The 69,424-nt window shown below is 40.7% G+C and overlaps 6 protein-coding genes across 8 annotated transcripts; 5 read left to right on the top strand and 1 right to left on the bottom strand.

The window, feature by feature from the left end:
- The first annotated feature begins 3,175 nt into the window (after positions 1-3,175).
- Positions 3,176-17,509, top strand: LOC135633128 (golgin candidate 4-like). 2 transcript variants are annotated; one of them, XM_065142240.1, is made up of 13 exons: positions 3,176-3,533; positions 11,075-11,272; positions 11,527-11,665; positions 11,750-11,814; positions 12,567-12,737; positions 12,891-12,965; positions 13,754-13,873; positions 14,835-15,131; positions 15,221-15,286; positions 15,993-16,195; positions 16,653-16,707; positions 16,787-16,969; positions 17,229-17,509. In XM_065142240.1, the coding sequence occupies exons 1-13, from the start codon at positions 3,240-3,242 to the stop codon at positions 17,382-17,384; spliced, it is 2,022 nt and encodes a 673-aa protein (XP_064998312.1). In that variant the 5' UTR covers positions 3,176-3,239; the 3' UTR covers positions 17,385-17,509. The 2 variants fall into 2 exon arrangements, with proteins under 2 accessions (XP_064998312.1, XP_064998313.1); XM_065142241.1 differs by having other exon boundaries at positions 3,178-3,533; positions 17,219-17,509.
- A 23,260-nt stretch (positions 17,510-40,769) lies between these two features.
- Positions 40,770-42,644, top strand: LOC135632349 (heat stress transcription factor C-1b-like). The gene is made up of 3 exons (XM_065140848.1): positions 40,770-41,137; positions 41,224-41,873; positions 42,056-42,644. The coding sequence occupies exons 1-2, from the start codon at positions 40,787-40,789 to the stop codon at positions 41,824-41,826; spliced, it is 954 nt and encodes a 317-aa protein (XP_064996920.1). The 5' UTR covers positions 40,770-40,786; the 3' UTR covers positions 41,827-41,873; positions 42,056-42,644.
- Positions 42,645-45,674: 3,030 nt separating this feature from the next.
- Positions 45,675-46,362, top strand: LOC135634027 (uncharacterized). Its single transcript, XM_065144156.1, has 2 exons — positions 45,675-45,945; positions 46,094-46,362. The coding sequence occupies exons 1-2, from the start codon at positions 45,778-45,780 to the stop codon at positions 46,139-46,141; spliced, it is 216 nt and encodes a 71-aa protein (XP_065000228.1). The 5' UTR covers positions 45,675-45,777; the 3' UTR covers positions 46,142-46,362.
- Positions 46,363-46,516: 154 nt separating this feature from the next.
- On the top strand, positions 46,517-54,286 carry LOC135634026 (proline-rich receptor-like protein kinase PERK2). The gene is made up of 8 exons (XM_065144155.1): positions 46,517-49,886; positions 50,513-50,965; positions 51,848-51,934; positions 52,042-52,112; positions 52,228-52,304; positions 52,524-52,671; positions 53,368-53,526; positions 53,837-54,286. Exons 1-8 carry the CDS (start codon positions 49,082-49,084, stop codon positions 54,104-54,106), a joined length of 2,070 nt encoding a protein of 689 aa, XP_065000227.1. The 5' UTR covers positions 46,517-49,081; the 3' UTR covers positions 54,107-54,286.
- A 1,276-nt stretch (positions 54,287-55,562) lies between these two features.
- On the bottom strand, positions 55,563-60,787 carry LOC103978396 (protein LIKE COV 1). 2 transcript variants are annotated; one of them, XM_009394176.3, is made up of 8 exons: positions 60,553-60,787; positions 59,692-59,744; positions 59,487-59,596; positions 58,292-58,459; positions 58,121-58,218; positions 56,177-56,303; positions 55,924-56,069; positions 55,563-55,822 (listed from the first exon to the last, which is right to left on the bottom strand). In XM_009394176.3, exons 1-7 carry the CDS (start codon positions 60,721-60,723, stop codon positions 55,969-55,971), a joined length of 828 nt encoding a protein of 275 aa, XP_009392451.1. In that variant the 5' UTR covers positions 60,724-60,787; the 3' UTR covers positions 55,563-55,822; positions 55,924-55,968. The 2 variants fall into 2 exon arrangements, with proteins under 2 accessions (XP_009392451.1, XP_009392450.1); XM_009394175.3 differs by having other exon boundaries at positions 55,563-56,069.
- A 921-nt stretch (positions 60,788-61,708) lies between these two features.
- LOC135632509 (probable WRKY transcription factor 65) lies at positions 61,709-62,379 on the top strand (the record flags this gene model as incomplete). The annotated part of the gene is made up of 2 exons (XM_065141118.1): positions 61,709-61,785; positions 61,854-62,379. Coding segments are annotated over 2 exons (603 nt in total), but the record flags the coding sequence as incomplete, so codon positions are not given.
- Positions 62,380-69,424: the final 7,045 nt, after the last annotated feature.

The following is a 69,424-nucleotide window of genomic DNA, read 5'->3' as shown; positions in this document are numbered from 1 at the left end:
CTCGAGGAGCGCCCCCCACGAAGATCACTGCATTCCGGATCCGAACCAAGCCGCATCGGCCCCGAGGCCACGGCTTAAACAGATGCTGTCCGTATCAGAATGGCGCTAGAAGGAGGGCCCGAAATTACGGTACGTTAGTCTTCTCTTGGGTTGCTCCACGGCAACCGACCTGCACCAGCAGCAGCGACTTCTGGGGCTGGTCTCGGCTCCTCGGCCCCACGCGTGCGGCCAATCCGCGCGCCTCGGCTCCTCAGCCCCATGCTCAGCAAGTAGCACGCCGCCTTGCTGCCTCGCTGCCTCGACTCCTCGGCCTCACGCGCAGCCAGCAAGCAGCCTCGCTGCCTCGGCCACTCGGCCTCACGCGCAGCTAGCACGCTGCCTTACTGCCTTGCTGCCTCGCTGCCTCGGCTCCGCGGCCTCGTCCGCAGCCATCACGCTACCTCGGCCCCTCGGCCTCATGCGCAGCCAACACGCCGCAGCCATCACGCTGCCTCGGCCTCATGCGCAGCAACGCGCTGCAGCCAATACGCTGCCTCGGCCCCTCAGCACCGTGCGCAGCCAGCGCTGCCTCGACCCCTCGGTCACACGCGCACGGCCAGCCCGACCGCGTCGGCACCCCGCGCGCGAACAGCCAGCGTAGCTTGCTGCCGCGGCCCCATGCGCGGTCAGCCCGCGTCAGCTTCTCGGCTCCTCGGCCATGCGCGCACGGCCAGCACGGTCTGCCCGCCTGCGCCGAGCACCTCGGCCACGCGCGCACGGCCAGCACGGTCTACCCGCCTGCGCTGAGCACCTCGGCCACTCGGCCCCATGCGCGGCCAGCCTACGTCAGCTTCTCGGCTCCTCGGCCACGCGCGCATGGCCATTACGGTCTGCCCGCTTGCATCGAGCACTTCGGCCCCATGCGCGGCCAGCCCGCGTCAGCTTCTCGGCTCCTCGGCCATGCGCGCACGGCCAGCACGGTCTGCCCGCCTGCGCCGAGCACCTCGGCCACTCGGCCCCATGCGCGGCCAGCCCGCGTCAACTTCTCGGCTCCTCGGCCATGCGCGCGACCCCCCGCATCTCGGCACCACGCGCGTAACCACCCCGCGCGTCTCGGCACCACGCGCGCAACCCACCGCGTCTCGGCACCACGCGCGTAACCACCCCGTGCGCCGGCTCAGTTCATAGCCCGAGTCGCTCCAGTTCAACCATCGACTTGCAACTCGCCGGCTCAGTTCATATCACGAGTCGCTCCAGTCCAGTTCCCGACTTGCGACTCGTCGATCCAGTCATATAACGAGTCGCTCCAGTTCGGCCTCCGACTTGCGACTCGTCGATCCAATCATATCACGAGTCACTCCAGTTCAGTTCCCGACTTACGACTCGTCGATCCAGTCATATAACGAGTCGCTCCAGTTCGGCCTCCGACTTGCGACTTGTGGATCCAATCATATCACGAGTCACTCCAGTTCAGTTCCCGACTTACGACTCGTCGATCCGCTCATTACGAGTCGCTCTAGTTCGGCCTCCGACTTGCGACTCGTCGATCCAGTCATATCACGAGTCACTCCAGTTCAGTTCCCGACTTACGACTCGTCGATTCGCTCATTACGAGTCGCTCCAGTTCAGTTCCCGACTTACGACTCGTCGATCCGCTCATTACGAGTCGCTCCAGTTCGATCTCCGACTTACGACTCGTCGATCCGCTCATTACGAGTAGCCCCAGTTCAGTTCCCGACTTACGACTCGTCGATCCGCTCATTATGAGTCACTCCAGTTCAGTTCCCGACTTACGACTCGTCGATTCGCTCATTACGAGTCGCTCCAGTTCAGTTCCCGACTTACGACTCGTCGATCCGCTCATTATGAGTCGCTCCAGTTCGATCTCCGACTTACGACTCGTCGATCCGCTCATTACGAGTAGCCCCAGTTTAGTTCCCGACTTACGACTCGTCGATCCGCTCATTACGAGTCGCTCCAGTTCGATCTCCGACTTACGACTCGTCGATCCGCTCATTACGAGTAGCTCCAGTTCAGTTCCCGACTTACGACTCGTCGATCCGCTCATTACGAGTCGCTCCAGTTCGATCTCCGACTCGCAACTCGTCGGCCCAACCTACCCAACAGCCTTATGCTCCTCGGCTCCATTCTCCCCAAAATTGCGTCCGCACGGCCAGCCCACTTGAAGACAGAAGCCATGCATCAGGCTCCCCTTGCGTGACAACCGACGCATAGCTCCTTTCGGGGGGGAATATGATGAGGGAAATAATGGCGACAAGACTGGCTGACGTCACCTGTCCCATCACGCCTCAGCACCTGGTCAAACTGGCCAACACGTTGATCGAGGTGCCATTAATACCAACCTGCCCCTTGTCAAAACTCAAGTCTAACACGTTGACCGAGGCACATTAATGCCGACCTGCCCCCTGCAAGTGGGCAGCTTAGGAAGCAGATTGCTTCCCTATAAATACCCTCTTGCTCATTAGAAGAGGGGGGACGGAGAGGGAAAAAACTCCCACTTCGGAGGACACACTCACACTCCACACTTGGAAGGAGGCATCTCTTCCTCCAAAACTCTCTCCACATCGCTAACTTAGCCGTCGGAGGGGTCGGGCCGAGCGCCTCGGCCCGACCTTTGTGTAGGTACTAGATGGTCGACTCTTCAGGTGCTGTGGCCGACCTGCCGACCCGAGCTGTGCCGACCTGCCGCCGACCTACCGCCGACCCGAGCTACGGTCGACCTGCGGACCCGACGTCCCGACCCGAATCGCCACGCACAGCTGCCGGGAGACCTCGAGGAGCGCCCCCCACAGAGATCACTGCATTCCGGACCCGAACCAAGCCGCATCGGCCCCGAGGCCACGGCTTAAACAGATGCTGTCCGCATCAGAAGTGATGAAACAAAGGACGTGAGAGAAATGGCGATATGTGCTGCCGTTGCAGCGGAGAGGTCCCATTTAGAGATATATAAACAGTCTTTGAATACGATTCCGAGTAATTACTTATTAGACACCTAAATCCAAATCAGACTATTCCATGCTAACTCGGGTCTCGCCCAACTAAAAGTAATCGAACCCGATTTAATAGGGTCTAGTGTATGAGCCACCTCATCGGTGCCCGTGCGGTGGCCAAGTCACTACGCCCGTGTTCGTCATCATTACCTCGAAGCAAGAAACAGACGGTTAGAAGGGCGAGCGTCGAAACGATAGTTTCTTGACGCTTTGCTTCCCCCTCCCTCCCTCCCTCCCTTCCTCGTTTCTATGCTCGTCAGATCTGCCCAAGATTGCTTGATCCATCGAAACCCTCTGTCGACTGACGTCGTCGGATCCGAGGAGGCCCGGAGGATGCGGGGTTCGATCACCACCTACAAGGAGAGCCTCACCCGGATCGCCGACGGGATCTTGGACGCTGCCGACGAGCCCCACGGCCCCCAGGCTCTTGCCGCCGAAGGCGAGGAGTCGCCACGTCGGTTTCCCCGCCGGAGCCTGCCGAGGGTATCGCCACCGCCTGGTTCTCCCATCGCCAATGGGGTCGATTCCGGACGCCAGGACGAGGTACGCCCAGTTTGTGAAGCTGAACGATGACATTCATTTCTCTGGTCAATGGATTTAGACTCTAAGCGTATACTGTATCAAGATCTTGAAAAATGGGGTATCTATTGCTAATTGCGTTTCAAGAACCATGGCTGGTGTTGCTATGCGTTGAATATAACCGAAGATCTTGCAATTCTATAGGCCATCCCGGTGACCCTTTTCTCTTTTGTGCCTTTGCATTTCTGCTGGGTGATTCGATCATTTACTTGCGATGAAATTTGGGATATCTATCTGTAGTAATTATGAGAGCGTGTAAAAAATGCATGATACGTCGATTGCAGTTGCGTTTATTGGGTATTGGACTATGATTCAGAATTTCCAGACACGGCGAAGATCTGTATTAATTATCTTTTTTGTTCCATCTTTCTCTTGGTGTTTCCTGAATACAATACAAACTGTAGATTTCTGTTTTCAGAGGTCCAAAGTGCACTCTTCATTGCACGCAGCTTTTCTTTGCGCATACTATCAGTTTGTGAGGAATGAATTGCAAGTTTATGCGGTGCAGCTAGAATGATGCAAAGAATTGATACTACCAGGATTTTGCTTATGCACATGCATAAGACTTTGGTTCTGCAAGGATCTTGGCACTACTAGGGTTTTTAATGTGGTCCAAGGGAGAAGAATTAGATTTAGAAGATTAGAAATTTAGAATCATGATTGATTTGGTTCCTAACACAAATGCTTGAGTGCTAAGATTCTTGTGTTACTTTTCCATATAACAGTGGGGTCTAACAAGACAATCTGGATTTTGGCTAGAACTCCAGACTATTATTTTTGCTTCAACCTGAGTCTACTTTTCAAAATCTAAGGGGGATATAGTTGAAGTTTAATAACTTCACGATTGCTTTACCAATATATTTATTCTCATCATGTCTATTGCAATTGTCATAATCTGGATTTTGGCAACAACACAATAATAGTATTTTTGCTTCAACCTGAGATTCATCCCTTAATTTTCAAAATCTGAGGGGGATATAGTTGAAGCTTAATCACATATATTTATTTCTCATCATGTTCATTGCAATTGTCAAACCTGGTTTATTTAGCACTCTATGAGGGCAATGTCATGAGGTTAATATCTACGAGATCTGACATTGACCTCAACTGAAAAAGTGCAAGAAACATCCAACCCGCCCTGGGGTGAGGCTGGCTACCTCATACAGGACCCTTTTTTAATTGAGTAGGCCCCTCAATTCCTCTGCTGCCACTAAATCCCTCGCATTGGCAATCCTGATAATTTGTTAATCACCAGCAGGTTCACTTCCACTATCATTTTCATACTGGGATGAACCATAACTATGATTGTGCTCCTTGGCATCCTCAAGCATGTAATAGTGCTTCATTGATGCAGTAATGATATTAGTAAGTTGGGAGTCATCATAAACATTGTCTTTTCAACTTTCTATCACGGACTTAGTTGGTTTTGCCTAAGTCATGCGGCACCCTTGCGTGTCCGTCCGCAAAGGTCAGCCTCCTTGAAACCTCCTATGATTCCTTAGGACATACAAAAGAGAAAATATGTTAGAGAAAGCGTCTCACTTGGGATCCACAAGCCTTTATTTCAGAAAACACTTCATAGCCAATGTAAATTACTAACAGAGTTTACAAGTCCTGAACGGTTGTACACAAAGGGTCCAAAATGGTCCACTACAGATCGAACATCCCTCACAAGTGTCCACATGACATAACATTTATTTACAAGCCTAAAACGACCACCAAACCCAACTAAAATGGGGTTGTTAAGCGTTCGACCGTCCCTCTACATACTGTGCAAAGCATAAACAAACCAAAAGATATGAACATACATAAGCATTATATCAAACATCCTCTTTACAATTTTGTCTATGACATTCTCGTCAACTTATTCCTTCGACGTCCTCGTCGAAGACTTTACCGACACTACAACTCCTCGCCTTTGTTGAGTCTTCAATTTTCTGTTCCAACTGCAATGCACCTCTTGGCTCTCAGCTGCTCTCCGCTGTTGTTGTTTAGTAGTCGAACTTTTTATCCGTCATGCTATTTCAACTCACCAATGACTCTGACTCTCGTGTGGGGTTGGCTCAGTTGTGTTGATCCCTGTTGGTTCCTACGGATCCTTCAGATGAAGGAAAAAACCATCCTTACTATGCGTCAGTCTCTTAAATGCCTCATACTGCTTGAATTGGATGGATGCTTGTTGGAGCTTTAACGAGCATCGCCTCGTAAACTTTTGAAGTTTTTGGGTCATTCCTCCACAAAATTTGCCTATCGACTCTTCTTTCACTTAGTTGTCACTTTTAAGTAGGTTCGCATCACTTCCGCTTTCGTTTGGCATTCTCTTGGGAAAATAAAGCGGATAATCTATTCTAAGTAGAAATGATCACCATTGGTGAGGATTTGACAACTATCGTCTTTCATTTTGTTTCTTCGAAGGGTCTTTGAACATGTGCAGAGCTCCTTTGCTGGATAGCTAAGAGAATTGGGATACTCGGTTTCGCCCATTCTTTTAAGAGTTGAGAAGGCAAAGGTTACTTGACTTCGCCCGCTTCCTCGAGGGTTGTACTCCATGCATCGAGTTGGTTACTTGTCTTCGCCTGCTTTTTGCTCACACTTCTGAAGCACTCGAAGTGCTTGCACTCCTTGCGTTGAGTTAGCTACTACTATGGTTCACTTTCTCAATGCCATCGAACTTTTGGAATGTAGGAAGTTTTTACTCCAACTTGGAGTAAGTTTTTAATAGTTTTGATCGCCTCTGGGATTGTACCGTCTTCTCCATCAACCCTGTCGCCTACTCCACTGAGTAGCAAAGGTATAACACCGCGTACTGCTTACTTCGTTCATTCGTTCCTTGGTCATGCACTCTTGCACGACCCGAAGTCGAAGTCCTTCACTTTCGGCTATCTTGATGAGAAGCTCATTCACACCGGTCTTATGAAGTTTCTTGGCCTCTGCTCTTCAGCCTCGTCTTGGTACTTGGAGTTTGCCTCCGCATGCTCCACTTTCTCGGCCCCTTTCACGACCAAGCGCTCTCCCTCCATGAGAGCAAGGGATCGATGACTTCACGGAAGTCCTGCCTCTATAGTACCTTGGCACTGCCATGCCCATGGCCCTACTATCCGTCACCTCATATCTACATCCCTTCACGATCGGTAGATATGTCTCGGTGGCACTTCTCTGAATCCATATCTATTTTAACCGATGCTTTGTTTTTGGGTAGCTAAGTCCCTCTAGACTCGTCGTCGCTTCCTCAACCATTTCGACCCTTTGCTTCAACACCTCTGTGTTATCCAAGTAATTCCCCTTGGTCGATGGAAAGACAGAATACAACTCCCATATATGACCTCTGTCATCATGTTGTAGGGTTCGCACCGATTCTGTTCTCCTTAGCTTTCTTGGTAGCAACGTTCGCTTACTCGGCCTTGTCCTCTAACTTGTCGGGCTCCCTTAAGTGAATGTGAGCTCTGGAGTAGTCCAACTCTCCATCCACGTCGGTCATACCTCTGCATAATTAAGTCCCTCCAATAAGACTTACTGGTACTTGCATTTGAACTTTTCCCTCGGTAGTATACAACCCTCATATGCTGATGACCAAGACTTTCATCCGATGCAAAATTCGATGCACGCATGGAAGACCTTCCTTTGCGATACCATGACTTTCACTCCTTGAATCCATAGTACTTCTTGCCGTCGTGTTGTTCACCGAAGTGGAGCTCTCAATAGCTCCCGATCATACCTCCGTATGATATAGTCCCTCACGGGACTATATTTGTGTGTATCGTATTGTCACGAACTGTTCCACCATGATCCGCTGCACTATGTCACCTCTTGGTGACATCCCCATTGCATTCTGATCCTTATGGGATGAACTTGGATTGTGATCCCTCTATATGTGGCCTCTGCCAACACATCGCAAGGCCTCTTCCACATTCGATTGTGTTCGCTCCTTTGACAATCGACCTTCATCCACCCGCTCTTGGGTCATACTCAGACGAAGCACAGCTCTAAGACAGTCTGTCGCCTAGTAGCTCCCGAAGTCCACTGACGTTGCTGAAATTAGTGCACCATTGTCTGGATCCTAGGCCTCTGCCCCTACCAGCACAATCTCTGTTGCACACCGCTTCCTTCATGACAACTTGAATGATAACACTATGGCATATTCTTTAAGAGTTACCTACCTTCGCGTCCTCTTGCCCCGTCTCATGGCCTTCTGAACCCAACTTTGCCTCCGCAAGTTGAGTCACATTAGTTCCTCCATCAAATGCTTCTCCGAGATAAGGTGTATGTGCCCAGAAACTCCCTTCGTCTTTGGCACCATACAAGATGAGTCCACTCCTTCAGAATGAAGGACCCATGGAACGACATAATCCTGCTCTTGCCTCTATTCAAGGAAAGCTCCGTGCCTCCACTCCATGTTTCATCTTCTATGCCAGTTCTCTTCATGCGACTTGGGTACTTCGTCAAGTTACACCCAAGTTGCTTCGCTCCTCGTTTTGTATTGAGTTAATGGTGGCCCTCGTGCCCACTATTCCACGGGTCAGCCCTCCATTGAGTCTGATCTCCATATCGACTCAAAGTGTACCTTCATTTGTGTTGTCTTGGGTCGCTTCCCCACTTGATCTCGCAATGCATTCCCCCAATGCATTATCTCAAGCAAGATCATGCGACGACTCCTCGCCACTCGTTCGGTCCGTTGAGCTTTATGAAGTTGTTTTGAGGTACTCCTCAATATGTGCGGTCTGTTGCACATGGTTCTCCTTTTGGAGAGCCGAGACTTATCCTTCATGGATATATGTCCCGTTGGAGCAACTTTTCTTTTCGCTTCCTTCTCTTTGAAAGTTTCGGAGACCACCATCCCCTTGTACTACTTTGCCTTGCTGAACAAACTGTGTATTGTTTTGCCTCCCGCAAACGCACTTGCTAGATTGCGACTCCACGTCAATATAGCTCCCGTTGCACCCCTCAAGGCCTAGCAACATGCTAAACTCGCTGCACACTTCAGCGTCCTACGGACGTATCCTTCCCATGCTGAAGAGAAAGTTTCAATGCTCTATGGCGCCGAATTTCGGTTGCCTTGGGATGACCACAAACACTCTATCGTTCGCATATAAGCCTTTGCATGAGTACTGAATTCTTCGAGTTAGCAATTCCTCTCAGCTCTATGAGCTTTGCACAATTCTTTCGGTCGCTGAACAACCCATTCCATCTTACATGGTCTCATCCTTTACCAAGTGCCTCGCTTGCCTTGAGCACCATTGTATATGGTTGTCAACGTCGAGCCGTAGCTCGAACTCATCCATCCTAACCTTTGTGCGCTACGCATTCTTCCAAGCTTGCTTGTCCTCGTGGTGCCTCTTGCGCGAAGGGTTGGCCATTCCTCTGAATGTCAATCTCAGATGCTCACTCCTTTGAGTGACTCCTTTTCCCTACATCTCCATGCCTGTTTTCCCCCCAAACGATCGCGCGTGCTGGCTGCCCTCAACGCAGCCCCGCTAGGTCCCCCACGTTTGCATGCCAAGTGTTTCTATGAGTGCTTGTCCCGCTCTGATACCATCTGTTACAAACTTAGCTGGTTTTGCTTAAGTCGTGTGACACCCTTGTGTGTTCGTCCGCAAAGGTCAGCGTCCCCGAAACCTCCTATGGTCCCTTAGGATCTACAAATGAGAAAACGGGTTAGAGAAAGCGTCTCACTCGGGATCCACAAGCCTTTATTTCAGAAAACACTCATAGCCAATGCAAATTACAAACAAACTTTACAAACCCTGAACAGTTGCACAACAAAGGGTCCAAAATGGTCCACTACAGACCGAACATCTCTCACAAGTGTCCACATGACACAATCTTTATTTAGAATCCTAAAACGACCATTAAACCCAACTAAAATGGGGTTGTTAAGCCTTCGACCGTCCCTCTACATGCTGTGCAAAGCATAAACAAACCAAAAGACACGGACATACATAAGCATTATATCAAACATCTTGTTTACAATTTTGTCCGTGATACTTCGTACTTATGATATACAAGTTGTTAGATACTTGCTTAGCAAGTTTTTTTTCAATTCAATGATGCCTGAGAAATTTGACTTAGTGAGGGACCTTGTGCAATCAACCATGTCAGAGAATTCACCAGCCATATACTGTTTCAGCCTTGTTATTCCTTCACTATTACTGATATAGTAGTAGTAGATGCACTATCAATGATGATGATGCTTCAAATATCAGGGTGGCACCATGCCGATTTAGTATCATTTTTCTATAAATGTTAATAAACAAATTCAGGTGGACAATAAAATAATTATGCTCGAGTATTGGATATATGACCTAGATCTTTGCAGATTAGACTAGATCTACATCGATCTAGATCAGATTGGTGTAGATTCTTCATAGATTGGTTATATCTAGTCTAGATCAACATGTGATGTAATGTTGATTTGCATCAATATTGGTCAGATCTGAGAGGATCTAGCTTAGATATGCATTAATCTTAGTTAATGCATATTAATTTAGCTTTGATTTATTCATCTTTGTCAGCTAGATGTACGTCAATCTTGATCGGTTCCACATATATGATCTAGCCTAGATCCACATGGATGTGTTGAATCTGCATGGATCTAGGAAAAATCATTGAGGTTCTAGTCTTGGTTCTATGCAAATCATCGAGGTTTGACTTAGATCTAACTAAGTCTGTTAGAAACAAGTACAGCATAATTAAACAAGAAAAGCATGTATTAGAAGCAAACATCAATTAACATATGCATCTATAGTGAAACAAGAAACAAGTTATTCGAAAAAAAAAGCAAAGAAACTAAAAAAATTGCTTTCAGTTTTCCTTGTTTCTTGATTTGGAGAATAATGCAAAGCTTCTATGCAATCCAAGCTTACTGCCCACACAAAAACCAAGCAGGCCATTTGTTATGGCAAGTGTACCGTGCGGTACACCCTTCATTGTATTGTTTTTGTTTTTAAGTAACTTGGTCATCACTCATCAGTATTTTGGTATAGTTTTTGTTTTGGATTATATTTTAATGCAAATTAAAACTAAAAAGAAAATCCAGTATTCATAAATTCTAATCTTGAACCATAGCAATTTCTAGTTCTCATAGAAGCATGTGTCACTTGGCCATGAGTAATGACAAAAGGTTTTATTATTCTTTTTTTCTTGTGTCAATATATTTAGTAACTTGTGAACATTGAAACATTTTGAAACCTCATCTTTTCCATTGCCCGCCTGAGTTAAACTTTTGTAGGATGTTTTTTTTAGTTGTCTTCCCTTGGTATGAATGTGCTTGTTCATTATTTGAATTAGCTTTTTTTAATGTCAAATGATGATTGATATTAATATGGCTCCTTTTGGAAGTAATGGTACTTCTGATCTATTCATTATGATATCTTGAAGGTAGGATTGTTAATTTATATCATTAGTATTTGAAGTACATTTGCTGCATGTGTTGGTGAAGGTTTTAGGTATTGGGGCCGCATGAAAAGGTTTTAGGCAGTTCTCTATCATACAGCTTAAATTTTTTTCAGGGAAATGCTGAAGTGTCCCCCAATAGATGGCAAATACATATTTCCCAACAGAAGCCACATCCTATGGGAAACCATTCATCTAAGGTTAATGTTCCCAAGCAGGATGGTATCAGCAATGGGGCCATACAAACTCAAGAGCATGATGCTGTGAAACGAAATATGGAGCTGACATATGCAAATTCACAGGGCAATGGACAGGTTGTAATTGTTGTTTTGTCCTTCATATCATAAATGCTAGGAACTTCTTGACACTACATTTCAGAACACATTTATTTATCTTCAAGTAAATTAATTGAAGAAAATTCTGCATGGATACTGTCTATTCATTGGTTCGTGACTATTCAACTCTCTGGTTTATCCGCTATTCATTGTTTTGGTCATTGTATGATCAATTTCATTGTTTTTTTCAGTTATTGTTTAAGCATGCATGACTTTTGATGATTGCTATGTAGGAGCATCCAGGTTTGTTTCAAGAGACCAACATATCTCTGGCAGCAGTAAAGGTTAGCCTCGAGGCTGAAATTAAACAACTAAGGGAGCAACTCGACCAAGAGCACGAAAGTGCATTACTTTTAAAACAGAAACTGCAAGGTGTTGTAATATTTCTTATATTGGGTCTTTGTGTCATTGCATTATTCGGTTTTCTTGTTTTTTTTAATATTGAACTTTTTACAGAGGAATGCCAGCTGAATGAGTCTTATCAGAGCGAACTTAATGATCTGAAGATGGATAAAAAAAGGGCGAGTTTCACTTAAATCCTCAGTTTGATACATGTTCTGTTAGAAATTTTCAGGATTTTCACTAAAACCAGTCTATTATAAGTTATCATATAATTTTACCAAGTCCATTAATTTATCTCCGTATACAAATAGGCTACACAATTAATTTATTCATTATGCTTTTCATAATTGGTATAAAAGCTTAACTAAACATTTACCTTTAGAGGTTTCAACTTCATGCTGATAAACTCTATGAGCTTTCTGTATCTTGTGGTATTTAGGTCCATGATTCTATATATCACATTGACCGGTACTTACCAAGCGGTATTTACTGGTATTGACAAAATCACACACAGATCAGGCAGTCTGGTCCAGTTAGCCTCCTTTTCATTGTTTTTTTTTATTTATGGTTAAAATCTCTCTCTCTCTCTCTCTCTCTCCATCCCCATGCATGCATGTTGGCTCACCTCCCTCGCAACACCCATGTTATTTTTACTTCAAGTTCACACAGAAAACACTATCTCAGTTAGTTTAGGATCCTTTGGTCTTAAGAAGCCTTTGTATTACTTGATGCACACAATTTGTATTGAGCTGTTGGTGCATACACTTCAAACTGTAGTTTAGTTACTGCTGTATGTGGGTCGATAGCAAATGCACTGAGTGCATATGTTGATATTGGATTGTAAGTTGATAGTGATACTATAATCTATCTTCTTTAAACATATTCTTCCATATTGTTTTCTGTCAGATAATTGTTTTTGTTCTACATGCAGAGCTCCATTGAGTTGAAAGAGTTGCAAAAGGACTTAAATAAGAAGATAACAGAATTAGGACAACTAGAAGCGGAACTGAGGAAAAGAGACATGGAACAAGAACATAATATTCCTATGGAGAATGCAAAAAGCATGATTATGACTTTAGAGAAGGAAAATGCAAAGCTAAAGGTAAATACTTGCAGACAGAAAAATAACTCCTTCAGTTATGTTTTTTTTCTTATATTATCTCTATACATGTGAACTATTGTAATTTATTGTTTTGAGTTCTTTGTTCTAATTTTCCAGTAACTTCAAATTTTATCCAAAGTTTATATTGTGTAGATAGAGAAGGATGAACTTGAGAAGAATATGAAACTTTGCATGAAGAGTTCAGTTGAGAATACAGTTGACTCTGAGGTATTGGCTCCAATGAGGTAGTTCTTTATATTTCAGTGGCTTTTATGCTTTAGTGAAACATGAAACAACTAAAATTCTGGAGTAGGTCTTAGTATTGTACAGGCATTGTATCCTGTTTCTGCAATCTGGTAATGGCTGTGTTCAAAATCAACAGAACTCCTAATGTACTTGAGTGAATAATATCGATTTACAACTACGAGAACACTGATTGTGCTTGATTGCATTTTCTTGCAATGTTCATTTTTTCTTTTTACCGCTTTGTTCATTTTGCCTTCCTGCTTCTCTTAAATCATTCAGTTAATGTTAAGCCCATATTGCCCTTGTCTGAAAATTTGATCAAATTTAGTTCTTCACCGATATGATTCTAATCCTTACCACAGTGAATTTGTTCTTGCATGATAATCTACAGGTCCTGCTTCTATTATTAACCTATACTGTTAACAATGTTTCTGTGCTTTGTTTTTCTGTAAACTATGTTCAATAGTTATTTCATTCGATCATGTTATCACAGAAGAGAATCATCAAATTTTATAGTCCAGATCTTCTTTGTCTGTGTGATATTCCAAGAAGATCTGGATATTTAATTCATTGTTTTTCTCTTTTTTTTTTTTGTGAATATCCTCCAACTTATCTGCTCTGAGACTGGTGATTTGAGTTGTTCCTTCTCTCATCTTTTACCGATATAGTCTGCTTTTAGTACATATGCTGTTTTTATCATGCTGAGTGGACAATGATATAGGAAGACTATTTTGTGACTGACAAGCATTTTACTAATCAAAACTTTGAAGGATACAGAGAATATGGCACTTTCAAAAAGAAAGTTGGAGGAAGCACTAGAAGAGACCTGCACAGAACGAGACAAAGCATTACAGGAATTGGCCCGACTTAAGCAACACATACTAGAGAAGGTAATGTTTTCCTTCCTTTTCTTCCTTGAGGATGACAAAACCCTAGGACTTTATCTAAGAAAATAGATAGGGATTTGATCGCTTCGAGGTGATCAATCTCCAAGTGGGCCAAAGGCTTTGAGTTGTATTTGATTACTTGAGAATTATTTAATCCTTAGTCAACTAGGACTAGGATTTCTAACAAAAATAAAAATAGTAATTCCTAATTTGCTACATCAGAGGACTCCTAACATAATTAGGAAAAACTTAAAAACTCCTACCAGAACTAGAAAAAACTAAATAGGAAAATAAAGATTAATATCAATTCTCTAAAATTAAGGACTCCTAAAATTTAGGAATCCTAACAGAAGATCATTTCATCAACAAATCATATCAATGACTAATTTTCAGTCCTAGAGTACTTTTGAAACATGTGTATTTGCGTGAATGTATATGAAGATTATTGTCATCAAAAGATTGGCAAGAGGTTTTCGTTTGTACTTGTTGAATATTTTGATTATTTTTTTTAACTCTGTATTAGTTTCCGGTATGTCCTTTTAAATAATACCTACCATTGAAGATGACAATAATCATGCTTTTGAAATTTTACGTACCATTGAGGATGACAAGAATCATGCTTTTAAATTGTAGCTTAAACTTTAGTATCTTACAATGATTTTTTATCTACCAAAGAGAGTTTTTTCTTTCTTTGCAAGGAATAGAGTTATATATGATGATTTAATTTCGGGCATGTGCTGAATGAATTGTAAAAGAACAAGACAGGCCTTCTAGGAAATTGCTAAGATTTCTTTTAGATGATTCTTTTTGTTACATGTAATTAAAGCCAACTTTTGTGCATTGTATAATGCTTGATACCTGTTTTGTCTATTGGAGCATCTTTTACTAGATTCAGTAAAATGTTGCATCGTGCTATATCTATGAATCAAGGTCATTGAATTGAAGAATTTTCTCGATATATTAGGAACTTGAAGATTCAGACAAGATGGATGAGGATAGTAAAATGATTGAGGAACTTCAGGCAAACTGTCAACACCAAATAACTCACATATCGCAGTTGGAGAAGGCTCTAAAGCATGAAATAGAGAAGAAAGAAGAGTTTATGAAACTTAAAAATGATGAACTTCATAAGTCAAATGAAGCAATTATCGATCTGATGCAAAAACTTGCAAACTGTAGGAGCATAGTTGACTCAAAAAATGTTGAATTGCTAAACCTTGAGACTGCCCTTGGCCAGTACTATGCTGAAAGTGAAGCCAAGGCGAGTTCTCCTTTATCCCTGTTCATTACTTCAATGATATGTGTTTCATAATATAATCTCTTTTTTTGATTTGGAGTTACGGACAATAGGAACGATTGGCAAAAGATTTGGCTATGGTAAGAGAAGAAGCTGCTAAATTTTCTGACTCATTAAAGGTACAATGAAATTATGACTTTTAGTTTCTTTCTATCTAATGTCAGTTGATACTATTGATCTTTGCACTCATTGGCATGTTATTATTCATACAGGCAGTACATATAATAACATGAATGATCTTTGCACTCATTGGCATGTCACTCGAATATAGGCAGTACATATATAGGTCCTTTAAGGGGCTTGGTGCAACAAGGCATGAATGATATAAGAAAGTTCAAAATTTGTATAAGTAGGTTGAAAGGATTCAGTTTCTAGCATTCAGACCGTTTTTGACTGTTCATTAGATCTGATGTAGGATTTGGTTGTTGTATAAAGGAGTAGATTAGCTAAAGTATATTAAAAAGGAGCAGCATATTCAGTCTGGCTCAAGAATTAATTCCCAGCTGGAATGCCACTAATCTGAATTTTAAATATTCTGAAATATGGAGTTGGATTCTGCTAAGATTGAGAGTAAAATCCTGATTCCCCTCAACCAAATATCAGGAGTTAAATTTCTCATTATATTCTCTGTCCCAGCATTCAGATAATCAAAAGTCACCAAGTATATAGTTATCTACTACCAGGAGTGACTTCAAAATTCTGGATGGTTTATGCGGAACTGTCATAGACTATAGTTTTTCACTAAATACAGATTTTATGCTGCTGTTGTTATTTATCTTTACGAATGTTTCTGAGTTGTGAATTGAAAATGTTACTGTCTTCTAGGCTGCAAACAATGAGCTGGAAATATCAAGTAGAGAAAAAGATGAGATGATTGCTAAACTCACACAGACTGAGAGGACCGTATCAGAAGGAAAGCACTTCATACGTAAACTTGAGGAGGATAATGCAAAGTTATGCCGTGCCCTTGAGCAGAGCATGACAACAGTAAATAGAATGTCTCTGGATTCAGATAACTGCGTTGACAGGTTATTTCACTTGCTGGGTTTATTTTATTTTATTTTTTTACACATTGCGTATTTGCTTGTTGACCCTGTTACTTGAATATCAGATTGCATGGCTAAATGTTTAGGTTGTGGATCAGCGGAACCACAGCAAATTGGAATAAGAAAGAGTGACTTAAATGCATTGGAGAGGAATAAGATAGTATATTCAGATCAGAGGTCCTAGAAGACGTAGAATAATTTACAGTAAAAATCAATAAGAACATATTTTATGGCCTCTGATTTGTCTATTTATATTGGCCTCGAAACAGTTTGATGATGGGAAAATATCAGCTTAGCATAATCCAAATAGTTGTTCGTGAATCTTGAGCTCCACCACCCAAATTTGTTTGAACAAAGTTTCTATGGCTGAACTTTACTTTGGCAAATTGAATATTTCAAATACTTATATGACTAATTGTGATGTTTGTGTTGCTGACAGGCGAATAGTGATCAAATTGTTAGTGACTTACTTCCAGCGGAACCACAGCAAAGAGGTAACATGTTTCAGACTCAGAATCTTTTTAAATTATTTGTAGATGACAAACCTGTTTGCAACTTCCGAACACGTGCCAGGTTTTGGACCTTATAGTTCGCATGCTGGGTTTTACCGAGGAAGACAAGCAAAGGATAGGCTTTGCACAACATGCTGCTGGCAAAGGCATCGTTAGGGGCATGTTAGGTCGGACAGGGCGTCTGGTTGGAGGCTTTTTGGGAGGAAATTCACCTGAAACATCATCATCATCTTCAGATAATCAGGTAAAATTTCTCTTTTAAAACCTTTGACACTTTTGATTTACTTTTGGCTATTATGTTCACGTTTCCATTTAATGGTTATGAGTGGATGAAAGTTTTTTAAAAATAAAATGTTTAAAGAACAAGCTAGCTAGGGCACAAAAAATGTTTAGAGAAACCACACCTGGTGTTTGTTTACGCACAGTAACTAAGTGTTGTTTGGCACAAACGAGCGAGCATCCATAACGTTAATTTATTTTTACGTCTGGGCAGTCTTTTGCAGACCTGTGGGTTGACTTTCTTCTCAAAGAAACTGAAGACAGAGAGAGGAGGGAATCTTCGGAAGCATTGGGCGCGTCCAGAGAATGCCACCAACATACCTAGTAGCAGCAGCAGTTCGCCAACGGATTCAAGATTGCCATCGAAACATGGACGATAGAAAATTGCCTGTGAGTGCACATTCTTTTTTTTTTTTTTCTAATTTTTTTTAATTTTTTTGTTCATAATAAGGGAACAATTGTTTCTATTCTATTTTATTTATCTAACTCTTTTTTCAAAGCAGAACGCAATAGTCTAAAGCCCAGGTCTAGTTTGAAATCGGAGGCCTTAGGCTGGGTCAGGTTCAGGGATTGGTTTAACCTAGACATAACATAGGTAAGCCTAAAGGATACCCTTTTGGCAAATATATATATAAGCACTTTCTAAATGATTTATATTAATGTTTCCCACTAAACTCAACTAATAAAAATGGTATATAGCCGCCCCCTGTATGTGTTCAGCTTAAGTTGTGTTCCCAAGAAATTATGTACTTTCCTCCTACTATGACATGCTCAAGGAACAAATTTCTTAGGACTCAAATAGTATGAAGTTTTCAGGTCTTCAGGACATAGTTATATGCGTCATGCTGTCATCATTCATGAAAATAACTAAAAATTGGAAACTCTCAACACCTTTGATCAGTTTAACAAGATGAAACCATCCATCCACTCTGATATAGTAAATCACATTTCATGTCAAATCCTACCACAAAACCATCTAGTCACCTTTGAGTACAAATATTATGCTTCTCATTTTGGATTTGAATCCCTTTGACGACTAGTCATCATTTATGGTAGTATCAAAACTAAGCATGGATCGTCAAAAGCTGATTCTGTTAACTCATACGCCTACATATATGAAACAAGGTTTAAAACCTCGCACAGATACGTGTTTCAACTTCTCACTGGACCAGTAGGAGTACCAGTATACCAGACTAATATGCTGACTTGTGTCAATCACTTGAAATAATAATAAAACAATGTACCAAGCTAAACATGTCATTAACATGTTCTTTCCATCTGGCAGCTATAATGCTGACTACATGAAACCTACACAATTTATCCATATCTTTTCTTGAAATAGTAACTAAATTTAGCACCATAGAGGTAATCAAATGTTATGAAACATCATCATCATCATCGAACAATATGAAGACAAATGAATAATTGAAAATTAATGTTCCAAAACAAAAAAGGGCAAACAGATAATAATAACAAGCCAAAGAATTTACAGACTTTTGTTAGGGTTCCGAATGCTAAAAAAGATTGCAACCCTGATTTTCCAGTATCATCAAATAATCACTGCATTGGAACTTGTCATTAGGCGGATCTCAAGTCAAACAAAGGAAATTTGGTTAGTCAAACGGTGTATATAGCTTTTCTTGAAGATGCATACACACTAAAGCAAACTTCCAAGGAAAAGTAATGTACGAACATAGTCAATGTCAGAAGCAAAGAAGCAACTCACCGATCATAAAATGCGTCAACAAACAATAAAAAAGAAGAAAAAAAACTGAAGACTTGCACAGTAATATTTGTTGGACCCAGCTTCAAGCTTGGACTAATTCTTATGGTATCTGATTGGTTACTGGATCATCCAAGAAGACATGCAATATATATATATATATATATATATATATTTTCAGAGGAATTAGACCTTCAGCAGAAATGGTATACAATGGAATGCTCATGCTTAGTATGGCTATGGCACCATAAGTATGATCCATGTCATGAAAACCTGAATTGCTCCCATCTATCCCATCGGAACTGTCATAGACCAGACCTTGTTTAGGACCAAAAAAAACAAGGACCAAAAAGAGAGTTCAAAATGAAATAAATAGTAAGATCGAAGTTATCATGTAACTGTTAGAAAATAAATAGATAAACAAGTTGCAGAAGAAGTTGATTATTATTAACATATCCCCTTCCTTTTATACAGGTTAGAAGGGAGAATTTCACTCAACAGAGTAGAGAGATTTCCTCAAACAGTTAGGAAAATCTCATCTACTATCATGCCCCCGCAAGATGGTGCTCCTATCAAGGAGGCCAATCTTGGACTGATGTAATGCAAAGAGTTTACGAGCTAGAGGTTTCGTGAATGAGTCGGCCAATTGATTAGCCGTATGAACATGAGAAACACGAAGTTGACGGCGGACAATTTGATCGCGTACAAAGTGGAAGTCGATAGCAATATGTTTCATGCGGGAGTGAAATACCGGATTAGCGCACAGATAGATAGCTCCAATATTATCACAATATATTGTAGGGGTGGAATCAATGTTGAGTTCCTGGAGTAGATTCGTGATCCAATTGAGTTCTGCAGTGGTAGCAGCAATGGCACGGTATTCAGCTTCAGTTGTAGACCGGGCGTGCTTCTTAGAACTCCAACTGATTGGATGAGCACCAAGGAAGATAATATACCCCGATGTGGATGTTCTATCATCAAGGTTACCTGCCCAATCAGCATCGGCAAAGGCATGAAGATGAAGTGGAGAGTGTTTACGAAAAAAGAGTCCATGATTTAGGGTCCCTTTAAGATATCACAGAAGTCTCTTGACCGCAGACCAGTGTAGAGTAGATGGTTGCTGCATAAACTGTGATTATTTGTTGACAGCAAATGAGATGTCTGGACGCGTGAGAGCTAAGTATTGTAAGGAGCCAACAATTTGGCAGTATTGAGTGGGTTCTGTAGCAGGACTTCCATCCGATAATTTGAGAGAACCACTAGTAGAGATGGGGGTTGTAACTGCATTTGCATCCTGCATGTTTGTCTTTAATAACAAATCTTGAATGTACTTACGTTGTGATAAAATGAGACCGGAAGATGTAAAGGTAGCTTCGACGCCCAAAAAGTAGCTCAAGGGTCCGAGATCCTTAAGCGAGAATCGAGCTGCCAGCTGTTTGATGAACGCTTGGATTCTGATGGGATTGTTGCCTGTGACAATAATATCATCCACATATACCAGAATATACATTGTGTTTCCATGATAATGTCGCAGAAATAACGAAGTTTCAAATTTGGAGTTAAGAAAGCCGACAGAAGTAAAAAATGAGCTAAGTTCAGTGTACCAAGCTCTTGGAGCCTGACGAAATCCATAAATGGCTTTCCGAAGTTTGCAAACATGATGTGGATACTGAGGATGAGTAAAACCGGGAGGTTGTTGCATAAAAACATCTTCGGTTAGAGATCCCTGTAAAAATGCATTATTAACATCCAATTGTTGTAATTGCCAGCCTTTAGTGGTAGTCAGACTCAAGATAAGCCGGATTGTAGTGGGTTTAACAACAGGACTAAACGTCTCAGTGAAATCAACTCCAGGTCGTTGATGAAACCCTTTGACGACCAGGCGTGCCTTATATCGAGCAACAGAGCCATCTGGGTTCCGCTTAATTCTAAAGACCCACTTACACCCGATGATGTTTTGTGAAGGATGAAAAGGAATGAGATCCCACGTTGAATTATGGAGGAGGGCATTATATTCCTCACTCATGGCAGTACGCCAATGCGGAGATTTTTGGGCTTGAGTGAAGATGGTGGGTTCAACGTTGGGGGATGAGGAATTCATGATAGCTTATAGGTTAAGTACCTGACGAGGTTTAAAAATACCATTCTTAGAGCGAGTGGTCATAGGATGATTGGAGACTACAGGATTGAGAGGTGATATTGGGTGAGGATTTGTGGCACAAGCCGGGTCAAGTGGAGACATGTTAGGGGCACTTAGGCGTGAAGGAGGTAAAGAGGATGGTTGTGTTTTGGAACATATTGCCCCATCAATTGGGGAAGAGTGGAGTGGAGTAGGAACAGAGGAAACGGGCAAGTGTTGAACTGGAGTGATATAGTCCGGATCAGGAGGGGAGGAAGTAGACGAAGGCATGGGAGGCTTGTCCGATTGGTTCAAAGGTATACTCCAGTAAGATAGTGAAGTGGTCCGTATGGCAGGATATGGAAGGGTTTGGAAAGGAAAGTTAGACTCAACAAAGACAACGTGACGTGATATGAAGATTTTGTGAGTGTGGAGATTATAGCAGCGGAAAGCATTATGTTCAAGTGAGTAACCAAAAAAGACGCAAGGAGTAGATCGGGATGTTAACTTATGAGAGGCATAGAGACGTAACCAAGGATAACATAAACAACCGAACACTCGGAGTTTACGAAGGTTAGGGGGTTTGTGAAATAGTGTGTCAAAGGGGGACTGGTATTGTAGGACTGGTGTAGGCATTCGATTAATAAGATAGACAACAGTTTGAAAGGCTGATGTCCAAAAAGTTGAAGGCATGGAAGCCTGATATAGAAGTGTGAGTCCAGTTTCTACTATATGCCGATGTTTGCGTTCGGCAGAACCAACTAGTTGAGGAGTACGTGGGGGAGATTTGAGGTGTTGAATGCCACAGGTTGAGAGATGGGATGTCAGGGCTTGATATTCACTGCCACCATCAGAGTAGACCGTTTTAATGGTAGACTGAAAATAGTTTTCGACCAACTTCTGGAAAGTGGAAAAAATGCGAGAAACGTCAGATTTATGGGAAAGAGGATATATTCATGTGTACTTAGAAAAGTGATCTACAAAAATAACATAAAATCGGAACTTATCAAAAGATAAGATTGGAGCAAGACTCCAAACATCAGTATATATAATTTCAAAAGGTTTAGAGGAGGAAATGGAAGATGAGCCAAAAGGCTGCCGATGACTCTTATTACGAAGACATCCATCACAATGCATCATAGAATTAGTGGACTTAAAAAGAGGAAGAGAGTGACGAGAAAATAATTTCTGCTGAATAAAGGACGAGGGATGACCAAGCCGACGATGCCACACATCAACTGGAGCTGCAACAGAAGAATGAACAGTGGGCTGGATTATTCGAGAGGGTGACAACCATTCGTAGATGTTGTCTTTATTCGGGCCTTGGACCAATGATGCCCTCGTGCTCAAGTCCTTAACAAGAAATGAATCAGGAAAGAATTCAATGGAAGTATTGTTATGTTTGCAAAATTGAGAAACAGAAATGAGGTTGCGTTTAATATGAGGGGCGCATAAAACATCATCGAGGGTAAATGTAGTAGAGTCAGAATTAAGCGTTGTGGAACCAGTATGAGTTATAGGAAGTCCTTTACCATCACCGATGATGACATCTTCATCGCCGTCATAGGGATTGTGAAGAGACAAATTCTGAAGATCAGCAGTGATGTGATGAGAGGCACCAGAGTCAACAATCCAGTTGGACTGGCTAGGTGTCGGAGTAGTTAGGAGATTTGCCTGAGGCCAGTGTGACGGAGCAGGGAGGCGGGGACGAGACCGACAAACTTTAGCGGAGTGGCCGACTTTGTCACACAGTTGGCAAACGACCCGTCTTTGATGGCTTGGTAGGGCAGGATGCCAAGACGAATGATGGCTGGAGTTGCCACTTTGCGAGAAGTGATGACTAGGAGGATAGGAGGGGTGTTGCATGGAACTCACAGAATCAAGAGGCGCATTAGCCAAACCTTGGGTGATGTTCGGCGAGTACCGAGTGCTCTTCCGTTTAGACTTGTGACTGACTTGAGCTGTGACAGTCGATCCAGGCAGTTTGTCCGCACGCTTCAAGTACATCTCATAGTCAGTTAGCTTATCATAGAGATCTTCAAAAGAGACTGGCGAGTCGCGTGCCCGAATTGCAGCAGCCAATTCCTTGTAGTCGGTGTCGAGACCATTGAGGGTATGAATGACAACCTCTTCGTCACATAGGGAATGACCTATCAAAGCCAAGTCATCGATGATAACCTTGATATGTTGTAGATAATCAGAGATAATACTTCCCTCTTGTTTTATTACCATAAGCTTGGATAGAAGACTGAGCTTGCGAGTACGCGAATGATTTGCCAGGGTGGTTTGCAGTTTAGACCATACATTGGCAGCTGTCACACATGAACTTTGACATAGCCATAGTTTGTGAGCTGAATTGGGTACTGGACTGGGATCTCCGGGATGTTGAGCATGGCCGAAGGACAACTGAAGGAGCTATCAATGTAACCTAACAAGTCGTATCCAAATAAAAGATTAGAAAATTGAGCTCGCCAGGATGCATAGTTGCCACCCTTTGATAACTTAAAGGGGATCAGCGTGGCAGCATTGATGGAGATAAGCCTTGTAGAAGAACAAGAAGTGGGAGTCCCTACAGGAACTGAAACATCAGAAGAAGTGAACGAAGATTGTAGAGGCTGCAGTTCGCCGGAAGATGGCCATAAAAACTACAGCGATACTCAAGACCGTAGTTCGCCGGGAAATGGCCGCGAAAACCGGCAGCGGTACTCAAGGAAACTGCAGTGAGAGAAATTTGCAGCAATTAGGTGTATAGAGGAAAGCGACGGTGAAAGCTGCTGCGGTAGAGGAAGGAAGATGCAGCGGTTGCGGCTGCTGCTGGCCGGGAAGCAGCTGCGACAGCGAAGGAGGAAGATGCGGCAACCGTCGTTAAGCAAGGAAGACTGAGCGAGGAAGACACCGCCGTTTGCCGTTCGTCGCTATAGACGGTACTCGTTAGAACTGGCTCTGAATCCGTGTCTTGGTGCTTCTTCAATGACTCCGCTTGAGGCAGCGTGTTACTGTGGCCGCTTGGCTAACACACGGTGATACTGCTGTCGCCAAGGAGGAACTGCTATGATACCATGTTAGAAAATAAATAGATAAACAAGTTGTAGAAGAAGTTGATTGCTATTAACATATCCCCCTTCCTTTTATACAGGTTAGAAAGGAGAATTTTTCTCAACAGGTTAGAGGATTTTCCTCAACAGAGGAGAGAGATTTCCTCAAACAGTTAGGGAAATATCATCTACTATCGGTAACCATCTAAAACAATTAATACCTTTTTATCTATTGAAACTTTTTTTATCTATTGAATCTTGCTCAAACTCTTGGTCTTCATACTCAATCATATAGAAAAGGCAGAGTGTGAAGCATGACATAGGTGAACTGAAATCCAGTAGAAATCTGACGATCATTTTACCTATGTAAAACAGAGTCAAGAAATTGCAGCAGCTCCCAACGATTGAAAGAGAGAGCCCAACATCCCAGCAATCACCTATTCCAAAACACTATATCAACTGGCATACTGCAAGAAATTTCTTCAGATCACGCCCTGTTGCAATTTCCCTTTAAACTGCCAAACCCTCTGTTGATCTCTTATCTGAGAGAAAGCGCAATGTTCACTGCCAGATCTTCAGGAACGTGAGGCCGAGACCTACAACACGAACAAGGTAAGCGATCAGAGAGCTGCATCTTATTTGGAGTCGAATGAGGAGAAACACAACTCGCAGTGGTCATCTCACTTGTTGATGAATGTGGAGGTATCGGACCACAGGAAAAGGATGGCAAGGGACGATACCAGGCAGTGGCACAGACCAAACTAAGCAAATGGTATTCCATCAACTCAAACCAGACCCACACGGGTGTGGCCCCACTGAGCACAGCGGCCGAGGTTTTCTTCTTCTTCCATAGGAAAACATCAGCCGCTGCATATGATTCAACCGTTTATGAGAAACAACAACAGTGGTGTGCAAATAAATTCTCCAAGAAATCCAGTACATACAGACGTTGATGATCTCATTAACCAAGATAAGAAGATGGAAACGATGTTTCACGCTGATCAACCAAAATCAAATCAGGGTTTCGTGTTCTCTCCCGATGTGGATCTTTATGGTCCGTGATGTCAAAAGATCAACCTAGGGTTTCACGCTCCATACAATTGACTAGCGAGGACGACGTGGATCATCACCGGAACAAAAAGCCCATATTAGGGTTTTACGTTCTCGAACATTTAATAACAAGGGCCAAACGTCCCAGGATTCTTCTTTTTTCCTTTCCAGAAAACGGATGCAAATCCTAAGTCGTGCCTCAAGAAACGATGTGAGAGATCGAATTACAACTCCATGGATCTCAGCTACAATCAGCTCCACTGTCAAACTAGCCAAGATCAGGTTCAAGATCACCTAAGGAAACCAATGAATGAAGAAGACATTTAGAGATGAGGAAGAAAGAGCGCATACGCTTTCCGCCACCCAAGATCCGGTGGACGGCCTTCTCCCGGCCGAAGAGGCGGAAGATCTTGGACTCGACGGCCTCCGCCACCTCTGACGCTTTCGACATCTGGTAAAGGAGGAAACGGCGAGAGGCGTGCGGCGAGGAGGGTCTTTATCGGTCTCGGAGATGCGATAGGGACCGTCGGATCGAAGCAAGGCCAAAATTGTGGAACGAGGAAGAGTCCGACGTGGAGTAGACGGCGTCACTGTTCCGGTGCAGCATTCGGCTGCGTTCTACCAGACAGCAAACAGGCTTTCGGCACGTGTCATCTCTCGACGGGCGGTCGCACAACGACACGTGTACACGGAGAGACCGAGTGTCGACGCCGACGCGCGTGACGGCGCGACCGAACCTAACACACACGTACGACTCACCACGACGGACTACCTGGCTTACGATTGGATAGATGCGACCAACGTAGTGGGCCACGGAACCAGAAGTCAGGTCGGGAATGTGGGTTAACGGTTAAGATTTGGTGCTTTAAACTGCGTCCGTCTCATAATCGTTGTGCGAGCGCCCTGACCCCTCCAAGATCACGTGCAGAGCACGTGTAGGCTCACTAGCGCTCGGCTCGGTTCCATGGCTCGGGAAAATCTCCCGGCCGAAGCGGCAACACTGTCGGTGGTTGTGTGAATGGGTTAGGTAGAGCAGGACGTCGTTCGCGTACCCACAACAAGAAGCTTAAAGTACGACGAGGAATACAGCGATGAACAACTTAATTGGCTTATGAGTAAGATCGCAATCAAACAATATGCTTTAATATCAACATATTTTATACTCATATCAAATCAGTCTGCTTTCATAACCTTTTTAATTATAAATAATTTACTTTTTGGGAAGCTGAGCTATATATATTTATATACAATATGACAGAAAATGTAACGTGCAAACCACTATGAGGAGAAGATTATATATATATATATATATATATATATATATATATATATATATATATATATGTGTGTGCCCGCGCGCACGCGCGCTTTTAAAATATAATTACTCGATAATTGAAAATTTTTATAGAAAAAGGGTTGAAAGAAAAAAGTGACAATTTTGCCCCTTTGGCTGGAAGTTTTCTTGTGGGCCCGCATCTCCTATATCTCCTCCTAATAATAGCTTTCTTGCCACTAATTGGTGTAGTTGTTGAGGGCGGCGTGGGGTTCCGCAGCCTTGGCGGCGGGCGTGGGCTCGACCTCCGGCGAAGGCGGCACCGGAGAGCAGAGCAGCTCCTCGGGGAGGTCGGGGATGCCCTCGAGGTAGAAGGTGTAGAAGATCTTGAAGGGGAACACGAGCTGGCGCAGCTTCACCTGGCCGCGGACGCCCGCGAACACGCCGGACCCGCCGGTGACGGCCAGGTACGTGTCCTCGTACGTCAAGTACGCTCCCTGCACCGAGATGTGCCCGTACTCGCCGAAGTAGAAGCTGTAGATGGCCTCGTAGCGGTCGCCGACGCGCTCCGGGACGTGCTGGATCAGCACGCACAGCCCCGCCGTGATTCCCAGCCGCTTCTGTAAGTCCCCGGAGTATACCTGTTCGTGGTTCCTCTTTCTCGTTACCCTCCCTTCGTAAACTTACGCTAGTGACGATCGCTCGGCGTTGGAAGAATGGACTTACCTTGTTGCTGAAGGGGACGAGGTCGCCGAGGGAGTTGACGTCCTTCTGGCTCAAACGAAGGTAGGCCGGGCTGTTGCGGTCGAGCTCGTTGATCTCGTAGACGCACATTTCCTGCACGTCGGTAGCTGACGAAGACCAAGAGAATGCTTCGCTCGTCAGTTCAAGAGAGGGAGCACCGAAAGCATTTGATCAGCACAAGGAGAGAGGTCTACCTGGTCCACCACCGGACTCGAGAGATGGGTGGTTGGTGGAGGAAAGGGAGACGTTGATGGCGGATGACTGAGGCCTTCCACGCATCGATTTCAGCTGCAGTTTGTTGCTCAGCGAGGAGCCGAGCCTGAGTGATGCAGGAGAGGTGTTCTGTTGGAGGCCGGAGAGCTTCCTCGAGGAGGAGTTGGAGAGACTGAAGCCGAGAGATGGAGCACTGAGAGAAGCCATGGAGAGAGATGTAAGATGGAGGAATCGATGTGTTATTAGGAGGCGTGGGGATTGAGATGGGGAAATGGGTTGTGGTATGGAGGGGTTTATATCGTGCAGACCGCGGAAGGTGCAGAGCTTGACCACGTTTTGCACGGTGGACGGAGGAGGCCGGCGGGCGGAAAGGCGTCCGCGAGCGACTTCCGCGTGGGAGCTCGTCTGAATTGGCCACGCGCGTGTGCCACGAGAACTCGTCCCATTCGAGACGCAATCGCGAGGCGATCCTCTTGCCACGTCATATGATCTCATATTTCTCGAACACGTGCTGTCCGAGAGTCGCAAGTGACTGGTCGACACCCAACCGGTATGTCGCGAAGGTGAGTTCCAAATCGTGTCCGCCGGTGTCAAATTTACGCACGGGGACGGTGGAACAGCCCACCGACGCGAGCGTGACGTGGGCTCGGAAGCCGCCCCGTAAGCGGCGGTCGATGTCGTGCCCTTCTGCTCCGCTTAATATATATATATCGAGTCAAAAAGTAAATACGCCCCACAACTTTGGTCGCGACAATTATAAGTTACAAGCATGTGTTTTACCCGACTTTTAGGACCATCTTGGACGTCGAAATTATTGCTACCTTTTTGTGAGTATGAGTAGTTGATTGGGATATGAAGGTTTCCGCATCAAATACGTGCGTCGGTCGGTATTATATACGGACAATTAGATGGCTTGTTGTGTTGACTGGTATATATTATTTATAATTTGAAGGTATAAAAGTCTAAATATTATAATTGACATTTAGATAGGAGAAATATTGATCCCAATAGTATATTAATCCCAATAGTAGTTTGACATGTGTTTGTTCAATCATATTTCATCCCACTACAAAAAATGATAGTTCAAATGAATGTGAATATTTAAATTATTTTGTTCTTATGACTTAAGCATGGAAGATATTGAATTGAAAATTTCATAAAGGCCCCTACCTGAGCCTAATTTCTAAGGCTCCCATAGAACTCTTTCACCCTGACCTCCTCTTTGAGATAGCTGCTAAAGTTAATCATTCCCCATAAGATTGATAAGAATATTCGGTTTGGCTATAGAGCCAAGTTCGATAGGGTTTATGTCTTGTTCGATTTCTCAAAATTATTTCCTCAAGGGATTTAGGTCACGATCGGAGACTCCTAATTTTTTCAATCTATTATCTTCGAGAACATCCCAACCGTCAAAGGAGAAAGTCAGCTCCATTGACGGTAACCATAAAAATATAGTAAAGTCAATGGAGGAGGACAGACTCTATAAACCTTGGGTCAAGGTCCTATCACCGAGCCACACTCAAAGGGCAGGGTGACTAGGGTTCTTCCTAATTCAAGGACTCAAATAGCATTGTCAACTCAACTAATGTTGAACCCAAAATGGGTCAAACTGGCCAATCAAACTTAAAATTTGAGTCCTTAGGTACTTAACCATTCCTGGATGATGTGCAAAAATCCTCAATCTTTGGACCTAAAGGCAACCTACCCAAGAAATTTGCTAAGAGGCGTATGATAGCTGGTTCGTCTTTTTTCATGTTCTCTCCCGAGATAGCCACCCTCGGATGCTGCTCCCGTCACAACAAGACAGTGCTTGTTCCAAAGGGCATCGTCCCAACTAACCTTAATGATTCCTCTCCTTCTGTTCTATGCCAGGTTGCATATAACTCCTTGATTACTGTGAGAGCAAAAGGGAAGCAAACGCTTAACCCCCTCTCAAACCCTTTCCTTGCCCTAGGGTCAATGGACCTGGACCCTCCTCCTAGTCCGATGATTGAAGACCTCATGGATAAGAAATTCATTTTCAAAGTGGAGAAGATGATAGAATTGAGTCCCTAGAACATAATGGCAACCTTAGAACTTTTGATGGTTTGGTGACCATAATGGCAAAGGTCTTTACGAGGATCATGACAGATGTTGATGGAAGGGTTGCGAGCTTCCTTCTTGAGGAGGTTAAACTGGAGTGGACAAACTATAAACAACAGGAAGGTTCTAGAGCTCACCAATACGTTACTCAAGGAGTCTCTTTACCCTCCATTAAATGTTTTAGACACAAAAATAAAAAGAAAAAAATGGATCTTTACAAGATATTAGCTCCTTTACTTGGAAGCATGATTTCCAAAACCCCCCATTTCTCCCTCCTAATTTCTCTATGAAGTATCAATTCTAAACTGTAGAGGCACTAGGAAGAAAGAAAGCAAGGAACAAGTGTTCCTTCTATTGAAACAACACAATATTGGTCTCTTATGCTCTTGAAATCTCACATGCAGGAAGAACATAATAACAAATTTTTCAAAAGATTGGGGTTCTCTTAGGAGAGGATTATGTGGCTAAGCAAGGATGATCGGGAGGAATCTTTCTAGCTTGGTAATCACATATGATCAAGGCTTCGATCATCGGTAAGGACTATCAGTTTATAACTATCATAGCCCAAGAAGCCGATAAGCCTCCTTATATTCTCTCCTCTATTTGTGTGAGTACAAAAGCTTACGTTTAGAACTTGTTTTAGATACGCCTCTATAAACTCAATTTACAAGGTTTTTCATATATGATTTGTGGAGATTTCAAACATTATCTCTAGTTATGAAAAAATTGATGGTCAACCCTTATGTTTAAACAATTCGATTTTAATTTTTTATATTTTTTAATTCAAAGCTTATCGATTTGGGTTTTAAAAGAACCCTATTTATCTAGACAAATAAAAGATTTGGTAAATCTAGGATCTTTGCCTGCCTAAACAAAGCCTATGCTAATTTTTCCTGAATTCATGCTTTCTCCAATTCCTTATTCTTGTCGATCAACATATGACTCACAAAATCTATCAGAAAATCTTCCATTTTAACACTCATTGGAATGACATTCCTAAGATTAAAAGCTTCATCTCCAATGCCTAGCTAAGCTCCACCCTATTGTTCCCCCATGATCTCTATTTCCTAAATCCTATGTAAACTTCACTTCCTCTTAGCCGAGTGAAAACAAAAGGGAGGTGACAACCTTATTCGCTCTATTACTAAAACTTAGCACTCCATCACCTGCATTGAGAAAAAGCAATCCTCTCATCCTCTTAGTGAGGAAGAATGTCATACCTTGCAAACTCTCCATAATAGGTTGACAACCCTTACCAAGCGAGATCATCTTTATTGGTGATCTACTCAACTTAGGAAAAAGGTATCTTTCATCTCTTTGATTAATCTTGCTAGTGATGAGATCATTACCAACAATCAGAAAATTACGACCAACTTTGCCAATTGGTATTTGTGTAAGCATAAAAATCTGTAATTATGCTAAGTCAATAATGCGGAATTAACCTATATGCCAGGATTGAAATCAATACATAGATCAAATTATACGATGCGTACCTTTTGATGCCATCCGTTCAGAGATCTTGTTTGATCTGCTCAGCACCGTGATCCAAGATTGCTGCAGGCTCCGTCTTTAATCCGATCGCGCTGCGGAATCTGCAGGGAGTGCGAAGAGTAGACCCTTTCTCCTCTCTTCCTATCCTTTCACAGGATCACATAGATTGATGGATTTTGGGGAGAGGGTTTTAGGGAGAGAGTCGAGGAGAATAACTGAATTCCTCAACGGAGAGATGCGTCTATACGTGTCAACGTTATAACCCTCTAACACACTAACACCCTTAGAGATCCTGTCCTATAATAGGCGAGAGCAGAGGGTCTACGATGAGATGAGATCTCAGAAGATTTCCTCCCATCAAGGATATCTCCGAGGAATCGTTCCGTAGTGGACTTAGTCTTGGCTAAAATATCGCAACGGAACCCAATTCTATTATATATCTTATTGAATAAAAATGCCACATATTCTAACATTCTCCCACTTGGCCCATTAATTGATAAGATATAAAAGAGATACAAAATCAAAACAAACAAAACAAAATTTGTTTGAAAACAATTTTATCTAATTGGATTCCAAAAAATTTTGAAAAGCATTTTATACATGGCCATGTTTTAAAAATAAGCCAATAAGTCCAATAATCACAATAATACTATATTAAGCCCAACTATCAATACGAGTCATAGCGGTTGTATTTCATCAATGTCATACTCCCTTCTATGTACCACAACATTGTTAGTCTTTCCTAACATAGTCCATAATGACCCCTGTAATTTGTCTTGTCAAGACAATCCTGTTATTACATTCAACCATAATATGCATAAACATAAATGTAAACAGGATAGCAGAAACATATAACTTTAATTAAGTAAAATATCAATAATAGCATCCACGTAAACATGCATCACCATATCCTTTATGACTTGCTCACAAGCCCCATTCTAAGAACATGTTCTTTGAATATTTTGCACTGTATGGCTTTTGTCAATGGATCAGCAATCATCATAGTGGTGCTCAAGTTCTCAATTGACACTTGCTGTTTCTGGACTCTTTCTCTAACCACCAAGTACTTTAACTCAATGTGCTTGGAACCACTAGAGTACTTGCTATTCTTAGAGAAGAAAACTGCTGCAGTGTTATCACAAAATATCTTCAGCGGCTTGGCAATTGAGTCGACCACACCAAGTCCTGAGATAAAATTTCGCAGCCATAAAGCTTGATTTGTGGCCTCAAAGCATGCCACAAATTCAGCTTCCATTGTTGATGATGCAATAAGCGATTGCTTTGCACTTTTCCAAGAGATTGCCCCACCAGCTAACATAAATACAAATCCTAAAGTGGACTTCCTGCTGTCGAGGCAATTTGCAAAATCAGCATCTGAATATCCAGTTACTTCAAGCTGATCAGATCTCCTGTATGTGAGCATATAATCTTTTGTCCCTTGTAGATATCTCATTACTTTCTTTGCAGCTTTCCAATGTTCCATTCCTGGGTTGCTTTGATATCTTCCCAGCATTGTAACTGCAAAACTGATATCTGGTCTTGTACAAGTTTGAGCATATAGTAGACTTCCAACTGCGCATCCATAAGGAATATTCTTCATTTGATTCTTTTCTAAGTCATTTCTAGGGCACTGGTTTTGACTAAATTTTTCACCTTTAGTAATAGGCACATCATTGGTTGAGCAAAGCTGCATATTAAATCTCTCCAAGATACGATCAATATATCCTTTCTGAGACAATCCTAATAATCCTTGAGATCTATCCCTGAATATCTCAATGCCAATGACATAGGATGCCTCATTCATATCAACCATCTTAAAGTTCTTGTTGAGAAATATCTTGGTTTCGTGCAATAAACCAAGATCACTACTGGCAAGTAAAATATCATCCACATATAAGACCAATATAATAAACTTGCTCCCACTTACCTTCAGGTATATACACTGATCAACAGTGTTTTCCTTAAATCCGAAGGAAGTAATGGTATTATGAAACTTTATATACCATTGTCTGGAAGCTTGTTTAAGGCCATAAATGGATTTCTTAAGTTTATAAGCCCAACTTTCTTTTCCCTTTTCTATGAATCCTTCAGGTTGTTCCATATAGATTTCCTCATCCAGATCCCCGTTCAGAAATGTCGTTTTCACATCCATCTGATGCAACTCAAGATCATAATGAGCTACTAATACCATAACGATTCTCAATGAGTCCTTTTTAGAAACAGGAGAAAAAGTCTCATTATAGTCGATGCCTTCCTTCTGAGAAAAACCTTTGGCCACAAGTCTGGCTTTATATCGTTCGATATTGCCCGTTGAGTCGCGTTTTGTCTTAAAGACCCATTTACAACCGACTCTTTTACAATCATTGGGCAATTCAACGAGATCCTAGACATCATTCTGTACCATTGATTTTAACTCTTCTTTCATTGCATCATACCATTTTTCAGAATCGTTACTTTCTATGGCTTGTGAAAACGATAAGGGGTCTCTTTTTATTCCTATATCATAATCTGATTCTTGTAGATATACAACATAATCATCAGAAATGGCATGTTTCCTTTTCCTTTGAGATCTTCTCAAATCTGCCAATTGTGATTGTTCTACAAGATCATCAGCGGCGACATCAACATCATGTGAGAGTTCTTGGATGTTATTTTGTTGTTCACCCTCATCAATACTCTCATTAATTTGAGGAACAACAATCTCTCGGACAGGAGATGATATGGGAGAATTAACCTGAATCTCCTCAATATTAAAATTAATCCTTCGAGATTTTTCACTCCCACTAATTTCGCCATTTTCTAGGAATTTTGCATTACCAGATTCTACTATTCTTATACTATGATTAGGGCAATAAAATCTGTATCCCTTGGATTTTTCTGGATAACCAATAAAATATCCTGAAATAGTTCTTGGCTCCAATTTCTTTTCATGTGGATTGAATACTCTTATCTCTGCAGGACACCCCCATATATGTAGATGTCTCAGACTGGGTTTCCTACCAGTCCATAACTCAAAAGGAGTCGATGAAACTGACTTGCTAGGAACCCTGTTCAAGATGTACATAGCTGTCCTAAGAGCTTCACCTCACATCGACTCAGGTACAGAGGAGTAACTCATCATGCTCCTAACCATATCCATCAGAGTACGATTTCGCCTTTCAGCAACACCGTTCTGCTGTGGCACACCTGGTAATGCATATTGAGCACAAATACCCCGTTGTTCTAGGAATCTAGCAAAAGGACCAATATTCTGACTAGATCCATCATATCTGCCATAAAATTCACCACCTCTGTCAGATCTGACAATTTTAACTTTTCTATCTAATTGTCTCTCAACCTCATTTATGTATACTTCAAGAGTATCAACGGCTTGAGACTTTTCATGTATTAGATAAACTTTACCATATCTGGACAGATCATCTATAAATGTGATGAAATATTTTTCTCCACTAAAACAAGGAATATGGAGTGGTCCACAGATATCAGTATGAATAATCTCAAGGAGTTCTTTACTTCTTGTGGCATTTTTCTTTATTTGTTTAGTTTGCTTTCCCTTAATGCAATCTATACAAATATCAAAATCAGTGAAGTCTAAATGTTCCAAAATATTATCCTTCACTAATCTTTCAATTCTTTCCTTGGAGATATGCCCCAATCGTCTATGCCACAATATGGAAGATCTTTCATTATTGAAACTACGTTTCAATCCAACATTTGATTGTAGGGTCATTAGTGTCTTTGCAAACTCAAGATCCAAATTAATTCTGTACAAACCATCACACAGAATTCCAGAACCAACTTTTATTGAATCGTAAAATATGCTGAGTTTGCCACTACCAAAAGAAATACAATATCCCAACTCATCAATTCTAGAAAGAGAAATCAAATTTCTAGAAATTGTAGGGACATAACATGTGTCAACAAGATCCATCAAGTGACCCGTCTCTAAGCGTAGACGATAAGTTCCCATTGATATCACTTTCGCTTTAAGACGATTTCCCATAATAATGAATCTTTCATGTTCTTTTGGTTTCCGAATTGAAAGGAATCCCTGCATGTTATTTGTAACATGAGTTGAAGCACCGGAATCTATCCACCAAGTGTTAGAAGGAACTTCTGTAATGTTTGATTCGAAACATACAAAGGTCGAGTTAATACCTTTCTTTTCGAACCAAGTCTTGCGTTTAATGCAATCCTTCTTCACATGTCCTTTCTTGCCACAAAAGAAGCACTTTACAATAAAGGCTTTCTTTTCATTAGTCTGTTTAACATTTCCAGACTTAGCAAATCTCTTTGATGGATGATGCTTCAACTTTCTTTTCTTATTACCTCCTCCTTGAGTAGTCGTCATAACATTATATGAATTTTCCTGCCTTAATCTCAATTCTTCCTGAACACACATGCTAGTCAACTCATTCAAGTCCCACTTATCCTTATTTGTATTATAGTGAATCTTGAATGGGCCAAACTGAGAAGGAAGAGAATTAAGAATAAATTGCACGAGGAAAGATTCATCAACATTCATGCCTAATGTTTTAAGTTTTGCAGCTTTGTCGGCCATATTGAGGATATGATCCTGAATTCCTCGAGTACCATCATACTGAGCCGTAGTCAGTTCTTTCATCAATGTGCCAGCCAATGACTTATCAGCAGATTTAAATCTGTCTTCAATAACCTTTAAATATTCCTTTGCGCTAGTTGCAATCGGTAATGAAGTCTTTATATTATTTGCAATTATCATTCTTATGAACATTAAACTAAGCCTATCAGATCTTTCCCAAGCCTTCATTTCATTAACTTGTTCTGCAGTACTTTCATCAGTCAAGTCTGCAGGCTTTTCAACAAGTAATGCTAGATCAAGATCTAATACACCCAGTGTGAATTGCACATGCTCTAACCATTCTGAATAATTTGATCCAGAAAGTACAGGGACACTTGAAGCATATGAGTGTATATGCGGAAGTACCACTGCAAAAAGATATATAACAACATTAATGCTTTAAATTTGTCAAAAATTGATGAACTATTGATATCATCTATATTACACCTTTGGGTGAAATATTGACATATCTAGTGTTCACTCAAGAATATTTTGGAGGACTGATACCATCCTTGAGGAATAGGTATCGTTACCTTTGGGTATACAACCCTAAACTGCAAGGATATCTAAAAGAGTATCATCCTACCCCATCACATAATTATTTGAATTAGATTCTCCTTTGGGATTATCTAAATCTCATAATTATATGTGCCATTATGAATATCATTTCTTTAATATCATTTAGGACTAATTCTTTAATATTATTTTATAAATCATTAGTCCAGGTCACTTTGGTGGCTTCAAGACTAATGCCATGATATAAAATAAAAATGTCCTATAAATGATAAAGCTTTTATTGTAATTCATATCACAAAAGTCTATCATCCTAGGCCACTTTGGCAGCTATTAGTCAGATAGAACTTAGGGAAATGAATTACAAATAATATTCATCAATTTATTTAATTTTTGCTAAGCAATTCAATAATAAAATGACCATAATAATTATTGAATACTAATGCAAAATAGTTCAATAATAAAGAACAATAATAATTATTGAATATTAATACAAAACAATTCAATAATAAATAACCATAATAATTATTGAACATTTATATAAAGCAGTTCAATAATCAATTACCATAATAATTATTGAACTTTAATACAAAGCAATTCAATAATAAATAACAATAATAATTATTAAAATTTAATGCTAAAAAGTTCAATAATAAATAACTATAATAATTATTGAACATTTATGTAAAGCAGTTCAACAATAAAATAACCATAATAATTATTGAACTTTAATAAAACTCATATGATAATTTCAAACATATATATGTGAATAAATAAATAAAAATTCCAAAAACAATAATTGGATTTTAATTTTATTTACCACATATATAATGAATAATTAATATGAGAAAACCATAAAATAAACCATAATTTATAGTTCTTTTTTTTTTAATCAAAATTAAATCCAATCAAATAATCAAAAAATATAATCATGATTAAAATTAATCATAATTATAATAAATGATATTTATCAATTTTATAATTGAGAATATAACCTAAATTTCTCAATTTCATAATGATAAAAACCGAAAATATTTGATAGGATATAAATCGAAAATATGCGAATGGCAGAACTGTAATTTGGCAGAAATTAGACCCGAGGGCAAAACCGTAAATATGTTGACGAAACATAAAATGTAATTACGATATTTGCAAAGGGTAAAACTATAAATTTTCAAAAACCCTATCCTCGAGGACAAAAACGTAAATATGCCAAAACCCTAATCTGCCATCGCCACCGCCGCCTGCACGAGCGACGCTGCCGCTGCTGCCTGCGGCTTGGCCGTCAGTACGCGGCTGCGGGCTGCCGCCTGTGCGCGTCTGCGGGCTGCCGCCTGTGCACGGCTGCCAGCGACCGCCTGTGCGCAGCCACTGCCGCCACGGCGTTGCCGCCGCGGGGCTGCTACTGCTCACGTGCGGCCGCTGCCGCTGCGGCGGTTCCTGCCCGCGGGTGGCAGCTGCCAGCACGCGACCGCCGCCTGTGCACGGCCAACTCACGCATGGCCGCCACCTGGGCTATCTGCCTGCGTGCGGCCGACCGTCGCATGGACGGATTCTGGCCGTGTGCGACCGGGGTTCTGTGATGCCGTCGCACGGACGGAGTTCTGTGATGCCGTCCCACGGACGGAGTTCTGTGATGCCGTCACGTGGACGAGTTCTGTAATGTCGTCACGCTACTCGGCGTAACCGCAGATTTGCAACGAGGTCGACGGTGACCATTACTGCTTAGCAGTTCTTGGAAGACAAAGGTAATTATGCATCGTAAATTAATTTACAGATCTAATGCATGATTTCAAAAACCGGGCTCTGATACCAATTGTAAGCATAAAAATCTGTAATTATGCTAAGTCAATAATGCGGAATTAACCTATATGCCAGGATTGAAATCAATACATAGATCAAATTATACGATGCGTACCTTTTGATGCCATCCGTTCAGAGATCTTGTTTGATCTGCTCAGCACCGTGATCTAAGATTGCTGCAGGCTCCGTCTTTAATCCGATCGCGCTGCGGAATCTGCAGGGAGTGCGAAGAGTAGACCCTTTCTCCTCTCTTCCTATCCTTTCACAGGATCACATAGATTGATGGATTTTGGGGAGAGGGTTTTGGGGAGAGAGTCGAGGAGAATAACTGAATTCCTCAACGGAGAGATGCATCTATACGTGTCAACGTTATAACCCTCTAACACACTAACACCCTTAGAGATCCTGTCCTATAATAGGCGAGAGCAGAGGGTCTACGATGAGATGAGATCTCAGAAGATTTCCTCCCATCAAGGATATCTCCGAGGAATCGTTCCGTAGTGGACTTAGTCTTGGCTAAAATATCGCAACGGAACCCAATTCTATTATATATCTTATTCAATAAAAAGGCCACATATTCTAACAATTTGGACCTCTAGAAGTTTGACCCCTTCTCTCTCTCTCTCTAGGGCTTGGAACTCAATCCCTATCCTCGATAATATCCTTAACTCCAACAAACTCATTTGTGAGTTCTCGCTTAACGAAATCCATTATATAGTTTTTAACATGGGCTCTAGTAAAAACCTTGACCTTGATGGATACACATGAATTCTTTAGGGGTTCATGGGATACCATTAAAGAAACTCTCTTCCAAGTCTTTAAAGATTTCCATTACACTAGTTTTATTCCTCTTAGTCGGGAGAAAACTCACTTGATTTTTATCCCCAAGAAGATTAATTATTCTAGAATTGAAGACTATAGACTCATAGGGCTTTGTAATGTTATTTACAAAATCCTTACTAACGTTATTGCCAATAGAGTCAAGCCCTATTTTAACAACCTAATCAATGATTCTCAATCTTCTTTTGTCCTAGGCCATAACATTTAAAATAATACCCTTATTGCTAAGAGCTAACCCACTCCATGACCAACATCAAGGGCAACAAACCCTTTACTATTCTTAAGTTAAACCTTTCTAAGGATTTTGATAGTATTTCTTTGTTTGCCATTGTTGAAACACTTTCTCATATAGGATTCCTCTATATCCTTATGAAATGGATTCAAGCCTACATCTCCTCATCTACCTTTGCTTACCTTGGGAATGCCTATGCCTTTAGGTGGTTTAGGAATAACAGTGATATTAGACAAGGTGGCCCTCTCTTACCATATTTTTTCATCGTGATGCAGTAAGTCTTATTTGTGCCCCTTGATAATAAAGTTCACAATCTGATTGTCTTTGGAAGTACCCCTAAAATCTATTCCAACTTGTGCAAAAGTCTTCGACCTTTACTTTTTCCCTATGACCATAATATATCAAATCTAAATTATTCTTTTCAAGATACTATAACTCCTAAATCAAGCATAGAATATGCTCATCAGTGGGTATCAATAAAGGACTTTAGCCAATGTGATACCTTAGTTCATTTGTGTCTCACAAGCAACTTCTTGTTCCTCTTCAACAATCTCTTGTGGACAAAGTCCTTAGGATTCAAGATTGGCAAAAAAAACCCTCTCTCTCAAACTAGGAAAATCATCTTAATTAATCTAGTCATCAATTCTATTTTTATTTACTATCTTATGAACTATATATTTTTTGACTATATCCTCAACAGGATTGTATGTCTTTTAAAGAATGAAATTTTCTGGTCTAGTTCATTTAATTCAAAAGGGTTGAATTTGATTAGTTGACACTATGTCACTAAGCATAAAAGATACCTTTCTCTTCTAAACAATGACGACACGACATAGGTTGGGGTCTTTAAAGCAAAATACAACCCATGGACCAACCACAAGCCAAAGCCTTTCTCTTTCAACTGGAAAAAATGTTTTCTCTCTTATTTCCAACATTAAAACTAGCTTCAGGAAGATTGTTGGATCCGACGACTCTTGTATTAGCACTTGGGAGGGAGGACCCAAGGATCAATAACCTCCCCATTTCCAAGTAGCTAACTTTTTTTTTTTGTTAATGTAGGGTTTTTGAACCATTATTCCGAAGCATCTGATTTCATTTCTAATGCTGAATGGATGCTACATGATCTCAACCTTTTGTTTTCATCCGTTATTGGTCAAGAGGATTAAGAATGATTCATATCTCAAAATTTCCCTTGATGATTCTTGGATTCAGGCCTTTACTCCAAGTAGTGCTTACCATTTATCTCAAAATATTTACATTATCTAATATGTATGTATGTCGAATATTAACATCCTTCATGTATATATTAATCTTAAAAACTCAAACCAATCATTTCTAACTGCAAGTAAAACTAAATATATAAAGTATCTAAAACACCTCTAATATTATTATTTTTATTATTATTAATAATACATAGAGTTTCAGCAAATTGACAAACATGACAATCAAACACTAGAAATTGATTACAAGGACATGCAAATTAATAGGTTATACATATCATACTAAAATTTATAAGGAAAAAATATATATAATCATCTCTCTCTCTCTCTCTCTCTCTCTCTCTCTCTCTCTCCTCATATATCACAAAGGAGAGGTAAATAAGCTTGAGTGGATTCAGTGTAGATTTGAAAGAAACAAGGTCATGAACCTAGTTTGGGCCAAGGGTATCTGAAAACTAAGGCCCAAAAGTTAACCCTGGGCCGAATAATTTCAGGATTGGATCAAATTTGGTCATTGGAAGAAGGGAAGAGAGGTATGTAAGGATTTGGTTGCCGTACTTCTTAGTGCTTGTATCGATTAAAAATCAGACAAATAAAAAAAAATGTAACATCATAATAAATATTTTAAATTCAAGATAAATAATTCTGAAAAAATTAAATTGTTAACTAAAAAAAATCTAAGATTAAAATTGTGAGACGACGCCATTCGGTGGGCCCCTAAAAGTGTACTCTGGATCACACACACAGTGCCTCGCGTCCGATCACGTTGTGATCTTTAAGCCGACACGCGTCCTACGTTACACCCCCCCTATCGACTGCTCTTTGGTCCCTTCCCATTATCGCAATGAACCGTGCTTTGTTCCATAAAACTCCCAGGAGAGGTCTTCTCCTCATGTCTTGCTGCGGCTTATCAGGGAGAGAGAGAGAGAGAGAGAGAGAGAGAGAGAGAGAGAGAGAGAGAATAAGGATGGAAGGGAAGAGCAGAGGTTGCCATGACTGCCAAGAACAAGTGGCGCCATTCGTAGAGAAGACGTATCAGATGGTGAGCGACCAGAGGTTGGACTCCTTGATCCGGTGGGGGAACCAGAACAACAGCTTCCTCGTGGTCGACCCCAACGACTTCTCGCAGCTCCTCCTTCCCTCCTTCTTCAAGCACCGCAACTTCTACACCTTCATCCGCCAGCTCAACACCTATGTCTGCTGACCCTACTTCTCCTTTCACCACCATCTCTCTCCCACCCTGTCGAACTCACTCATACGTGCTCTTGGGTTGGTGTCCAGGGATTTCGGAAGGTGGATCCTGATAGATGGGAGTTCGCTCATGAGTCGTTCCTCAGAGGGCAGGCTCACCTCCTCCCTTCTATCACCAGGCGGCGGAGGAAGACCCAAGGTGTCCTGCATGAAAGCAGTAGCAGGGGCAGGGGAGGCGTGGATGGGGAGGAAGAGCGGCTGCTACTGCAGGAGCTCGAGAAGTTGCGGCAGCAACACAGAAGTCTCGAGGAGGAGGTGAAGGCCATGAGCAAGCGAGTGCAGGCCACCGAACGGAGGCCGCGTCAACTTATGTCCTTCCTCGTCAAAGTGGCCGAGGACCCCAAGCTTCTCCTGCAAAGACTCGTTCGCTCCAAACAGCAGCAGCAGCTATCTACGGAGAAGAAGAGACGGGTATTCGCTTCCCCTACAACAACTTTGCTGCCTTTCGATGAGGTTTCAGCAATGCTTAAGCCGTCACGTACGGAACCAAAACCACTTGAGGTCGGTGGTTTTGATCTTTCTGCACGTCAAACAAGTTCCCAACCTGAGTTTGGACTGAGCGGGACGAGTTCAGGGACAGCATCATCAACAGTAGCCTTCCCCTTCACCTTGCTCGACCAAGGATTTTTCTAGCCTTACGTCTGCAGGTGCTACAGTAGCGAGAGACAAAAAAACATCTGGTGATCAATCTTACTCTATCTTTGGAGAATCTAGTCTACAATTGGAAGACTTGCTTTAAGCGCATCTTCCATTACCACTCTGTATACTTGTTAACCTAGTAGAAGAGATCTTACATTCCGGTTATCCTTGTCTTGAGTCTTCAACGTTTACATGAGCCCTTGCTCTTCTGTTCTACTCTCAGTAAGCTACATCACAGTCGTGTATCATCGACGAGATGGGACTTGACGAGCTAATGATGGAAGGCAGAAAGAGAGACCCGGAAGCCGACCTTTTGCCTCCTCTTTTCTGTGGAGTGAATCGACACCGGACCCGGGGAAGGGATAAGGGAGCATGGAATTCGATGGCTTCACTTTCAAATGAAGGAAAGGAGGAGAGTGGTGGAAGGACGACGACAGACCTGGCGTTGCACACGCGGCCGAATTGCAGTGGTGGCGGCTCAAGACTAGCAAAGCACAGGTCCAACGACCAAAAGAACGACGCTCCCCTCGTAGTTACCTACCTTATGTTGGTAGGGACCCCATAAGATGCAGCACATGGCCTCCAATCACGAAACAAGTGTGTCAGGTGTAAGTCCAGTCGGGTAGAAACAAGAAAAAAGGACTTTTGTCGATGGAAAGCGGCTCCATCGTCGGGGAAAAGAGATAAGGGAACGGGAACCTGTGGTGGGACCCGTCGACACGAAGGTTCTACACTTGAATAGTAAGCTTGTTTGTTCTCCTTTTCTTTAGAGTGATGGGGAGTCCAAAAACGTCCACAACGTTCTCGGTTCAGTCTGCGCTCAACTATTGATGTCCCTCCATAAAGTAAGATCCTTCATGTATATAACTAATTATCATTATCGGTAGTTTAGCTTAAAGTTTTTATAATCTAATATATAATTATAAAATTTACAGGAAACTAAAGTTTTAACCAGCTGAGGGAGATTAATTAGTAATGGGTATATATGCTGATTTCTATCTTTTACAGTGAGCTTAAATTTGCAGATATAAAGTGGTCAATCAATACCTTTGAATTGATATATATTGCAAGTCAACAAATTCCTTACACTGCTATTTCAGGTTTTATCCTCCTCCGACTCTAAGATAGAAGTAGTAGTGACAAGTATGTTTAATATCGCATTTGTTTAATAGGAGAACCACGAACTTATAAAGCACAATACTCACTTCTATCCTCGTAGTGTCTTTTGGATCTACTATAAACTTTTGCGGGATCCACCCAGAATGAACAATTCCTATCAAACCCTCATGCTCAAACCGATGAAGTCAAATAATAACTTATCAAACGACACACTAGGTAGAAGCCCAAGTGGCATTGATTCCCCAATCGAGACACTGGTAAATGCATTTAGTTCCACATCGACTAAGGATCAAAGAAACTCAAGCCTTAAAAGCGATAAAATCAATTTTAGCTCAGTTCAGCAAAACCGTGCAAGACCCACTAAGAGCGAACAAATCTTTTCGAGTTCTCATGCTCATAGACAAATGATGATTCATCAACTAATGAAGCCCCACATAAAACAAACCTAACCTTATCGAGTACACAGTAACAATGCACAAGTCCTCCCCTTCTCCCAAAAATTTCTTTTGAGAAATTTGTTTAAAGTCAAAATCCATAGAGAAAAAAAGAAACCTCAAAGGATGCTAGACTATGATTCAGTATGTCATCACTAGCAATAAACTGAATTGACAAAAAAACTCTGGTGGATTTGTTACACCAACATTGGCTTTGGTGATTACTAACAATAGTGAGAAGGTCAATTTATCCAACTGAAAAAGGAAGAGAATTTAAGTATCTGACTCTACTTATGAGTTTACATGAGCATCTATTTTTGAGTTTTTAATTGGCAAAAGAAGCATATATTTCTAACAATATAGTTACAAGATGAACCATATATTCACTAAAGCACATAATATTAGCACACTCTCAAAATAATAGTATAGTTATGCTCCATCAAACTTAGATTTAATCTGGACCAGCTCAAGGACATTCATGTATCATGGTGATTAGCAGGTGCATATTGTTTTCATTTGACGAGGAAAGAAGCTTAGGGCAGACACCAATATCAACCTATAATACATGTTTGCTCATATCATATCCAATAATAAGAACTGTATATTTTCCATGATGAGGATGAGTTCATAATTAATGGTGCTAACCGTCTTACCAGAGTAAGTATCATAAAAAGGCTAATTTGTTGATTGCCAAGTCACTGATAACTAATGCTAGGTCTCATGTCTTCACTAGAAGAATGATCCAAATTCAATAATAACAATACAAATAAAGAGATTACCTTTATCTGAGTCTTCATAAACCCAAACAGGTCCACAATATCACCAGAAGACAAATGTAACCTTCAGTGACAAATTGTTGGCAGACAAATAGACATGGGATTCATAAAGAATACATATGATTGCCAGCATGTATAACTTGTTATCAAACACTTAGAAGGCTTAAAAGTCAACTCAGAATGAAACCTATTAATCATTTGGAAACAATCCATAGCATCAATCAATTATAAAGGAGAGAGATGTGCATACTAATATCATATAATTCATCCAACAATAAATTCCACATTAGCCATAACTAGTGTGAGCTCTCGGAACCACGAGGAATTGCTCTGGGTTGAACCTTACATGATTTTACACCTTTGGAATGGACCCAAAAGACTATAGGGTAGGAAAGAAGTCGCTTTTGGATCTTAATTAGGCCTTGACTCTAATTACCCAACCAATGTTAGACTAAATGTGGTCTGATATTATCATAGGGCTTAGTTGGGGAGTAAGGCTGAGAAAAATGTCCACTCTGGGATGGGCTGTAAGATTTTACTCTTTTGGGATGGACTCCAAAAGATATCTTTAAGAGAGGAGTCAAAGGGTCACTATGTTAGGCATCGACTCTTAATTAGACATTGCAACTCCTCGACCAATGTGATAAGAAATCAAGCTTTATTTTCCACCTCACAAGGCAAATTTGGAAACCTAGCTCAAGATTTAACAGCTATTGTGATCTACACATCAATGGTACTGAATGAAAACGTATTATCATGATCTTTTCTGCATCTTCAGATGAACAAGAACAAACGATTAAGCTAATAAGGTACGCTAAATGCACTTATATACCGTCAAAGAGAAAAGAAGCAGACCGACCATTACAAACAATAGCAAAATCATGAAATCAAGCATTGCGACTTCCAGATGAAGAAGCGCGTACCGGTCAGACGGGGCTGAGGAGCTAGTAGAGTTGGGGTTTGGGCTCGGACTGCATGCCGATGACGATGATGAGGATGACGAACCTGTAGTGTGTGAGCACCTTGGCCTTCTTCATCGCCCATGATCGCTCTTCAGGCACCTTGGAGCCCTTCCCGTCCCCAGCCTCGCCTAAAACCCTACCTTTACCGCCGTTGCTGCCTCCAACTGTTCACTTTAAGCCGAGAACGCGTCTGTGAACACAATCTCCACCGTCCATGTGGGCTGTTACAGTAAGTCCAATTTTTAGGTCAATAACTCATATAATTCCATATATTTATAAAAAATAATAATAATAAATAATAAATGTTTTAATATTTTTTATATATTTATAAAAATGATGTTAGAAAATGAAAAAAAATACATTTTCCCTTTTAAAATCATATATTAGATAATGAAAAACTATTTTCATATTAAGCTACAACACATCGGACCATGAGTTGGTCTATTGGGCCTCGATCTACGTTTACACCTATCGGGCCCTAAATTGGTCTGTTGGGCCTCGATCTAGGTTTCTACATAACGGGCGTTTAGGGTATCAGCCATCGCTTAGTTTCTCCCCTCTTCACGGTGATCATATCATTGTAGCGGCAGCGATCCGAGCAGCGCAAGAGATCAGCTATCGAGGAGGGAAGGAGGAGAGGAGAGCGGGGCAGAAATGGGGGGCGGCATGGAGGTCAACAAGAACAAGTACATCGAGGACTGGAACGCAGCGAGGGAGAACCTCGAGTTGAACTTCCGCTGGACCCGCCGCAACCTCGCCCTCATCGGCATCTTCGGCCTCGCCGTCCCCATCCTCGTCTACAAGGGCATCGTCCGCGAATTCGTACCGATCTCCTCCTCATCTCCATCCTCGTCTTTCTTTTCCCGCTTCGTCTTCTTTTTCCCCTCTTGATCCTCACCAGTATAAGTAAATCCCCTAATTGCTTGCCATCGATGGCTTAATCCTCTGTGGTTTTTGGTGTTTGTGGCAGCACATGCAAGATGAGGACGCCGGAAGGCCTCTGAGGAAGTTCCTGTGAGAGATCCGTCAAAGGTTGTGTGCTTCCCTTTCTTCTGAAATAATAATAGTATTACTGAAGGCGATGTCGTGATGTTGGTCGTCAGAGTTCTGTACGATTCAGAAACGCGGTTGCCTGATCCGTCGTTAGTTACTCCATCATGTTCCATAATTCTGCTTGAGTTTGATGTGTGAGAACCATGACTTGTGGTAAATCCATGGTGTACTTGTGGTTTCCCTTTCCTTCTGATTGTGCATCTTATAATGTTTATATAGGTCACTTGGTAGTGTATAGTAAAGATAAAAGATAAGGTAATTCATTTGAAGTAACCATTGCTGATAGTTGTTATGCTGCAATTATAGGTAAGGTCCTTTCTCGACTAGCTAGACATGAATTTCTGACACTATCTGCAAACCCTGTGAATGAAATGTTTAGTAGAATAATGAGCCCTCATGTGAATTAAGCAGCTTCTTGTGATGACAGCTGAGATGTTCTCCACAAGCAAGCATCATTGAAATTGATAGGAATCCTGTCCTCATCGACCGGTTATACCTGTCCATGCTGACATAAAAGGTTGGTCATTGTTAGTGTGTATAAGATGAATTGCATAGAAAGCAGATCAAATATTGATTGCTGGGAATTCAATCATTTGGAAGATATTGGTAGTTGCTTGTACCCGGCTTGCACTCTAAATTTATGGAATTGGATACTGAATTGCCTCACATTGCAAGTGCTGATAGTGTCAAATAGTAGTTTCCGTAAGACAAACAATGAACAATGTTGGTTAATTGCACCAAATATCTTGTCAAGCTATGTCGTTGCTGCAATTACATTTTTGATATATGGATGTCGTATGTTTTGACTTGGTTGGTTGTGCAGTCTGTTGCCATTTGAATCCTATGCTTTTGTAGCTTTGAAAAACTTACTTTCATATGTTGTGTAATACTATTTTTCTTTCTTCAGGTGCTTGAGGACATTTTGAATTGTTGAGGTTGTCGGTCTAAATTAGAAATGACTTGATATATGTCGTTCTCAAGTACTCAGAGACTAGTGGCTTAAAATGATGAGTTCCTCTCTGTAGAGAGCCCATAGGAACTGCACGATAGTTCTCAACTCAATGTTTTGTTTCGTAAAGACCAAATTAGGATTTCATGAATCTTTGACATAAGAAAATCTCACACTGATATAATAACAGGAGAAGCCAATTAGCAATATACATGAACATGGATCCTGAAACACAATCAGTCTGCAGTCTATATAAGGTCCATTGTATGCTGAGAAAGCACTAAGTAGTTTCAGAATCTTATTTGGAGTAATGACACCTGAACTTAAGATGATCTATGCTTTCATTCTGTCAAGAATTGGTAGCAATACTTGAACAAGTTGGAGACCAGTACCTGAACTTGGTTGGATTGATTTGTACAAGGATTGGTACGGAATGGATATGGTCAGTGCGGACCTAAATGAATATTTAGAAATTATTTCGGATTTGATATGAAGGTTTACTACAGTATGGGTCTATTGGTGTCCAGTCAAACTGGCATCGGTCAACTGTGGTATTTAATTCTATGATACAAGCATCTAAAGTATGTTGTGAAGTGATTGCATGAACCTTCAAGCATGATTTACTTTAAAATCGCATCTCTCTGTCAAGTTGTTAGAATTGTAATATATTAGCTTGTGTGTGTCAAAGCTTATTTTAGTAATGAGTAAATCTTTCTTTTTTGCAAGTGAAAAAAAGATTTACAATATGCTGTTGATATAACATACTTGGAAATCTTTTTTTTTTAACTTGCAAGTAAAAAAAAAAGAAGATTTACATAGATTTTAGTAATGAGTAAATCTGATCAACCTGTCATGGATCAGTTGTGCCATTCTTCTGATGGTATGACTTCAATTGTAGGAGTTGGCCTGCAGCATTATATATGCTGTTGGTTGCAAATATTAGCCAGCTTTGTGTTTGGATATATAAATTGCTGGTGACAAGCTATGTGGTTACAAACATAAAGAAGCTAGTTGATACTTGCAAGTATGTTGTTTCGATCAAGTTCAATCGCTGAGCTAAGTTTAGGAGTTAGACATTTATACACAAATTGATTAGTTGAAGTTGTCTCATTGGTTTCGTGTGCGGCTTTTCCTACTGACATCAAACCTATAGCAAGCTGAGTCCAATCTTTGGTACGACTCAGCCTATAATTCTCATAAGGTGGGAACGTTTTTATCATTTCTCACGTCACTTGCGTGTGCTGATTCTTCTATTGACTTCAACCTATTTATTTTAATTCCGAATGCTCAGCTCTGCACAACTGGAGGCAGATAGAACTACGGCATTGGAAGAAGAAACATCCCTTCCCGCGGTTACATGACAGTTTAATACGCGGGAATATAAATAACTTCTCTCTGCTTGAGAAGAGGAGGGATGTTCGCAGATGACCAAACGGCAAAGATTTGATGGGATTAGTATTGTTTTTAGTTGGCTTGGCGGATAGTGAGTTGCATCGACTGCCCAATGCGTCTCTCTTGGTGGGTGTGTGTGGGTTCGATGTTGTCGATGTTAGTTAAATCTGATCCACTGTAGCCTCTCTATTGTGCACAGTGAGAGCCAAATGTGTGCGGTTATAAGTCATTGGATCAACGCTATGGAAAGGTTAGTGGTTTTGACTTCAACGATCACGATAGAGACGGAGCCTCTCAACTACGCCTTCGTTGGTCGTTACAAACGAGTCGTATTCGGCGTGCACACTTACTGGCGCTGACACTTGAATGTCATGTAATTTAAGAGAAATACGAATTGGAGATGTTGGCTAATTACTGATTATGCAGAATTTAGGGGATTAAGATTTAAATGGAATTTGGACTTCTTCTTCTTCTTCTGACTTAATTATTTGGAGGGCCAACAGGCGAGAATTAAGTAGTGTCTGAACCGGTTTCCCGCCGGCAATTGCACCCGGTTTTGCCGCCATGTCGTCGCCTCCTCCGCCCTCGAGCCCGACGCCGTCGCCACGCAACCCCACGTCGCCGCCTCCTTCGATCGACCCCACGTCGCCACCTCCTTCCGCTCCTCCTCCGATCAACCCCACGTCGCCGCCTCCTTCCGCTACTCCTCCGATCAACCCCACGTCGCCGCCTCCTTCCGCTCCTCCTCCGACCAACCCCACGTCGCCGCCTCTTTCCTCTCCGCCTCCAACAGCTCCTCCGCCCGCACCTTCCTCGTCTCCTTCGCTGACGCCGCCGCCCGGTATTCCGCCGACGTCTCCGCCCACGCCGCCTCCGTCGAGCCCCACCCCTCCCCCGGCGTCTCCTCCGCCGCAGGCGCCTCCTGCCTCGCCTCCCGTGTCGCCATCGCCTCCTCCTCCTATGGTCACACCTCCACCGTCGCCTCCGCCACCGGTGAACCCGCCCCCGCCTCCGCCGAGCCGGTCTCCCCCTCCGGCCCCACAATCACCACCGACTTCGCCACCTCCGCCGCCACCAAAGAGCCCGTCTCCCCCGCCGCTCGCTCCGTCGCCTCCTGCGCCACCGACGCCTCTGGGATCTCCTCCACCGCCACCCGCCCCCTTAGCCTCCAACCCTCCGCCTCCGTTTAATGCGTCACCGCCGCCACCTCCGTCTTCGACAAAGTCAAGCGAGACATCGACAGCAGCAATAGTTGGAGGAGTTGCCGCTGCTGCTGCCATCGTCGCATTGTTGTTGGGCATATTCCTCTTTTGCTACTGGAGGAGGAGAAGGCAGCGGTCTTCGCCTCCTGCTCCGCCGCCATATTTAGGTGCTTATTTCTCTCTCTCTCTCTCTCTCTCTCTCTCTCTCTCTCTCTCTCTCTATATATATATATATATATATATATATATATATATATATATATATATATATATATATATACACACACACATATATTTATTCCTTATAAAACATCTAAAACCCTAACGATTGATATTGTTAATACTGGTAAAAATTAAAGCAGATACTGTTTTCATTTGTATTGGCAAATCCAATTTTACCAACTCAACTTCGACTGCAGTTGAAATGTGAAACACAAGAGTCTGTTTTTTCTTTTTGAGCAAAGCAGTGGTAATTTGTTCATTTTAGATATCATTTCACTAGATGAGGATGGCTGTATTTAATTGGTGAAATTTGTGATTATTATGGATAGAAAAATAATGCTTTTCCTATTTTCCTTACACAGTGATGGATTTCTTATTTTCTGGATAATTGGCTCTTGCAATTGACTGTGATTTATCACTTTATCTGGAAATATAAGATAGGTTTGCAACTGTAGGATACCATTTAGGATTTATTATAGATCTTTTTTAGTTCAATCTATACTTCTCTGATTTTATGAGAAACTTGTTCTCCATATTCTGTACTCACCCTATCTTCTCTTTGCATCATCAGTTGATCCATATGCTCCAACCTCACCAGCAATATATACTCTTGCCACAAAGCCATCTGTCGGAAGCAAAGACTTAAGTTCTGGTTCCCAGCTCTCTGAACCCGAAAATCCATTTTTGCCATCTTCACCTGAAATTGCCCTTTCATTCGCGAAGATTGCCTTCACATATGAAGAATTGGCAATGGCAGCAGATGGATTCTCTGATGCTAACCTTCTCGGAAAAGGTGGTTTTGGGCATGTCTATAAAGGGATATTTGATGGAAAAGAAATTGCTATCAAGAAATTGATGTCCGGAGGAGGACAGGGGGATCGGGAATTCCGGGCAGAGGTGGAGAAGCTCAGTCGTGTTCACCACAGACATTTGGTATCATTGGTCGGATACTGCATTTCTGGAAGCCAGAGGATACTTGTTTATGAATATCTTCCGAATAAGACTCTTGAATTCCACTTACATGGTAATCTTTAATCGAATGAATACCTAGTCATTGTTTATTATATCAGCTTCTTTTGCAACTTGAATACGATACGTAATGATTTTTGCTGAAGTTCATTGTGTGATTGGAAATTAAAAGAATTTGATGCTAAAAGTAGTGCAAGACAGTTTGTTATGGATATGCTTTTATTTAGCATATTAATGTCATATTTTCACATCATCGAAACTAGTAACACAAGATACTTAGATTATTTACGTGGATATTAGTTGTTCATGCTAACTGTTTATCGATCTAGTTTTTCTCTATGACTTGATTTTTTTCATGTTACCTCTTCGTGTTTCTGTATTTCTGGTGTTCTTTGATCTATTTGTTTCTTCTAGTTTTTCTCTAATATTATTCGGTGATAATATAAATATTTATTTTTATTTTTTATTTTCTTTTCTGTGAAGTATAATGATTTTTGAATGAATTCCAATCTTAATAATGACTTAAAAGCATAGTTAAAATTAGCTTCCTTTGGCATGGTTAAGTTCCTGTTTGTTGACAGGAGATCGTAAAACACCATCGAACGCATTAATACCAAAGGAATAGCAAAACATCATCCAATCTGTTAATACAAAAAGAATAAGTTCCATTCCTGTAGATATATAGCTCCTTAGCTTAGTGGTCTGCTACTGAGCTACCTCGAAGGTGGTGGCTGTATCTTGTTGATGTGGAACTAACAGAAGTAGTCTGGAAAAAAAATTCTACATAAGTGCAGCATGAATTATGGCACTGCAGTTCATAGGCTTTTCATTCAAAATTCTGTTGATTCGAGACCTCCAAAATGGCAATTTGTATTTGCTTTCTACTTGCTTCTTTGTGTTTGTTTCTCCCTTTTAATGTAATTTTGTTCTTATGCAGGGAAGGATCAACCAACTATGGAATGGCCAACCAGATATAAAATTGCTGTGGGTTCTGCAAAGGGATTAGCGTATCTGCATGAAGACTGTCAGTTCCTCTGTTTCTTTTATAGTATCAAGGCTAATTTTTTGACCGTGCTCATGTGACGACATATGGAACTATGTCATAATACCATCACCTCTGATCTTCTTCAGGTCGCCCTAAAATTATTCATCGTGATATTAAGGCTGCCAATATCCTTCTTGATTCAAACTTTGAGGCAAAGGTAGGAAAAATGATCACTTGTCATCTCTTTCTCGTGTCCTGATCGTTTATAAACTATTGACTGATCCAGTGACAAATCCTTGATTGGGAATTACTAAGTTGAAGACAACATGCAGGTTTCAGACTTTGGACTGGCTAAGTTTCAAGGTGAAAGTGATACCCATGTTTCGACCAGAGTTGTGGGAACTTTTGGGTGGGATGAAGCATATTTCCTTCAGTTTGTCTTTGTTTTGGTTATATTAGCCTTTCATGTAAAAACTGATTCGTAACTGCTAATCATTTGGATTATGTCATTCGATTCACGAAATCTGTATGCAATTTTGCTTGTAGGCCAGACATCAAAATATTAGTCTTTCAACTGTGATACAAGATACCTGTAGTTACACCATGTCTTGTGTTCTTTTTCCTGTAGGTATGTGGCACCAGAATACGCAACTTCTGGCAGACTCACAGATAAATCCGATGTTTTTTCTTTTGGGGTCGTGATGCTGGAGTTAATCACTGGAAGAAGACCTGTTTATTCAAATCAATCTTACATGGATGAGTCTTTGGTTACCTGGGTTGGTCTCTTTCCGATAGAATCTTTTTTACTGTATTTGCACCGTTCGCATCGTTCCTTGAACTGTGAACATTTCTGGATAACATGGCTTTTGAATTGTCATTTTAGTACTGCACAATTGTTTCATCAATTGTGAATTCGTAAATGGCATGTAGTTCTCATACTGTTTGGATATAAACTGAATTAGGATTTATAACACGTTCAAGAACTTTGAAGCACATCTATGTTGTCTTACCTCACAAGATTTAGGTCCATGTTTTGCAAATTATGTTATTGTTGTCGTCTGTAATAGCTTGCTTATCGCTAGACTGCATGATCATTATAGATCATAATTCTATTGTTACACAGCTGTTGCCCATGGATTATAATAAAGCCAACTGTTTGAAATGCCTATTATATCTAGAAAACCTTCCACATTGTGGAAATAATGAGGATATGAAGACATTCTTAATCATGGTTGTTACAAAAGCTGACTTCTTCTCTCATGTTTCCAAATTAGTATCACATTGTATCTACATATTGATTTTAAGTGATTTTAAGTTAAAATTGACCTAAGCTTTCTTGTTTACGCTGTTTGTTTTGCCCCTCTCTCTCTCTCTCTCTCTCTCTCTCTCTCTCTCTCTCTCTCTCTCTGTCTCTTTCGTGTCGTAGGAACATACATAATTGTTTAATTGATGCAATTGACTTGTTGTTACAGGCAAGACCTTTGCTGACACAAGCTGCAGAGGTGGGCAACTACGAGGCCCTGATCGATCCACATCTGGAGAACTACGACCCTAATGAGATGATACATATGATTGCTTGTGCCGCTGCTTGCGTGCGCCAATCTGCAAAACTTCGTCCAAGGATGAGCCAGGTAAATTGGCCTATTTGTCTTGTTGTCGATACACGCTTAGTGATAATCTTGCTAATCAAAAAAATAAAGCTTGCCGATACGAATCAGGTTCTACTTTTACACTCCCAATGTTCTTGTTCAAGATGCAGATCATCTAACAATTTTCTGCTTTTGCATATTATCTTTTTTTCTGGTTTCTACTTACATCCATTCTCACAAAAAATAATAGATCTTGTTTATGGCCTGCTTGGAAATACGAATGTTCATCATATCTAATGAGTCTTTTTAAGTTTAGGAAACAGGAATGAGTTTTTTGATTTGGATTGTGCAGATTGTTCGATACTTGGAAGGAGAAATATCTCTTGAGATGTTGCATGGAGAAGTTTTGCCAGGCCACAGTGCTCTCCAGGCTTCATCCACTTATGATTCTAGCCAAAACAATGAGCATATGGTAAGGTTAAGGCGGATGGCATTTGCAAATCAAGATACGAGCAACAGCTTATTTAGTGAGCCGATCAGCGAGTCTGATCCAGAAGCATATAATGATGAGATCAGCAGATTGAAGAAGAAGAGCACCTCAGAATCCAGTTCTGCTGTATAGGATTTGATTTATGTATACATTTGTTGTACAATTTCTCCCGCTTGTGTTTTCTTGTTGCTATATACGATTCATGTGCACCTGCTAACTTGTGGGTGGGTAAATAAACCATAGTTTGAAGGGTTGATGTGATGGCTGTATACTCTTTTGTAATTTATATAAAGCATGGTCGGGGATTCGTTACTTCCGAACCTAACCGGAATCGGATATCGATGGTTCAGTTACGATTCTTGATTTTTTGGGGAATTGGCGTTTTTGAACGGGTGATTCTTTGATTTATAAAATAATTAATAATTTTTAAATCATTTTTAATTTTTAAAAAATATTTATATAAAAAAAATGGTTCGAATCGGAATCGAAACTGTTGAGATCGGCCCTATGTGGTTCGGTTCCGAAACCAAGGTTAAAAGAGAGTAAAAGATGGAGCAGTTCAATTCCAAAACCAAAATAAAAGATAGAGAAAGACAAGTACCGAACCCAACAACATGAGACGAATAGAGAGAGAGAGAGAGAGAGAGAGAGAGGAAAAAAAGTCCCCAACTACTAATAGCATGAGATGAGATGAATAGATAGAGAAAGAGTAAAAGATGGATGAATAGATAATAGAGAGAGAGAGAGAGAGAGAGGAAAAAAAAAAGTCCCCAACTACTAATAGCATGAGATGAGATGTATAGATAGAGAAAGAGTAAAAGATGGATGAATAGTTACTAGAGAGAGAGAGAGAGGAAAAAAAAATCCCCAACTACTAATAGCATGAGATGAGATGTATAGATAGAGAAAGAGTACAAAATGGATAAATAGATACTAGAGAGAGGAAAAAAAATCTCGGACACTAGATGAATAGATAGAAAAAAAAAAAAAAAAGATGAATGAATAGATAGAGAAAGAAAGTAAAAAATAGAGTACGAACCATCTAGATCAATAGATAAATAAAGAAAAAGATGGTTGGAGTGCATTCACCCAAAACTAAACTTATCTTTTTAAAAAAAAAAAAAATTTGATTCATTTAAAATTTATAAGTTGTCACATGAGGACATGACTAATTTTGATCTAATTTCCTAATTTACTCGAGGAAAGGAAGATCAAATCATATATTTAATAATACAAATGCTGTGAAATGTGCCAAGGTAAGGCCTTCTTATCTTCTTCATCCTGCGTGTGCTCGACCTAAAACGGATTTAATAATTATCCAATTTTTTTAATATTATCTTTTAATTATTTTATATATTTTTATCTCTTTATTCTTAAAAAAATAACCCATTGCTGCTTCCACTCCTACGATTGAACTTTACAAAGTGATGCAATCAGTGACAAATACAACTTTGTGTTACTACACACTCAAAAACTGGGCAGAAAAATATTGACGATGGATTACCTAATTCACTTTTGTACGCAAAATTAGTCAATAATTTTCTCATCTCAAAGGAGTTACGAGCAAAGTGACTGAAGAAGCATCCTATTACGTCCAACCATTTCTTTTAGTCGCTAGAAACCAAAAAGTAGATGCCTAACTGAAGACTGTAAAAAAGATCATAGCAGGTCTTCCTACAATCCATAATGCTGAAATGGTACGTTACCTAACGATTACGATGTGAAGAAGCTGAAGTAGAACACCACCTAACGATTACGATGTGAAGAAGCTGAAGGAGAACACCGGGAAGCAGTAATTCAGGTGACACACAGAATTAGCATGAAGAATTCTGCAAAATTTCTTATGACCTATTTACAAGTAGCAAACGAACCAAAGCCAAAGAAGTGTGTTAAGAGCCATCAAGAATTGCCAGACCGCTCCAAGAAAAAACCGGCAAGTCTTCCACTACCTGAAACTAATGAAAATTTTGCCCTGCTATATCTGCCAGCAGCAACTAAGGGTAAATTCTGCCAGATCTAGCTCCATCAGGTACTGTATGTGGATCCAGTGCTGACAGAACTTGAGGCATTGACATACCCCCAGAAACAACAATCTCTGCGTTCCCCATGAAAAGAATATCATGAATATTAATTTTGACTGATATTAATGATAAATGAATATAGGCAAAGTGCATTAAACAATTAAAAAGGACAGAAATCTACCAATTCCTTCACGAACAGAAATATTTGGTCTGATAACATCTTTTGAGCTGACCAGAAAAATGTCACCGATATAAAGATGGTTGGTTGGAACATAGACACAGCAGAGTTCTTCCTCACCAGAATAACTCTGTTGGAAGATCAATTGAAAAGAGAAATGTGAGACTACAGACAAGCCACCGGGAAGAAATAGAGACAAACACTAACAACAATGATGCATAGACCAAACGTTGCTCATGCACATGCAAATTCGATATTCAAGTGAAGACAAAATTATTTACCTTTTTTTGTCTTTTGGACAAGGGCACATGACCTGAGGCTATAGGCAGGACTAATAGAAAGTCATCCTAGGCCACAAATTGGAATACAATGTTCACTCATTCCATGTAAAGCCCATTGAGGTCATAGAGAGAAGCCAAAGCCTTAAGAAAAGGAGCAACCATGCATATAACATAGACAGTATCTGCATCCAGCAGGAAATAATGCAACTATGGTTGATCAAACCACTTAGCCCGTCATTCAAGATGACAATAAGAACTAAGCTATGTGTGGTCAGTCAAAGAATTATTCACTTGATACAAGGATTTTAACACCAGTTTGGGGCCTGTTTCATTAACCTAGGACCAGTGTGATTTTTGTATCATCAAATAAAATAACAAAAAATTAAATGCATAGATACCGGTAACAAGTTATATGTCTCGACACCAAATACTTAGTCAAACCAATAAATAATGGTTGATGCATAATGATCTGATCATGATTTAAAAACTTGACTTGATAGCACTACAATGCATGTGTCTTCACACAGTGGTTGTTTCAACACCAACAAAAATCCTGTGAAGTCCAAACTATTTGGGGTCACCTAACATAGTGGTTGTTTCAAATAAGTAATAATGTTTCAATAATTCTAATACATAACCCATGTCAACCTAAAGCTAATTAAATGTTTGAATACGACTACTACTCGAGGACCACAATCTCTGTAACATAGGAACTCCCTTACTGTCCTATCAGAGTGAAGCCCTCTCTTTTAGTTAACCAGAGTCGTATGCTCTTTCACTTAACTAGTTATCTGCACATGCTGCAGATAAGTTAATTAGCATCCATATCAAGGTATTCCTTGTGACAAAAAAAGACAAATTCAGTGCAAGAGACTCTTGCCAATTCGGCATCTGAGGAAAGTCAAAAAGTATACAACCTACTCCTGCAGCAACCAGAGAGGATGTTTCCCTGCTGATATTGTCAAAAGAAGTTCAATGAATTGAAGGATTTAACTAGGGTAAATGATGCATATGTATCATTGACAACATGCATATCCCTGTTATTGATCAAACCCACCTTAGGGAGCACTGTATGAGTTTTGAAGGTCAGGCACTACGATATCTGTATAGAAGTGCCTTGAAGTGTCCACTTGAACCCTAGTTTTCTTATGTTGTTTAGAAAAAAAGAACTTTAAGTTAAACCTGAACCCTCATATAAATGCTATCAAGTAGAAAGCATTGTAAATCTTGATCTACCAACCATGATAGAGACATTTTCCCACACTTTTTACCCTAAAGGATTGCTTGTGAACTGCTCTGTTCCAATGATCTTATTCTACTCTCTCTCTCTCTCTCTCTCTCTCTCTCAGTCTCTAGTGCAGTGCTGCAACTTGGCATGCCATCAGCTCTCCATCCCACCAGACACTTATCCCAGCTGTTCATTAATGAAGATTTGGCCAACTACCAGGCTTTTCTTATCAAGCTTTAAGGATGAACTGAAACGCACGTAAAGAGTAAGATATACTGTCTTATTGTAAAACACCAAAAGGGAGAATCAGATCTTTGGACCAGTGCATAAAACAAAATTGTTTATGCACATAAACATGAATATGAACCACAAAAGCCATCATGAATTATTATGCAACATGTAATACCACCAATAGTTAACGATGACAGCTGACAAGACCTGAAGAACAACAGTGGAAGTGATAAATCCAAATGCATGTTCACCAAGCCGAGGGTGCCTGATAATTACAACTTCCTTGAATGCTTGTTTATTCTGGTCTGTATTAAAAAAAAAAGAACCAGTGATATATATACTTAGGTTTGAAAAATTGAACAAGTAGAAATTACTTACCAGGTGAGACAGCAGAACTAATTTGCTTAGAGGCATTGTAGATGTGACGAACAAATGGCATCCGCTTGATAAACCATTCGCCAAGACTAAGGACAGATGCACCAAGCCATGATGACATGAATACTCCAACCAAGAAAATGAAGGTTATGGAAGTTACAAAACCAAGTCCTGGGAAGGTAAGGATTCAGCATTTAGAAAACAAAACATTGACAGGAAGGGGGACAAATTAAAAGAATCTATGGCAAAGGCTCTTCTTCAAATTTAGCTATCTTACACCTGTGTTTGCTCCACAATAGTGAAAAACCCCAAGTGCTTCCAAAATGTTCCACCCCAAGCATAACAAAGGACAAAGCAAGAAAAATTTACATGATACAATTGTGCATGCACATTGTTGAGTACGCTCCAAGAATTGTGCATGTGTAGCGCATGCTCCAAGACATGTGGATGAACACACACGTAGATACTTAAATAACATATGAAGTTACATAAAAATGAAGACGTGATTGTATCACAAACAAGAAATGAAAACGAATTGCTCAACCTCACTAAATAAGACAAGTGACCCAGTTGATTGACCGAAAACCGTGGCAAGCTACTTGCAAAACAGAACATCACCCACTTCTTCCTGGATGTACTAATTTCAGAGTACACGTCTGCAAGCTTCTATACATTTGATCCATCAGACCCAGAAAGATGGCTCGAGCAATCAAAAGATGAAACCCTCAGTCATTGGACTTTCCAATGAAAATTTGTGATGCCCAATCAGCATAGGAACCTAAAGGTTGCTACTTGCTAGAGTAATTGAAATTTTACAACAGTCTTTAGATTTTCAAATGAAAGAAGTGTATTATGTCAAATGTGAACTGCAAGGTTAGCCAGACTGGTTTTGCAGCTTAAGAATGAGAAGAAAAACGACAGGGACTTTAAAATGGAAGGTCCAAAGAAGCATTAATGGTTCCAGTATTATATTATCAAAGAATATGTTCGATAAGAGTGAAACAATCTCAGCATCAAACAGCATCCAGGAAAAATCAACAACCATCTGAGAACATGTACTTCCAAACAGAAACCAGTAATGGAAAACTCAGCTACAAAGATCATTTAAATAAATATTTCATTACAATAAATGTACAGCATCTGAATTGTCACTTGAATCACATAGAATATTTTGAAAAAAAAATAATAATGTGCATACCAAATAAGTTTATCCCAAGTTGAGCATAGATCGGAGAAAAAAATCCATCAACAAAATGAATAAACCACCAGGTGATATAAAAGGTGATAGCAATTGGAAAGAGGATCACACTGCAAATGCAGAAAAAGTGATCGGTCACTAGTTAATAAGATCAAAACTAAAAGCATATGTAAGTTCATGCTGGATATAGATGAAAGAAGCTTACCATCCTGTCATGAACTTTTTCGAAGCCCAACTGTGGATGACTATATAAAACGCCTGCACTTGAAGAAATGGATTAGTAAAACCATTTCTTAGGAAAAGCTGCAATGATAAGCATCAAGTCTACATACATCGTCACAATACTTGATAAGGATTTCAAAACGAGAGCAGTTAGCACATAAAGAAGAACCACATAACCTTTTTCCAGTAGTTAATGCAGTGGCAAACATCACGGGCTCTGTAATGAAAACTTAAATCGAATGTGGGTATGGTGTTAAGACAGAAACTATTTGCCACAGTGAGATAGCAACGGGAAACAATGGCAAGGGCTTTAAAGTTCTCCATTTGAGCATTCCGCTCAACTAATAAAAGTGACGTACAAGGCACGAAATAATTAGAGAAGTTCAGTATATGCTGCAGCTAAACTTCATATATTTTAGCAAATGAGCTCTACCATCAACATATTTCCTCGCAGATAAACGGCCAAGGCACGTCTAACACGATTCGATGTCATTGATCTGAACATTGTTAACCTCAGATAACAGGAAAAAAAAAGGATTTTTTTTCTTTGATGCCAATTCCTTACACCAAATATGCGAGAAGATACGATTATATGTTCCAATTTCAAGCCTAATTAGGTCAAAAGAATAGCATCCTTCCGCGGCTCATGAACAAACCCTAAAAACAATAACTAAAACCAGACTCAAGTCCATGAACATCCATATCACAGAGGCGACAATGATCGCCGAATACCACAAAACCAAAAGGAAATGAGCGGAAACAATGTAAAACGAAATCGTAAAAGGAATGCATCAAACCGAATAGAAGATCGACAAGAACGAAGAGATCGGTGGAGGTGGACCACCTCTCTACCGGTGTGGGAGTGGCGGTGGTGGTGGTGGTGGTGGTGGTGGTTAGGGCAAGCGGAGGAGGAGGAAGCCCTGGAATCGGAGTCGTGGTCCGCGACGGGGATGAGCAACTCACGATCCCTCTCCCTATTTCCCATTGGACTCGACGACTTCTCGTCGCCCATCATCGCCTCGCCTCGATCTCTCTTCCTCCCTCGCTCTTCCAGTCGCTCAACCGAAGCGCTGAAGCAAACCCAAACGGAAGGGAAATGAAATGGTAGAAAAATTTACACACCCTCCAATAATACCCAAACCTTCACCCTCATCAACGCAAAATGTGGCGACAATCAAGGGCAGTTGACGTCACTCACGGCTGACCAAATCGATCTAATGGACGGTTGAGATCAATTGGGTGAAGCGCGGGCCTTCGGTGGGTGGAGAACATAAAGGTTTCTCCACATAATGTGCTAAAGCAATTGCCGCGTCGTCTGAACCGTTAGATCTGGACGGGTCTCTTAATCTGGACGGTTGGACGGTCGAGATGGAGATGGGAACAAAAAGCATCATCCGATGACAAAATATTGATTTTTGGGAATATTCTCACTAAGAGTTACAAAAGTGAGACAGAAAATAATATCTATTTAATTTGATCATAAACTACTGTATGTGGGGTTTTGATCAAATTTATTTAATCTCTAACAGTGGGAGCATTATGAGAGAAGATAATAAACTTCAATCAATAGTTGAACACTAAACCTTCTTTAACTCTCATATCAAAAATACCAATCATATACATTAAAGATTTCTAATATCTTAATTATGTATACAATGTTTGTTATATTTTTATCTATTTTATTCCTTGTATGATTAAATCTTATCGTTTTCCTATCATAATCAACCTATACTATAATAAAAAAATTGTAAGCCGTAATCAGATCGATTACATGAATGATTTATCGTCATTTATGATTTGGATAGTGGATAGTTAGTCTTGGTATCATTATAAGTCAATATATTTTTCTTTTTTCACACTTATGATATCATAATTAGTATTGATACTCTTTTTCTACTTAACATTTTATATATTTTTTATAGCTATTATAAACCCTTATAATATATATATTATAAGGGTTTATAATATATATATATATTATATTATAAACCCGAGTCTGATACTCGTTCCCGCCGTCGGATTCATGGTCATGGAGGAAGTACGGGCAGAAGCCCATCAAAGGCTCCCCTTATCCCAGGTGCGTACTTGGCTTCCGCGTGTGTGTGAGAGAGAGCTCTGGTTTCTTGTACGTTCGTGGCCATGCAGGAGTTACTACAGGTGCAGTAGCTGCAAGGGTTGCCCGGCGAGGAAGCAGGTGGAGTGCAGCCGCCTGGACCCCACCAAGCTCATCGTCACCTACTCCTTCGACCACAACCACCTCTGTCCCCTCCCCAGGAACGGCAGCCACCACCAGAACCGCCTACCTCCTCCGGCGCCGCCCCCCATAGAGGAGCCAGCGCCGCCAGCTCAGTCAGGCTTCAGACCGCTCGAGTCCACGCCCGAGCAGGAGGCGAAGTACCCCGTCGTGATCGGGAAGAACGAGCCGCTGCAGCAGGTCGACGGCGGCCGCCTCCCATGGTTCTCCGACGTGGCTTCTGCTTCCACTACCTCGGCTGGCTCCGACGAGCTGCTCTACGGCTCCCTCCATTTCGGTAGCGACGCGGCCACGGGATCGATGGCGGGGGAGAGGGAGGCTGGGCTGGGGGAGGAGTCGCTGTTCGCGGGGCTGGGGGAGCTGCCGGAGTACTCAGTGGTGCTCCGCTGGGGACTGACGTCGGGGCACACCGGGTGATGGACGGCGTACGGCAGTTGATGCTTTTACTTTTACTTTGGTTGACTACTCCGACACGATCTTCACAAATCAGATTTCTAAGTTATCCACAAATAACAAAGCAAATGAAAGCCCAGAAAGCCCAGAAATATCTTTTTTTTTTTTTTTTTTTTTGGCATTAGCGAATTGATATTTGAAGGAACAACAAAGGAATAAGTATATTTATATATACAAATAAATGATTGTTAACACATAGAAACCATCCACCGGTGAGTCAATCCATTTGATTCACCGTTGAAAATATAGGTCCTTCACTATGACTTCTCCTTGCTAACACAAAGAGTTAGCACAACGATCCTGTGTGGGAGTTCATAAGAAAGGTGATTCGTTGGGAGCGATCTAACCCTTGTATGGTAGAGTCAGGTTGGAGAGCTAAGTCATCCTTATTGTTGGGCTGCCTCCTGGGTACATCTCTGGATAGTATCGAGGGTCTTGCACAATAAGTTTATGTTGGGAGTGTCTCAGCTCGACCTCTCCGATGCTTAAGTCAGAGAGACAGAGAGGGAGATTAATAATGTAAATGAGAGAGTTAAGAGCTCTTGCCCGCTTGCCCCAGCTTGGTTCGGAGCTTGCCTTTTATACTTGGACATTAAGCGGCCTAGACGTGCGTTTGCCAAGGCCCCCCATACCTTACACAACGGAGGCATCAATGAGAGCGACTTGCTAGTGTATGCCCTTTGGTGCCCAGGGCAATCTGTTAGGGGATGCTTCTAGGCTGACTTCCTTGCCACTTTGGGTTAGGTAGGGAGTGGTCCCTTCATCGACCGTTGGAAATGGAAAACTAGTGAAGGCAGAATATGCCATCAGTCATTAATGCGAAGGCATGACTTCTGTTGATGTATTAATCAGGAGTGGGACATGTGGGCCTATTCTTGGAAGTTGGGGTAGGTGACGTGACCTCTTGTTGGTGGCCATAGGGAGGTGGTTCTCGGGCTTTTTCTTAGGTGTTGCTTACATGACGAGGGGAGCTGGGGAGTACTAGGATTATCCCTATTATTCATCCACCTAGAAAGGCATTGTTCAAAGCTTCAAATGGAGGTCTTGAAGGATGTTGCTTTTCCTATGTTCCTATATGGTGATGTCATCACTGTTTAGCTTTGGGTTCGTTGTTGGCACCATGGTGGTTTGTGCGAGGCCTGTTTAGGGTGGGTTGTACTTTACTGGGGTGACATTTGATTAGATGAGTATTGACCGAAGGGACCTCTCTCTCTTTTCCTCCGTCTCTATCTTCATTCTTCCCCTTTGATATATGAGTTCATTCTCTCTCATTTTTCGACATTTCCCTTCTGTTTTGAGATGTTTCCTTCTCCAATTTTACCTCCCCCTTCTGCACGAGAAGTTGAGTGTTCATTTGGGCATGTTTGTGTAACATCTTTCATTTTTAAAAATTTTATAAGGGCCTATTTGTAATATAGGGACCTAAATGTAAATATTAAAAATATAATATAATTTATAAAAGATTTAGATTAGGTTTAAAAAAAATGGTGGACATATGTCACTAGCTAACCTAATGGTGCCACCTAAGTTTGTTTTGTGGATAATACCTAAGCCCCCTTTATGCATGCTTACTACATTGTAATTCTTATATTAGTTAAATCTAATGCATTAGAGGAGAAATTAAAAGAGAAAAACTTAAGAGTTGTAGCCAATGTGGGTTTGAGAGGAGAAAGGAAGAGGAATTGAAGTAGGAGAAGAAGCTTTGCTTTGCTTGAGGTTTTGCATCAATTCCCTATATTTGAGAATCAAACTTTTTTAAGATAAGTATTCTAACTCCTTCCTACAGAAATTTTGATCTTTAATTTCATCTTAATTCTGAAAAATTTGGAAGATTTTGATTTCATACTTGATATTTCTATCGTTTGGGAATAAAACTGTGAGTTTGAATTTTTTTTTAGATTTGACCCTTCTATAATGTTCTAGTCATAACATTCTTCACAAATTCTTGATTTTGGAAAAGTTAGATTTTTTCAAAAATAAACTCATAGCTCTTCTTTTGATATAAAGATTGATAAATTTGGAGTCTATTTACCTACCAAAACTATTATTTCAATTGACCCTATGAAATTTGTAAAACAGAGACTATCGATTTTGACTTTTCAGTACTCTCTTGCTTATAACTTTATGTTGAAAACTCTGGTTTATTTGAAACATGATTTATTAAAAATTAGACTCATAGACCTTTTGTATATATTTAATTTAAAAGATTTGGAGTATAAATGCCTATTGAATCATTTGTTCTAATCAACTTTATGAATTCTACAAAACAAAGATAATATTCTCTGACCTTTGGTTACTAAATTATTTGTAACTCCTTATTGGAAACTCATATTAATACAAAACATAATTTATCTAAAACTAGATTAATACATATTTTGAATGAGCCTATTTTATACAAATTAGAGTATAATTTGTTATCCAAATAATTCATGTAATATGCCTCTCAAATTCTATTAGAATCGAGCTTTGGTCGATTTTGCTTTCATCTCTTTGGAAATTGATTTCAACTAAAATCTTTACTGTAGTTCAGCTTTACATTATTGCTTCAAATTTCTATATACTTTTTTCCTACAAGTGTTTGCATACCTAAATCTATTAGGTAAACTTTATATTTGTATCGTAATGTTTCGTATAGGCACATGCATTTCGTTGTTCCGCATATATTTTCGATATGTGCCAACTTTATTGTTCACAATACTCTTTGGTACTCTGGTGTTTGTAAGATTATTTGAACCTTTGCTAGAAATAGTAAAGGGATTATTTGGACCTTTTTCAAAAATGGTAAAGGGATTATCTAGACCTTTACCAAAAATGGTAAAGGGTATATACTTAGAGCCTGCGATGCTTTGTCGGTCCTCTCTGGCTTCATCTGAACGTGGATGGATGACACTCCCAGACCTGGGAGATTATATTTGGGATCCCACTTCACATTTTATTTATTTGATATGATATCCAAAGCTTTGGTTATATGCTTCTATATGTGCTTTGGATAAGAATGAAATGTATGCAACATCAAATACGACGTTTGAGCTTTTGTTTCGTATTTGTTCTTTGATATGTTCCAAAATATTTCATTTGTTATTGATATTTCCCGAAAAACTTCATATGTCATTGATATACTCCGAAATACTTCATATATCATTGATATGTTCCGAAGCATTTTCTTTGCCATTGATATGTTCTGAAATGTTTCATCTGTCATTGATATACTCCAATTAGCTCTTACTCCATTGTTATGAATAAAACATGTTTCGAACAATATGACATTGTAATTCTGGATACGTCGAGTAGCTATCTTTGAACTCTTGTATCTCTGTCTTATATTTTGAAACCTTATTTGTTTGAAACTGTCCTCTTTGTCATGGATATGTTAGTCACTTATTGGGCTTTATATGCTCACTTTGTTGCTATATAATTTTTTTTAAGATAACGTGTTGCTCGCTAAAATGTTTAAATTGGGCTGAGGTAGTGGAAGGCTAGAAGATTTTTTGGACAAATCTTTTGTAGTTTAAAGATGGTTGATCTATAAGTACATTTTATATATAATGAAATATTAATGACAAATCTAGATTGATGTATCTTGTAAATGTTTAAAAAGTATCTCTCATGTTAGGATTTTGAGAATGTTAAAATTGTGTAATGATATAAACATGTAGTACATGTTGGTTTTGTGATTGTATAGAATACCACACTTGTGGAATTATGGATGTGAATGACTTATATTTTCTCAAGGTCCCCTCAAATGTGTGTTTGGATCTTGGAATTGGATTGTTGATCTGAATTATAATATTATCGATTTTAAGATAGGTTCACGCTTCCTGAATGAAAAAATTCGAGGGGCATGATAGCCTGGGTGGGAGTGTAGTTCTACAATAGTAGGTGTTAGCTTGACCACGTGAGAGGGAGGATTGGTATCAGTCCGTCATAGTGGGTTTTGATTCAACCGCCATGGGTAGGAGTATCGATATCAGTCCACTGGGGTGGCTCCACCGTAGCGGGTCTTGATTCAACCATCATGGGTGGGAGTATCGGTATCATTCCATTAGAGGAGGATTTGATTCAACCATCATGGGCAGGAGTATCGGTATTAGTCTATCGGAGTGGCTCTCATTGTAATGAGTCTTGATTCGACCATCGTGGGCGAGAGTCTCGATATCAGTTAGTCGGAGTAGCTTCTACCATAACAGGTCTTAATTTGACCACCATAGTGGGAGTATTGCTATCAGTCCATTAAAGTGGCTTCCGTTATAATGGGTCTTAATTAGATTGTCGTGGGCGGGAGTATTGGTGTCAATTCGTCGAAGCGACTTTCGCATAACAAGTCTTGATTTGACCGTCGTGGGTGGGAGGATGGACCCACTATGATGGGTTTAGTAGTTACAGTTGTCATGTAAACCAATCACGTGAGTGATAACTATATTGTGATGTCATTGGATCTATGCAATGAGAATTGGATTAAAATGAGATCATGATATTGAGACTAATTTAACTATAAATACATACCCTAAACATTTCTGGTCATATGTTACTCGAGAGGGACATTGAGATAGCCGGGCAGATTGATGTGCTGTATATCTATCATTATAATGGAGGTAGTTGATCTCTGCTAGTCATATGTGCCATGCAAGCCAATCATGTGAGTGATAGCCACATGTGACTTGACATGCAATCTTTTTGCTTATTATATTTTAACATTTATCACTTTATATTACCTGTTTTATATATATATATATATATATATATATATATATATATATATATATATATATATATATATATATATATATATTGTGATGTCCTTGGATCTATGCAATGAGAATCAGATCATGATGAGATCATGATAATGAGACCGATTTACCTTTAAACACAGATCCTAAATAATCCCGGTCATAGGTTACTCGAGAGGGATATCAAGATAACCGGATAAACTGGTATATTGTATACCCGTCCATATGATGGATGCAGCTGGTCTCATAGTTGCTCGTGTGGGGACACTAGGGATACAATACAAGTGCTCATTGGAGAATGAGTTCACTGATTGACCGCTTACGGAATGCTGGATGGTTGATAATGCCTTATTGTCAGATAGCGATTTCGTAGTCCTAGTGGTGTATTTGGTCCTTAGACTTGAGACATTTAGTTCTTAGACTTGAGACACCAAGGATGACCTGTATGAGTGCTACACTCTTTGATACCGAACTTATAGGTTTGAATGTCTCAGATCTAGCACAATCGGTCTTTGGGAGTGGTAGTTAACCTTACGAGGGCTATTGAGCGTTGATAAAGGATCATCTACTCTCAGTGTCATGAGAGGAATGTTCCATGTATTCTTGCCCATATAAATCCCTAGTCAGGATCATTCGGATTGAGAGAGAAAGAGTTCTCCGGGAGAATCCGATTAGAGTGAGACTTGAGTAGAAACCATATGGGTCTGACAATACCATACCCGGTATACGATCTCTAGGATATTAGATAGATGAGGGACCACAGGTACATGGTAACTAAGGATAGACAAGTCCAATGGATTGGATTTCCCTGTATCGTCTGGGGACTGTGACGTAGTGGCCTAGTACGTTCGCAGTCAATGAGTCGAGTGAATTATTATGGAGATAATGATTCACTGAGCCAAAGGGAGTTCTGACAAGTATGACTCACGGCCAATTCGATATTGGCCCTAGAGGGTCACACACATATGGTAGGCATTACGATGAGTAGAGATTTGGATATGAGATATCTGTCGTAGCCCATATCTTATTGGATATCCAATAAGCCTATGAATTATTGGATCCTATGGATGAGATTCAATAAGAGCCCATAAGAGATTATTGGATAGAGATCCAATAATCTAATAGGCTTGAGTAGTTGGATGAAAATTCAATACCCAATAGGGGAGGATCCATTAAGGTTAAGTTAATAGGGGACCTATATAAATAGGAGAGAACTAGTGGTTCATAGGCTAGAGTCTTTTGGTTGCCTCTCCTATTCTCCTCCCTCTCTCCATCTCAAAGTAGGCCTGGAGTTTTGATGAGCATCATCGCAGTCCTGTTGTATAGATTACCGCTAGAGAGGAAGGCGTTTGACCTCCTTCACTCTCTCCTATAGATATATAAGGATTCAGGGATATACAATCTCCCTAGGTAACATAATCTATCTCACATGTGGTTTTTATTTCACAGATTTTTGCACACTAATCTTTGTACAACAACGAACATATCTATGGGAATTGGAGATTTTTATTTTTTATTTTTTGTTCTTCCGCTGCGCATGTGATGTCGCCCCAAGATTTCCCAACAGTCTCATAGCTACTTGTGCGGCACACTAGGGATATAGTGTATGTGCTCATTTGAGAATGAGTTTACTAAATGATCTGCTCACGTAATATTGGATGGTTAATAATACCTCATCGTCAAATAATAGTTTTATGATTCCAATTGTGTCTGGTTCTTAAACTTGAGACAGTAAGGATGTCCTATATGATTACTCCGCTCTTTGATACCAGACTTAAAGGTCTAGAAGTTCCAGATCTAACACAATCGATCATTAGGAGTGGTAGCCAATCTTATGAAGGCAATTTGAGTGTCGATAGAGGATCATCTGCTCTCGATGTCATGATAGAAATGTCCAATGTATTCTCGCTCAAGAAAATCCCTAGCCAAAGTTATTTAAATTAAGAGAGAAAGAGTTCTCTAAGAGAATCTGATTAGAGCGAGGCTCGAGTAGATTTCGTATAGGCTTGATAACACCATGCTCAGTATACGGTCTCTAGGATATTATATGGATAAGGGACTTTACAAACACAATAATTGAGAGTAGACATGTCTAATGGATTAGATCCCCTTGTATCATTTGGGAACTATGGTGTAGTGACCTAGTATGTCCATAGTCGATGAGTTGAGTGAATTATTATGGGATGATAGATGAGTTGAATGAATTATTATGAGATAATAATTTACTGAATCAAAAGGAGTTTTGAGTCAAAAGGAGTTATAAGTTAGAAGGAGTTCTGATA

Source organism: Musa acuminata, chromosome BXJ3-3 (assembly GCF_036884655.1).
Source record: "Musa acuminata AAA Group cultivar baxijiao chromosome BXJ3-3, Cavendish_Baxijiao_AAA, whole genome shotgun sequence".
Taxonomy (NCBI): Eukaryota; Viridiplantae; Streptophyta; class Magnoliopsida; order Zingiberales; family Musaceae; genus Musa; species Musa acuminata.
Note: the sequence above shows the minus strand (reverse complement) of the source record. Positions and strands in the feature narration are given on the sequence as shown.

Coding starts and splice junctions, on each gene's coding strand:
- LOC135632349 (XM_065140848.1), top strand. CDS start 40,787: ATGAACCGTGCTTTGTTCCATAAAACTCCCAGGAGAGGTCTTCTCCTC. Junction 41,138..41,223: donor TCCGCCAGCTCAACACCTAT/GTCTGCTGACCC, acceptor GTTGGTGTCCAG/GGATTTCGGAAGGTGGATCC.
- LOC135633128 (XM_065142240.1), top strand. CDS start 3,240: ATGCTCGTCAGATCTGCCCAAGATTGCTTGATCCATCGAAACCCTCTG. Junction 11,273..11,526: donor ATTCACAGGGCAATGGACAG/GTTGTAATTGTT, acceptor ATTGCTATGTAG/GAGCATCCAGGTTTGTTTCA. Junction 12,966..13,753: donor AGAATACAGTTGACTCTGAG/GTATTGGCTCCA, acceptor AAAACTTTGAAG/GATACAGAGAATATGGCACT.
- LOC135634027 (XM_065144156.1), top strand. CDS start 45,778: ATGGGGGGCGGCATGGAGGTCAACAAGAACAAGTACATCGAGGACTGG. Junction 45,946..46,093: donor AGGGCATCGTCCGCGAATTC/GTACCGATCTCC, acceptor TGTTTGTGGCAG/CACATGCAAGATGAGGACGC.
- LOC135634026 (XM_065144155.1), top strand. CDS start 49,082: ATGTCGTCGCCTCCTCCGCCCTCGAGCCCGACGCCGTCGCCACGCAAC. Junction 50,966..51,847: donor TCTTGAATTCCACTTACATG/GTAATCTTTAAT, acceptor GTTCTTATGCAG/GGAAGGATCAACCAACTATG. Junction 52,305..52,523: donor AGAGTTGTGGGAACTTTTGG/GTGGGATGAAGC, acceptor TTTTTCCTGTAG/GTATGTGGCACCAGAATACG.
- LOC103978396 (XM_009394175.3), bottom strand. CDS start 60,723: ATGATGGGCGACGAGAAGTCGTCGAGTCCAATGGGAAATAGGGAGAGG. Junction 59,597..59,691: donor AAAAAGTTCATGACAGGATG/GTAAGCTTCTTT, acceptor CTGCATTTGCAG/TGTGATCCTCTTTCCAATTG. Junction 56,070..56,176: donor TTCTGTTCGTGAAGGAATTG/GTAGATTTCTGT, acceptor TGGGGAACGCAG/AGATTGTTGTTTCTGGGGGT.